The sequence below is a fragment of the Canis lupus genome, chromosome 8 (assembly GCF_003254725.2).
Source record: "Canis lupus dingo isolate Sandy chromosome 8, ASM325472v2, whole genome shotgun sequence".
NCBI classification, from domain to species: domain Eukaryota; kingdom Metazoa; phylum Chordata; class Mammalia; order Carnivora; family Canidae; genus Canis; species Canis lupus.
Window position 1 is genome coordinate 20,517,273 of NC_064250.1, and position 72,089 is coordinate 20,589,361.

General features: G+C 34.8%; 3 pseudogenes; all 3 read left to right on the forward strand.

Moving 5' to 3' along the window:
- Positions 1-830: 830 nt before the first annotated feature.
- LOC112657121 (protein cereblon-like) lies at positions 831-2,625 on the forward strand (annotated as a pseudogene).
- Positions 2,626-33,634: 31,009 nt separating this feature from the next.
- Positions 33,635-34,051, forward strand: LOC112657904 (zinc finger protein 706-like; annotated as a pseudogene).
- A 7,182-nt stretch (positions 34,052-41,233) lies between these two features.
- Positions 41,234-42,014, forward strand: LOC125755643 (pre-mRNA-splicing regulator WTAP-like; annotated as a pseudogene).
- Positions 42,015-72,089: the final 30,075 nt, after the last annotated feature.

Below are 72,089 nucleotides of genomic sequence, written 5' to 3' on the forward strand. Positions count from 1 at the left end.
TCTGCCTCTCTCTCTCTCTCTCTCTCTCTCTCTCTCTGTGTGACTATCATAAATAAATAAAAATTTAAAAAAAAATTCTGAGTAGTGTAACCAGAGCAAATCATTAAACTTCTGTATGTCTTAGTCTGAAATAATATATTTCCACTTTATAGGATTATTTGGATTATAAAATCCACTTCAAATCCACTAGTCTAGCTAGTCCAGCTTCAGCTTTCCAAAGTTTTAATTCTGTTTCTCCCTCCACCTTTGAAGAACATAACAGTTCCCCACAGTTGCTTTGTGACTAATATTTAACCCTCAAGTTTCTTTTATCATGCTAATACTTTTGGGAATATTTTCTTCATTACTGTTTCTCAAGCTAAATCATTTTAATTATATTGTCATTATCCTCCCAGATATTTAACAGATAATGCTTTAGTTTTTAAATGCACCACTTAAGACAAATGTATGCCTTAGAAAACATAAACTAACAAATCAAATTTTGATTGATTTTATTAAAACTCAACAATTTATTCCCTAAATGCACTTAGAATATATTCATTATAATTCTACTGAATACTACCTGATTTATCTACCTATTTTTCTCTCTTTTATTAATAATGTATTTTCCCTTAAGATATTTGACTTTTTATATGTAACCGCCAAAAAATGAAAATGAGCACATCATGTGTTTATGATTAGAAATTCAATATTTTTATCATAAAATATGTATGGAAAATTCAAACAAAAATGCATCTTATGAATTTGAGTCTACAACAAATAATATCAGCATGCATTTTGTAAAAAAAATCGATGCTTTAAGCAGTTATTCAAATAAAATATAGTGATACATGGCTGGCGAGAGAGACCCGCAGGATGCTGTCCACAATATGGGCAACCACCTGCTGCTCCTACCTGCAGAGAGTGAGGAAGAAGATGAAATTGAAATGGAAGTCGAAGACCAGGATAGCTAAGAAGCCAAAAAACCAAATGGCATAAATTTTGACTCCAGTCTGCCAACATCACATACATATCTGGGCGCTGATACGGAAGAATTTCATGGCAGGACTTTGCATGGCAACAACAGCCGTCAGGTTATTCCAGTCCTGCCACAGGTGATGATGATCCTGATTTTTGGGCAGACCTTACCTCTTCAGCTCTTTTGTCCTCAGGAAGTCAGTATGGTGTGGAATTTAATTCAGAAAGACAGAACCTTTGCAGTTCTTGCATACAGTAATACACAGGAGAGGGAAGCACAGTTTGGAACAACTGCAAAGATATATGCCTATAGAGAAGAACAAGATTTCGGAATTGAGATAGTGAGAGTGAAAGCAGTTGGAAGACAAAGGTTCAAAGTCCTTGAACTAAGAACACAGTCATATGGAATCCAGCAAGCTAAAGTGCAAATTCTCCCTGAATGTGTGTTGCCTTAACCGTGTCTGCAGTTCAGTTAGAATCCCTCAATAAATGCCAGATATTTCCTTCAAAGCCTATCTCATGGGAAGACCAGTATTCATATAAATGCTGGCAGAAATACCAGAAGAGAAAGTTTCATTGTGCAAATTTGACTTCATGGCCTCGCTGGCTGTATTCCTTATATGAGGATGAAACTTTAATGGATAGAATCAAGAAACAGCTACGTGAATGGGACGAAAATCTAAAAGATGAGTCTCTTCCTTCAAATCCAATAGATTTTTCTTACAGAGTAGCTGCTTGTCTTCCTATTGATGATTTATTAAGGATTCAGCTCCTTAAAATTGGTAGTGCCATCCAACGACTTCGCTGTGAACTAGACATTATGATTAAATGTACGTCTCTTTGCTGTAAACAATGTCAAGAAATAGAAATAACAACCAAAAATGAAATATTCAGTTTATCCTTATATGGCCCGATAGCAGCTTATGTGAATCCTCATGGATACGTGCATGAGACACTTACTGTGTATAAAGCCTGCAACTTGAATCTGATAGGCCAGCCTTCTACAGAGCACAGCTGGTTTCCTGGGTATGCTTGGACTATCGCCCAGTGTAAGATCTGTGCAAGCCATATTGGATAGAAATTTACAGCCACCAAAAAAGACACGTCACCTCAAAAATTTTGGGGTTTGACTCGATCTGCTTTGTTGCCCACAATCCCAGACACTGAAGATGAGATAAGCCCTGACAAAGTAATACTTTGCTTATGAACAAATATGATAGAGATAAAGTTATTTATCAAGTTGGTCTTGTAAAATCAGATCTGCTTCGGAAATTATTGCTTTTGATGCATACCTAAGTAAAAAGCAACATTACATGGCAGGTTACAGTTTCTTAGTCAAATGGAATTTGAAGATTTAAACTAAAATATAGTATTGAAAAGGATGAAAAGCAGTCTAGAAAATTGGGTTTTCAGGAATATCTACCCTTAACATCTTGGTACCATTATACTCTGGCTTGCTAGAATGACACTGGTAGGGCAGGGAGACCTCTCTGAGATGGAGGAGATAGTTTCCTGCACAAAACATATTTGTAATTCCTCTAATGCAAGATTAATCATTTGCTCCTGATACATGGAACCAACCTCTAAAGGGCACAAGTTCCCAAAGCTAGGGTGCCAAGTACATGTTCCTCTTGAAAGAGGCAAAGAAAGGGTTTAATTTTCTTGAGTTTCTCTCATACTGATTTGTAAATTTTCAAAATATCAAAGAGTTAAAATATGCAAAAAAAAAAACAAATAAAATACAGTGTCAAGGAGCTTTAACATATATTTACAAAGATAATGAGAGATGTAAAAGATTGTCATCCTTCATATAAAAGTAGGAAGTACCAATCTTCCTACTGATACTAGTTTTAAAGATCTTTACATATATTTGAGAGTTTTTTGAAAGCTGAAGCATTTTACATCATATATTGTATAATGAAGTGATAATAATATAAGATTTGCTTTCCCAATGTGATGTCAAAAGAGCTGTAATTATTGCCAATTCAATTTATAAATGTCTAATTGCAGGAATAAATAATTAACAACAAACCAGAACTAACAAGTTGTGATTATAACATAAATGATCATCTTCCAGTTTGTCAAATAAATGAATGTGTTTTGGAGATAGAGACAACTATAATAAATAAGTCAATCTGTAGTGTCATTTAACTGTGAGTAAATATATTCATCTTTTGACATTTTAAATACATAATGATTTTTGCATATAACTGCAAGTGACTGTAATTCATTCCCAGTTTGTCCTCTTATAGTGTCGCATTTGTAACACTGCAGTTAAGACTATGTCAGCACTTTCATTATAAAATCCATATTTTAAGCCATTATATGTGATAACAATTATTTTCATAATGAATTTTGGATGGATTGTAAAAGCTCTTCCTAGGAGATATTTTAAATAAATTTTAAAGGCTGATTTTTTTTTTATAAGAAGAGTATATCTGACTTTAAGTAGGGTGTGTACTAATAATTATAGGCTATTGATGGTTCTGATTTAACTTCATTTCTGTCTTTTAATTAGTATTTCTGGTAAATGAAAAAAAAGTAGATGTTATTAAAATAACTTCACCTTGGGGCACCTGGGTACCTCAGTTGTTTGAGTGTCTACCTTCAGCTCAGGTCATGATACCAGAGTCCCAGAATTGAGCCCCATACTGGGCTCCCTGTTCACAGGGATCCTGGTTCTCCCTCTCCTCCCTGCTTGTGCTCCCTCTTGCTATTTCTTGTCTCTCTCTCTCTCTCAAATAAATAAACAAAATCTTAAAAGTAGAATAACTTCACTTTTCATTAAAAACAAATAAGTATTACATTAGTTCTATAGATATATATATTTAGACTTAGGCAACAATCTTTGATACACTACTATGCCTTTTGAAAGTTGTTTCCAAGTTTTACAAAAAGAGACAGATAGGCAGAAAAATATGTATGAAATTGTTTGATAACTTTGAATTTGCAAAATCAACTTTAACCAACATTATTAGTTGATAATTAGCTATGTAGATAAACAAAGCTAACTAAACTGCTTCCTACCACACTTTTGTATTTCAACAGCTTACGTTTTAAACAAGCCAAAAAATGTGATAGTAATAAATTAATAAATTTCAATACTAATATTGAAAAATATCTTCTTCATGGTCAAGTTCAATGTAAGACTACTAGCAGAATAGAAGTAAAAGTAAAACTATTAAAATATTATTTCAACATAATGTTTTGTAGGTAATAAAAATTTCATATTTGTTTTAGGTAAAAGTCTATAGTAAAGTCCACAATTACAAATCTGTAAGAATTATATTAAAATTCAAAGTTACATTATTTTGCTAATTCAAACATCAATATTTTTTACTAGTCATAGAGCTTCTGAAATTTTTTTATGAAGAAGATAAAGTTTTGTAATAGCAGTTATAAAATCTGGAAATTTTATGATGCAAATTATCCCTCAAAAATAATTTTTAAAATAAATTCAGCAAGTATATAATCTTTGGAATTACCCGATATACGTCTGTTAGCATTTGTGTTCATAGTAAAATTTCTAAATTGAGTAACTTTTTTTTTTTAATAATTTATTTATTTATTTTTTAAATTTATTTATGATAGTCACACAGAGAGAGAGAGAGAGGCAGAGACACAGGCAGAGGGAGAAGCAGGATCCATGCACCGGGAGCCTGATGTGGGACTCGATCCCGGGTCTCCAGGATCGCGCCCTGGGCCAAAGGCAGGCACCAAACCGCTGCGCCACCCAGGGATCCCTAAATTGAGTAACTTTTTTAAGTAAAAAAGTGTGTAAGTCATATCCTGTTATAAAATATATAAAAATAATTACAACTATATTTTTGATACCTAAGTAAATCTTTAAAGTAGTAAAAAATATTAAATTACTCATATTCCCATAAAATTTTGTATACGCTTTTCTGAAAATGTGTAAATGTGTGCTAGATATTTAAATATCTTGCTCTTTCCTTGATCACTTTTGAAAAACTAAAATAATATAAAAGATAAAAGTTGTATCAAACCTTCAAGGTTTAGAGCAACATGATCATTAGATCAGATACATAAAGGACTGCTACTGTAATGAAAATATTTGTGTTGGGTTTGAAAAAGTTCTGAGAATTTGGTGATTACTTTTGTGATGAAATGCAAAAGAAGTGGAAATAAAATAGGTTAAAGAGTCTGCCCAATCAAGCTAAGTACCTAACTGGGATAGATATTGTTGAGTGTGAGAGGCCTTTGGGACAAGTAGGAGCCTATGCTAGATTCCTCCTTTCACTCCAGCTACACTACTGGAGACATTAAAGAGCACTGGGAAGAGGCTAACACTTCCAATCCAGATTAAGTAAAAGGGACCAGATTATCGTTCCGAGATGAAACAGTTAAAAGTAAGGAAATCTATGTAGGAAAGTAATGGCACTTAAGACCTTAGACATCAGGCAATAAAAGAGATTGTGAAATACGAGGAACAAACAAGGAGTGTACTATAATTGGCTTAGCATAAGAAGCTTATGCCAAGTTTCTTAGCCTGTATAGAAACTTTACAGGCTATGGTCCAGGGAGGTAAACACAGCATGAGCCCAGCTATCACCCTGAGCCGAGATTCCAGGGAAGTAAAGGTTAATGGCATTTGTAGGGCAGATTAAAAGAAAAGAAGAATGATGTGGATAAAGAGGGTTCCAGAGATCTCTACAGGGTCATGTTTGAGTATTTAGGTGAGTCTTGGCCATAGCATGCAGGGGAAGAAAATACCTGAGTCTAAGGAAAGAGTCAAAGTAGGAATAGAGGTACAGTGTTTGCCAGGAGCTCATATCTGGCCTGCAAAATGCCTGTTCCCAAAAGCCAGATAGGAAACCCTCAGAATTCAGGAAATGCCAGTTAAAATGGTAAAATTCTTGCCTTAATTGTGGGGAAAAAAATTAACATTAATATGAACGCAATTCTTCCCCTCCTCCAAACAAAGCAAAACAGAACAAAACACCAGAAGCAGCAGCAGTTTAAAGAAAAACCTAATAGATTACATTGTTTCTAGATACCCTATGTCCTAGAACAGATTTTTGTTCTTTTTTTTTTTTTTGTTCTTTTTAAAAAGATTCTATTTATTTATTCACGAGAGAGACCAGTAGAGAGGCAGAGACATAGGCAGAGGGAGGAGAAGCAGGCTCCATGCAGGGAGCCCGATGCAGAACTTGATCCTGGATTCTGGGATCACGCCCTGAGCCAAAGGCAGACGCTCAAACACTGAGCCACCCAGGAGTCCCTAGAATAGAGTTTTAAAGGATGTTTAAAGGAAGACAATGCAGTACTCCACAAGATAAAAATCACAGTCTGATATCTAATCCGATATTACCAGTCATGCAAAGAAGGAAGGGAAATACAATTCATAATGAGAAAAATCAAATAAAACTGACCCCCAACTGACAGATTTTATAACTAGTAGAAAAGACATCAAAGTAGTCAGTATGATTATATGTTCAATTAGCTAAAGCAAGTGTTAGCAAACTTTAGTTATTTATTTGTAAAAAGCCAGACAGTAAATAATAATAAAAAAATAGGTTTTGTGAACCATGTAGTTTCTGGTATAGCAGCAGTGTAAAAACAGCCATTAATAATATGTAAATAAACGAATGTGGCTATGTTTTAGCATAAGATTATTTACAAAACTGTCCGAATTTAGCCCATGGACTGCAATTTACTGACTCCTGAGGCAGAAGAAATAATTAATATTGAAGAAGATATTAGAGAAGAAAATATCACTGAACAAATCAGTAGAAACTATGCAAACACAGAGACTATAGACACAACAGAAGTTATCCAAAATGAAACATAGAAACTTTTTTGAAAATCATTAGTGAACTGGGGCAAAGTTTCAAATAACCAAATAACTGTAATTGGAGTCCTCCAAGGAGGTGGAAGCAATAGACTAACAAAAATAGTTTTCCTTCAACACTTTAAATCTTTCATTCTATCCTCCTCTCTTCCCATGGTTTCTTAAGAGATTCCCAATGTAATTCTGATTTCTGCTCCTCTGTAAAGGAAGTATTCCCCCCAAGCCTGGCATCTTTAAAGATTTTCTACATGTCTTTAATTTTCTGTAGTTTGAATGTGTTATGCCTAGTGTGGATATATTCATGTTTACCGGTTGAGTGTTCTCAGAATTTCCTATATCAGTGGTTTGGTATCATTAATTTTAAAAAAGTTCTGTCATTATCTCTTCCTTTTTTCTTCTTCTGATATTCCAAATATGTGGATATCTTTAATAATTGTCTCATAGTTCTTGGTTATTTTCTTCCACCTTTTCATTCTTTTTTCCCCTTGCATTCCAATTATGTTTCTTTTTTTTTTTTTTTTAAGATGTCATTTATTTATACATGAGAGAAAAAGAGAGACAGAAACACAGGCAGAAGGAGAAGCAGGCTCCATGCAGGGAACCCGATGTGGGACTCGATCCTGGGACTCCAGGATCATGCCCTGGGCCAAAGGGAGGCACCAAACTGCTGAACCACCCAGGCAACCCTGTAAGTTTCTGTTGACATGTCTTTAAATTCCTTGATTTTTTTTTTCCTTTGTATTCTCTGTTATATTGATGATCCCATTTAAAGGCATCATTTCTTTTCTGATGTGTTTGATTGCTTGCACTTCCTTTTGATTCTATCTTAGAGTTTAATCTCTCTGCTTACATTATCCATATGTTCTTGCATGCTGTCCAGTCTAATAATTCCAACACCTTTGCCATATCTGAGTCTGTTTCTCATGTTTTCTCTATCTCTTTAAGCTGTGTTTCTTGTCTTTTAGTATGTTTTTGGTAATGGCTTCATAGTTTGTTATTGTTGAAAGCCTGCTATGGACTAAATTGTGTCAACTCAAAAACCATATTTTGAAGCCCTAATCCTCAATACAATTGTATTTGGAGATAGGACCTCAATGAGGTGATAAGGTTTAGATGATGTCCTAAAGGTGTGGCCCTAATCCAGCAGCACTGGTGTCCTTATAGAAAGAGGAAGACACCAGAATTTTCTCTTTTCACCATGTGAAGAAAAGCTCAAAGACATCTGCCTGCAAACAAGAAAGATCTCACCTGAAACCAAATTAGCTTGATTCTTCATCATGGACCTTCTGGCCTCCAGAATTATGAGAAAATACATTTCTGTTGTTAAAGTTTCCCACTCTGTGCTATCTTCTTAGGACAGCATGAGCTGACGGACGAAACTGCACATTATATACTGGGTAAAAGCAATCAAGTTAAATAGGCCTTCATTGTGAGTTTTTGTGTGTGTGTGTGTTTCTAACCAGGAGTTAGGCTCTTTTTACTGTTTGTTGTAGCTGCGAGTGCCAGAGGCTAAAATGTCCTTTAGTGTCATTTGTTTGTCTCCTGTGTTGTCTCCTGTTTGTCTCTGCAGAGAGTTCTGTTTAAGTGAGGTCTGAGATGCGCAGTACTTGTGGTTGTACTCCCTGTATAAGAAGGTAAGGTTTGGGGAAAGCGGAAGGATCTTATAATCCTAGCAGGAGTCCTCAATTTTTTAGAGCCTCTGTACTACTGGAGTGTGACTTTCACAAGTGTTTCTCACATTTGTTCCCCCACCTTAGGTGAGACAGGAAGGCTAGACGGGACTGCAGTGAGAGGTTTCTGTTTCCCAAAGTCCATTATACTTGCAAATCCCCATTCAGTTAGACACTGGGAAAATAAGTTCTTTTGAGGGAAAGCCATGTTAAGATGTATAGAATGTTCCAGACATATTTAAAGATAGGTCCTTTTCTTCCTCCATGGGAAGCACAAGGAGATTTTATTTTCTTTTTCATTTCTGATCTTTGCTGTAAAACCTTATAGGGTTTCTGGAGGTAAAATTCACAAATTCATGGATGCCCCTCTCCTAATTTTAAGAACTACTGGAATTTTTAAACTCTCAATCTTATCCACATTGAACTGCCAGCAATTCTTCAGTTGTCTAAGTTTTGTGAGCCATATAGTTCACATACAACATAGCCATTGTTACTGTGGTGTGAAACAACCATTGAATAGTTTGTAAATAGGTGGATGTAGCTGTGTTTCCATATACTAGTTCCAGTGAAAGTTTCTATCCCTGGGCTTGTTTTCCAGCAAGCTATGATTCTGTCTCTGCCTCTCTCTCTGATTTTCAGCACAACAGGTTGTCCTGTGACCTCAATACTTGTGGATCTAAAAAGAGTTGCTGCTTTTCAGTTTGTTTAGCTTTTGTTTTTGTGTGAAGACTGGAGTGATAACTTCCAAGCCTCTTTCATGTTGGACTGAAAAGTGGAAGTCTCAAAATATGGCCAGTGTTTACAAGGAAGTGACAAATGTTTACAAAACTGATGAAAACTATAAATTCACAGATCCAGGAAACAAACCTCAAGGAAAAGACACATGAAGAAAACTGGCCAAAGCAAATTGTATTAGTTTCTAAGGACTGCTGTAACAAATTACTACAGATTTAGTGGCTTCAACAAGACATTTATTTTCTCACAGTTTGAAAGGCTAGAAATCTGAGATTGAGGTGTTAGTAAGGTTTGTTCTTTCCAAGGGCTGTAAGGGAAGAATCTGCTTCAGGCTTGAGAAGGATCATCTTTTCCCTGTGTTTTCACCTTGTCTTCCTTCTGTACGTGTCTGGTTCCCACTTTTGTCTTCTTATAAGGACACCAGTAATACTGGATTAGGGTCTACATAGATGACCTTGTTTATTTTAATTACCCCTTTAAAGACCCCATCTCTAAATAAGCTCATATTCTGAACCACCAGGAACTAGGACTTCAGCATATGAACTTCTGGAGAGAGGGGACACAATTCAGCCCCTAATACACAACATAATCTTTTTTTTTTTTTTTTTTTTTTTTTAGAAACCAGCAATAAGAAGAAAGTCTTAAGATCAGCCAGATTTCAAAAGAACACATTGTATACAAAGGAACAAAGGTAAAAAATAATAGTAGACTTCTTATCCAGTTTGATGCAAGAGGAATATGAAGATGCCCAAACACCAGGTCAGTTTTGTCTACAGGACATTTACTGAATTCTAGGAACTACACTTGATACAGGAGAGCTATGCTATGTGTTTTAAAGAACCAAAGGGAGAAAAAAAGGAAAAAAAAACTCTCATAATTTCTCAATATTTAGAAGTCAAATAAATTGTATATTGAAGGTGACCTGCTTCAATCTTTCAGCTGGTCTTTCTAACAAAGAGATTTGCCAGATTTTAAAGCTGTGAGGTGGAAAGGGCAGGAGGGGGAGTATAAAATGAAGATGAAGGGATTTACTCAAAACTCACACAGGACAAAACTGAATCTCCCACAGTATTCAGTTTCTCAATTTAAAGTCCATATCTTTTTTTTTTTACTCCTAAGTTTTGCAAACTCCCAAGGATAGAGATAGAAGATATACTTCTCCTTAAAGCCACAGAAGGGAGGAGAACTTTAGAGCAAGAAAGGAAAAAAAAAAAAAAATGTGGTGGGAGGAGGTATCTTACCTCTAAGCCTTTGATAAGAAAAGGTTTTATGCCTCCCTAAAAGAGCCTGACACACAGAAATCTTCCAAAGCCCAATAAAATGTTTAATTTGCATTCAGTGTACCTGGAAATGTCTTCTAGATCCTCTTGACCCCAACTTATTTGTGTAAGAGTTCCCTGTCAGAATTAGCTCCCAAATTTGTTGGTTAGGAAAATAATGCAATTAACACTCCGGGGGACCTACACAGAGAACAGCTTTATCTCTCAAAACAAGGATAAACATTTTATGTTTTGATAAACATAGATAATTAGAAAGTGTTCGTGCTTTCTAGCACTTATAATTTTGCTCTGGTTAGATACTAATAGCTTGATTTTTGTAGGTATTAAGATACCATAAAATAAAAGCTCATTTATACTCAGTCACAGATTTAATGTAAAGAAAGTCAAGCTGAATATTTATTAATGGAATTAACAGATACTGAAACATACCAAAGGAATATAAGATGCAAAATGTAGTAAAATTTAAACAGGTTAGGAAATTCTGACTAAATCATAAAATAACTTTTTGAAGCTTACCAGATAAGCAATCAGTATTTTTTTTCACCTTGATTAAACATTTAGTTAATGAACTAAAATAGAGTAATAGAACTGCTGGGGACTAAATTAAAATAAAAGTGAAAGAATTATTAGGCAACTTTGAGAGAAATTATAAAACAAAGAGGACAAGGAGAAGAGACTTGGAAGATGGATCAGATCTATAATGCAAATAATAGGAATCCTAGAAATAAAAAAAATAAATGATGAAAAATAATTGAGATCAATAGGATATTTATTGGAGCCAAAAAGGGACCTAGGTTGCATACTTTATAGGTCCATTAATTCCTAAGGAAAATTATTAAAATTATACACACCCTATATGTAGATAAATATCTTAATGATAGTCCTCATTTCACAATTAAAAAAAAAACTTAAATTTTCCAGAGGAAACAAAAGATATTTTTATAATAAAATCATATTGAATTTGACTTTTCATTTTCAATAATGTGAATAAATTCTCATATGATATAAAACACAGTGAAATAAAGGGATTGGGCCCTGAAATCTATACCCAACCAGGATAGAATTTTTCTGTCATGGCAAGAAGACAAAAAGAAAAGCAAAACAACAACAACAACAAAATGGAGGTATATATGAATACTCAGAGTATTTCTCTCATAGAGTATAATGTATTTGAGAAAAATATGTGTTCTAAGCATAATTACCTTTAAAAGAGGCATCTTATTAGGGATTAAGGTTTATTTTTGAAATGTTTCTGACAGTTAAAACACATATGTTCTATTATGTCTATTATCAGAAATATTAATCAGGGCAGCCTCAGGTGACTCAGCGGTTTAGCGCCTGCCTTCAGCCCAGGGCCTGATGCTAGAGACCCAGGATTGAGTCCCACTCTGGGCTCCCTGCATGGAGCCTGCTTCTCCCTCTGCCTGTGTCCCTGCCTCTCTCTCTCTCTCTCTCTCTCTTTCTCTCTCTCTCTCTCTCTCTGTGTCTCTCATGAATAAATAAAAATCTTTAAAAAAAATATTAATCAGAGTAAGTGGTAACACAAAGAGTCAAATTGCCAATTGCCAAGGACCATATACATAATACTGAAATGATTTGAAGGATACTGATGATTTAAAGAAAACGGGGAATTACAAGACACAGAGTAACCATTCTTTCCAGGAGGAATCCAAGACATCGCACAAAGCTTTCCATTAATCCTTTCTCTCCATAAATAGAATACCTTCTACTTTGGATTTAGTATATAAAATCCATTCAAACCAATTCACATGGAGACCTTACTTATAAAGACTGTGCCATTTCACTAATGGAATGTTTTCATTTTATCTTCCACTATCAATTCACCTTATATGATTATCCTTTATTATTCATCCAGACATCATAAATTCCATAAAAATTAAAGTAGTTAAAGTAGTCTTGTTGTATTTTTTTTTTTACAATAAATGGCCCAGGTTTAAAAAAATTCATAGGTAATGAAAATTCATTAGCTGTCTTTTAGTATGTATCAAAAGTATTTTCAAGAGTTTTGTATACTAGTGTTACTCTCCAGCCACTCCTGATCAAGAAAAAGACCTTCTCCTTTTCCTTGCTATGGCAGAATATTAAACAAAAAGTAGGAACAAAAAGGAATACACCAAAACTCAAAAATGCCAGTAAAAGAAGGAAAATGACAAAAAGAAAGAAAAATATAAATGCATAATAGTAAACTGTAAAATATGATTAACCATTTCTTTAGTGTAATAAATAAAAATGTGATGAATTCCCCACCGAAATAGTAAAAAAAAAAGTCTGTATATAGTACAAGTAGAAAACATTAAGAATCAAGATTATGCAAACAAAACTTAACTGTATGAATACATAAATATGCATATGAACTGATAAAGTTTATTTTATATAAATTTAAGTTGATATTTTAGTTTCATTCTTACAAACAGTATAAGACAAAACAGGTCTCAAAAATTTCAAGGAATTCGGAATATCAACAAAAACATGCTATTTTAAAAATATATAGTGTAGCTAAATTAGAAATACATATGTAAATATACACATTAAATGTGTTTGAATTATTTTTTATTCCTTTTTTTGTAGTTTCAAGTTTTTATTTAAATGCCTGTTAGTTAAGGACACGTGGTGGCTCAGTGGGTTGAGCATCTAACTCTTAGATCTATCTCTGAGTTTCAGCTCAGGTCATGATCTCATAGCCATGACATTCAGCCCCCTATTGGGGTCCATGCTCAGTGAGGAGTCAGCTTGAAGATTCTCTCCCTCTGCCCCTTCCTGAATTCACTCTTTCTCTCAATTAAATAAAATAAATATTTTTAAAAATAAATATAAACTCCAGTCAGTTAACATCCAGTGTAATTTTGGTTTCAGGCACAGAATTTAGTGATCCATCACTTACATATAGTACCCAGTGCTCAACACGAGTGCCTTCCTTAATACCCATCAACTATTTATCACATCCCACTCTCATCTCTCCTCCAGTAACTCTCAGTTTGTTCTCTATGGTTAAGAGTCTGTTTTATGGTTTGCCTTTCTCTTTTTATAACCTCCCTATGTTCACCTGTTTTGTTTCTTAAATTCCACATGCGACTGAAATCATATGGTATTTGTCTTTCTCTGACAAACTTACTTCACTTAGCATACATAATACTCTTTAGCTCCATCCACATTGTTGTAAATGGAAAGATTTCATTCATTTTAATGGCTGAGTAATATTCCATTATGTATATACACTTCTTCTTTATTCATTCATCCGTTGATGGGCATTTAGACTCTTTCCATAATTTGGCTATTGTTGATAATGCTGCTGTAAACATCAGGAGGCATGCACCCCTTTGAATCAGTATTTGGGTATCCTTTGGATAGACACATAGTAGTGTAATTGTTGGATCATATGGTAGTTCTATTTTTAACTTTCTGAGGAACCTCCTTACTGTTTTCCAGAGTGGCTGCATCAGTTTGCATTCCCACAAACAGGGTAACAGGTTTCCCCTTTCTCCACATCTGGGCCAACATCTGTTGTTTCCTGTGTTGTTAATTTTAGCCATTCTGACAGGTGTGAGGTGATATCTCATTGCAGTTTTGATTTGTATTACCCTGATAATGAGTGATTGTTGAGCATCTTTTCATGTGCCTATTAGCCATCTGGATGTCTTCTTTGGAAACATGTCTATTCTTTTATCCATTTCTTAACTGGAGTATTTGTTTTTTGAGTGATGAGTTTTATAAATTTTTGGTTCTAACCCTTTATTAGTCATGTCATTTGCAAATATCATCTCCCATTCTAAAGGCTGCCTTTTCATTTTGTTAGTTGCTTCTTTTACTGTGCAGAAGCTTTTTATCTTAATGAAGTCCTAACAGTTCATTTTTTCCTTTTGTTTCCCTTGCCTCATCTCTAGTAAGAAGTTGCTATGGCTGAAATCAAAGAGATTACGACATGTGTTCTCCTCTTGGATTTGTATGGCTCTAAGCCTCATATTTAGGTCTTTCACCATTTTAAGTTTATTTTTGTGTATGCGAAAGAAAGTGGTCCAGTTTCATTGTTCTGCATGTAACTCTCCAGTTTTCCCAACACCATTTGTTAAAGAGAGTATTCCACCTCCCCCAATGGATATTCTTTCCTGCTTTCTCAAAGATTAGTTGACCATACGGTAGTGGATACATTTCTGTTTTTTTTTTTTTTTTTATTCTGTTACATTGATCTCTGTGTCTGTTTTTGTGCCAGTACCATACTGTCTTGACCACAGCCCTGTAATGTAACTTGAAATCCAGAAATGTGATGCCTACAGCTTTGCTTTTCTTTTTCAAGATTGCTTTGGCTATTCAGAGTCTTTTGTGGTTCCATATAAATTTTAGGATTGTTTGTTCTAGTTCTGTGAAAAGTGCTGTTGGTATTTTGATAAGGATTGCTTTGGGTGGTATAGAAATTTTAACAATATTCTTGATTTTTTTTATGAATCCCAATATAACTCTGGTATTAGAAAGGAAACAACACTGGAAATTACAAAATATTTAGAATTGAATGTTAGTAACATTACATATCAAAGCAGAAAGGATAAAACTAGAGTAGTAATTAGAGATATTGAAGCTTTAAAATATTTTTTATAAATATTTTGTTGAAAACAAATGCACAGCATTGTCTTAGTACAGGCTACTACAAAAAAATGCCAGAGAAGGGGTGGCTAATAAATGACAAGAGTTTATTCTTCATAGTTCTAAAGGCTGAAAGTCTGTGATCAGGTTTATCTGCATGGTTTAATTCTGATAACTTTTTTCTAAAAATTCTGATAAGAACTTTCTTTCTGGTTGCAAACTACAAATTTCACATGTCATTATATGGCAGAGAACAGAGTAGAAATGAGCTTTCTTGTGACTCTTATAAGAGCATTATTTCATTAATAAGAGCTCCACCTTCATGAATTTATCTCATCCAGGTTACCTCCCAAAGCCCTGCCTCCTAATATCAACACATTACAGAATAGGATTCCAACACATGAATTTTGTGGGGCACATTCAGTTAATAACATACATGTTCTATTGAACAATAAGATTATTAAAAATTAATCAAAAGTTACTCTAAAGGAATAATAATAAGAGTAGAAATCATGAAATAGAAAACTGAAAAATAGGAGATTTTAAGAGGTTAAAAATAAAACCCTTAAAAAAAGTCTATGCAATAGCTTGATCTCCAGTAATATATTTAAAGAGAAAAATGAATAAAAATAGTATTAGGAAGAAAAAGTGGACATACTGTTATCACTTAACAAATAATAATATTTACTCCTTTGCTAATGGAAAACTTGAGGACATATTTTTTCTTAGAATATTTATTTTTAAATAGTCACAGATGTTAGATACAATAATTTATGTATACTTAAATATAGTTACTATCCTAAATGTAACTGTAGTTATATAATAATGTATTTTTTCTAGAATGTTTCTTCTTCTGATCAATAACACAAAATAAATAATGAAAGGATAAAAATTATTATTTTAAATTGAAGTTCTTAGTTATGGGTAAAATAGGGGTTCTGGGGATCACTTATAATATTTCCTTTGTTCTTTGTTCATTTTAATGAAAATTAAATTGACAGAATTTTTCTGATATTGTAAAGGTCTGAGAAGAAGAGAAAAAGTAGGCTAATCATAAATTATGTACAATGAACTATATTCACGTTTTATGAATTTTTATTTTTATGATGTGGTATACTAAATGATACGGTGTAATATACTAGAAAGTTGAAAGTTTGGCATTCATTTGTAGTTATTATTTTGTTAATTGTCTTCTGGATCATATTATAACTTTCAGCATATCTGAAACATTAAAGATTCTGCGGCACTCAGTCGGAGATCTTCTCACAAAGTTGACACATTGCCATTTATCATTAAACATTATGCCATTTTCCAGTCAGTCTTCATGACAGTGCTCATATCCCAACCAACTTCGATAAATTTTGCATAATATTACATCTAACATCATATTCAGCATGTGAACAGCTTCAATATATGTCAGTATATATATAGCAATTCTGTCAAAAATCATTCTGTGTTGCTTAATATTATACATCTTTTAAAATTCAATCTACTTATTGTCTGGGATAACATTATAATGCATTTAAACTTCTTCCTTCAGTTTTATTTTAAAAATTATTTCCTGAATAGAATGGTTAGTAATACTTTGAGGAATATTAGAGGATTTACATCTCCATATATTGTTTAGGATAACCAGATATCATTGTAAATAGTTTGTGAATGTGTTAGTTTCTTTGATGCCAAGACAAATTATACATGCTATTTAATACTTACTGAGTATACTTTCTTTTCTTGTTAGCAAAAGTTAAAAGCAATATTTTAATTATTTTATTTTAATGAAAATACCTTTGTTCTTCACCAAAGTATTTATGAGTTTAGTTTGTTAATAAGTACTAATAAATCTTTCCTTTCTCCTTTACCACATTTGCATGTTATTTATTTTTAAATTATTATTATTTTGAGTATAGATGGCATGCAGTTCTATTCTTTTCAGGTATACAAGATAAAGATTCAAACCTACATGTTAAGCCATTCTCACCACAAGTGTAGCTACCATATGTCACCCTACAATGCTATTATATTATCATGTAATGTATTCTTTATACTGTGCCTTTTATTCCCATGATTTATTCATTCCCTAATTGAAAGCCTATATCTTCCTCTCCCTTTCACCCATTTTGCTCTTCCTCTGACCTTCTCTCTGGTGACCAGTTTGATCTCTGTATTTATGAGTATGATTCTACTTTCTGTTTATTTATTCATTTGTTTTTCAGATTCCACAGATGACCGAAATCATATGGTTTTTGTTTTTGTCAGTCTGACTTATTTCACTTAGTATAATACCCTCGAGGTCCACTGAATTTTTTACAAATGGCAAAATACCATCTGTTTTTATAGCTGCATAATATTTCATTGTGTTTGTATGTGTGTATTTATACCACATACCACATCATCTTTATCCATTCATATATCAGGGGACTTCCATATGTTGGCTATTGTAAATAATGCTGTGATAAACATTGAGGTACACATATCCTTTCAAATTACTGCTTTTGTTTTCTTTGGGTAATACTGAAATTATTGGATGATATGGTATTTCTACTCTAATTTTTTGAGAAGCCTCCATACTCTTTTCCATAGTTGCTGTACCAAATATTCCCATCAGGAGTATACAAGCATTCCTTTTTCTCCACAAACTTGCCAAAACCTGGTATTTCTTGTCTTTTTGATTTTTAGCCTTTTTGACAGGAGTGAGTTGGTAGCTCATTATGAGTTTTTTTCTTTTGTGTGTGTGTGTGTTTAAGTTTTTATTTAAATTCAAGTTAAATAACATACAGCGTAATATTAGTTTTGGGTGTATTATATAGTGATTCAACACTTTCACATAATAACCAGTGCTCATTACAGCAAATGCACTCTTTAATCCTCATTACCTATTTTACCTATCCCCTCCACCTACCTCCCCTCTGGTAACCATCAGTTTGTTCTCTATAGTTGAGTCTTTTTTGGTTTGCGTCTCTCTCTCTCTCTCTCTTTTACCCTTTGCTCATTTGTTTTATTTCTTAAATTTGATTTTCATTTCCCTGCTATTATTGATGTTGAGCATCTTTTTATGTGTCTGTTGGTCATCTGTATGTCTTCTCTGGATCAATGTCTATTCAGATCCTCTGCCCATGTTTTAATTGGATATACCCAGTAAGGGGTCAGTATCAAAAATATATAAAGAACTTATAAGAATCAACACCAAAAAAAGAAAAAGAAAAAAGTGTGATATTAATGTGTGGAAGAATAAACCTCCACTTATCTGACTACTGGATTAAAGCACTCTTGCCCCTTGTTTACATACAGAGTGACATACAGAGTGACATTTATGAACTGCAAAGACTCACTCACATATGGTGGGCTACTTCATGCTGTCTTCTAAAACCATTAGCTTAGGTGTGAATTTGCTAAATGTCTGCTCTCAAATGTTTGTTAGTTTTACCTGTGGTAGTAGATTAATTAAATATTTTAAAGCTATTTTATTAAATATTATCTTAACTATATTTGGAAAAGAGTGTGTTTATATAAAATCATTGTTGAAGTATTTTGAAAAACTTTAAAAAGACTTTCAAATTAGCAATAAATGCCAGGTATTTAGTAGATAATTAAACTATAATAATTCTATGCACATATTATTTCACAAGGGTTTTTAAGTTCTTGATTATGTCTGAAGAATTTTTTTAAGTTGAAAATAGGAGAAGATGCAATTTTGATTTTTTTTTCAAGAACTTTGCCAGAGAACTACTATAATGTAACATATATTTAGTGGAATTGTTTGCTTATAAAAAATTGGTGAAAATGTGCAATTATATATTTTTAAAAATATATTTAAAGCTAAATATCACCTTTAAAACAGTTTATTAACTTATCCATTGCAATGTCATCAGATTCCAATAGTTTTGTTGATTGCAAAGAAATCTAGTTTGGTAGGGTTTTATCTAGTATTAATTGTGTTCATCATATAAGAACATCTTGTGCTTCTGCTTTATTAATGTTATCATAAACCTGTTTTATTTTAAGTATATATGTAATACTTAGAAACTCCTACCCTCTTTGCATTTGCCTTTATCCTGTAAAAATATGTGTCTTCTAATTTTAGTGTACTAAATAGTGTTTGAACAGGTTTTAGCACCACTCTTACTACACTACATTTTTCCCAAATGGATTTTAAAACAACACAAGTCAAAGGACTCATGTGCAAATTCTTCATAGCCTATCTTCATAGATCAACCAAGTAGAGTACTCAATACAAGGCTTTCAATTAGAAATGAGTCTAGTACATAGGAGTGTTATAGGCCAATAGCTAAATAAATACTCAAAAAGCACATAAACAAACCAAGCATAGGAAAATATATGATATTAATAGCACACTCCCCATTCTCCTATACAAGGCCCAAAAAAGAAATTTTTGAAGTCTGTATATCATATAGGTCTGGATGGAAGTTATTCCTAATTTCTTTGGGTCAAGTATCGGGACTGCTGGGCAGCCCAGGTGTCTCAGCGGTTTAGCACCACCTTCAGCCCAGGGCCTGATCCTGGAGACCTGGGATAGAGTCCCATGTCGGGCTCCCTGCATAGGGCCTGCTTCTCCCTCTGCCTGTGTCTCTGCCTCTCTCTTTCTCCTCTCTGTGTATTCTCATGAATAAATAAATAAAATCTTTAAAAAAAAAAAAAAAGAATCATGACTGCTTAAATACATTGATTTCCAGGTAGTTTGTTTGCCTTCCTTGCTAGAAATTAATGAAGTTTGAATTTGGTCTTAAAATATGAATTAGAAAAAATAGATATATTCAACAAAATTTTTGCTATCTGAACTCACACTACAAAGTCTCATTTTTTTTCTCCATTAAACAATGGGTTCTTCACCCTTCCTTCTAGGATAGTCTTCTGTACCTTTCCAAGGGTAATTCTACAAGTGTACTCCAGTACTCCTTAGTATGTGTTCAAATATGTTATCTTGGTTATGCTATAGAGTTGGCTTATATTTAGAAAACAAAGCACCCTTCTAATGTAATTACACTGAATGCTATAATTTCTCTTTAATTAATTTTATATTCTCTTTTAGTAATTCTATTTAAATATAAGCATGATTGTTATTTAGTGTCATTCGAGGAAGCATCTCTCTTCTTAGGCACAATCATGTTTTCTGTGGCTCTCTAATGACTTGCATATTATTGACTCTCCCACCTCTTTCCTCTGTCTTTAATTTTACCTTTGCTTCTTCATCTTTCTTTTATAGAATTTAAACGCAAGTCTTTATTTGTTTTGGCTTTGGTTTTTTAAAATCTTTCGAACCCATTTTCTGTCTTATTACTATTGTGGCTATTCTCTGAACAGCCTAAATGATCCCCATTTTCTGATTCAGTTTCCTCATCTAACCCTCCTCAATTTTCTTCGCCTCTATTTCTATCAGTACATTGAATAAGCCCTCATTAAGATCAGCAATTACCTCTATTAATTAAAATTTAAAGATTGATTTATTGCATAACTTTATGTCATCATTCTACACATTTGATAATTTCTTCAAATTGAAACACTCCCCTCCATAATTCCCTGAGCTTTCTTTATAGCCATGGCCACTTCCCCTCAGGCTTCTTCTAGAACATATAACTCTCCCGTTAAATCTTGGAACTTCTAAAAATGTAGGTCCAGTTTCACTTTTGTGGATATTCTTGTCTTCAGGGGAGTAATGCTTCTGCCATTAGTTACCCTTTTCAACATCTGCTCTCAGTACTTAGAGCCCCCAAAAACTTGCTACCTCCTTCGTCACAGATCTGATATCCGATTCATTGGGACATCATCTTGAACATCCCAGAGTCATCTAAAACACCATGTCAAAAGCTGAAACTTTGATCTCCTCTGTAAGATTATTTTCTCTTTCTTATCCCAGTGAACAGGACCATCCACATCTAGTTCACAAGTAAGAAACCTCGGTGTCATCTCTACACTTCTTCCTACTCTTACCACTCTGACCTTCCCAAAATCAGTCCACCACTAAGAACAACACGTCTTGTCTCCTAGATAGCCGTTAAGTAATTCCTTCTTTCTATTTTAACTGACAGAACACTTCCCTAAGGTGCTTTAAGAGAGAAAACTGCATGCTATCTAAATTGACCTTTGTCAAGCTATATAACCTCTTAGCTTTAGTTTCCTTGTCTATAAAAATAAAATTAATAAGAGAGTGAATGGAGGACTAAGTAGACTTATATGTTTTATATGTGCCTAATAGTAAAATTTCAGTAAACTTAGCTTTCATATAATCTCTCACTCCAGAATGTCAATAAGTGGATGCTGAATCTTAGTTCAATCTTAGTTCTCCACAATGGATCAAGAATAGACCTTTCAAAATATCAGTTTCACTATGCCATCCCCTGATTAAAAATTCATTATTTCTCTTCTGTATTTTCTTAGAAGAAAGAACAAAACAGCACTGCCTGTGAGGCCCTAAGTGATATGATTTCAATCTTTTCTCCAAGTTCATTGCCAGGCTCTGGTCAGTTACTCTTGCTTCTTCCAGACTTAGGAGCTTCCCTGGTCTCACAAACTAGAGTGGGATCTCTGGATATACAATGTGTTAGTACTGTGTATTTCCCCTTCAGAACATTGTCAGGGTTTGGAATTACATCTTCTTATTTTGTAAATGCTTATTTGTATCCCTAGTCTACTTGCTTTATTACTCACCTTTATACCACAAAAGTCTAAAACAGTTTCTGGCTTATAATAAGAATTCAGCTAATATTGATAATAGATTTATGCATTTGTAGATGGATGAATGGACTTTAAACATATTCTAATTTTACTTCCTTTTCAAGGAAGATCATCATATACATAATTCTACAGAATACTCCTTTATATACGATGCTGTTTTGGTATTCTTTGCCTCGCCTTCTAGTTTAAATAATTAGCAAGATACACAGAACAGAAGCCTCATGCACATTCATTTAAGGGGGAAATAATGCTGTTAATTTGTGATAGCATGGAATCCCTGGGTGGCTCAGCAGTTTAGCGCCTGCCTTCAGCCTAGGGCATGATCCTGGAGTCCTGGGATCAAGTCCCGCATTGGGCTCCCTGCATGGAGCCTGCTTCTTCCTCTGCCTGTGTCTCTGCCTCTCTCTCTCTCTCCCTCTGTGTGTGTGTGTGTGTGTGTGTCTCATGAATAAATAAGTAAAATCTTTAAAAAAATTATGATAGCATAACACTAGAAGAGCAAATAAAATTAAAATACCTGAAAATGCAAATTTATTTTCTATATAGTTTTGGAAATTCTAGAACAACCATTTTTAAGCAGTATTTGCTGAGTGCATGTTATATGACAGACACCCATACTATATATAATTCAGGGCTAGTGTTACAAAATCTTAAAATGGTTTAGATGAAAGTCTTTGTTATCAGTTTTTCTGTGTGAGAACCTGGGCTTAATCACTTACTAGATGCCCTGGGGACGTTCTTTAATCTCTATTTGGTTTCTTCTCTCTAATGATGAACAGAAGGTAATATCACATACCTTCAAAGATCAATGTGAGGATTAAATTAATGTAAAGAATTTAGGATTATAATTTGTATGAAGGACTATGCTTGGCATAATGAAGTTCTATATAAGCACATTATCATTATTCTTATTTTATAGCCTTAGTATTTAGCTAGCAATTGAATAGGAGAAAAAACAAGTAAATGACACCAAAGACATGGATATTGCATTGATAACTGACATTGCATAAAAGTACGATGCTTACAGGGCACCTGGGTGGCTCAGTGGGTTAGAAATCTGATTCTTGATTTTGGCTCGGGTCATGATCTCAGGGTTGTGATAACAAGACCCATGTCCGGCTCTGCTTGTCTGCTTCTCCCTTGCCCTTTGCCTCTCCCTCAACTTATGTGCATACTTTCTCTCTCCCTCAAATAAATTAAAAAATAAATAAATAAATAAATAAATAAATAAATAAATAAATATTTATTAAAAGTATGATGTTGAATGGAGTCATAAAAGTATGATGCCTTACCTGAACTTGTGGATGCAAAGAAAGTATAATAATAGTGTGGCATCAAAAAGTACCTGAAGGATGAGCCCAACTTAATTCATGATAAATGTGAATAGCCTTTCAAATGGTGCAGAGTTGGCATATGCAGTGGTCTCCAGATGGAGGCCTGGAGTCCATGTTGTCAAACTAAAGAGCCAAAAAGTTTAAATCAAAAAGTAAAAATACCTCACAGTTGGCTAAAACCTCTGACTTACAATGAATCAATACTTCATCTTTCCCTTCACTATTCACTTGCAAGCACATTTTGTCTCAAAGAGAATGATTCCAGATTAGCAAACAATCACTTAAACAACCCAACATGTCTAAAGATATAAATTCAAATGCCTTTTGATAGGGATCATGATACCATTTTCCCCCTTCTCTCCCTTCCACTATCTTCTTTCTTTTTTCCCTTGCTTTCATTCTTCCTCTTTCTCCTCCCTTCCTTCCTTCCTTCCTTCCTTCCTTCCTTCCTTCCTTCCTTCCTTCCTTTTTCCATAATGCCTGTGCTACTTTGCTTTAATTGTTTTCTTCTTTAGTCCTATAGGAATTCTAAGAATTCTAGATAGTTAAACTCAATATAGTCTTCTGGTTGAAATACAATTTTATTACTGATTAACACACACACACACATACACACACGTGCACACAATGTTTGCTAAGAAAGAGAAATGAGTGAGTAAATTAAAATAATTTGAAATATTTAGAAAGGAGATGAAGGAATAAAGACCGTTCCAAGTTCTTCTCTAATACCAGTTTCATAGTGTTAATATCAGGCATCTATAATTTAAGAGAATTCACTCAGGAATGATGGTATAGGTGTAGTCAGTTGAAGGTGTTATTACATAAGCATATTAAATGGAAATTCATATGTGCAGATTATCTTGAAAATATAAAGTCTGATTGCCTGGATGTTGCAGGTGCAGCTCCATTAGAATAAGGAATTGGCAGGAATACTTTGTTGCTTTTTTCTATTAGAGTATCTGCTTTATTTTCATAGAGTTTCTTTTTAATTGTTAGTTTTGGTTGTTTTGAACCCTTGAGTTCATTAAAGAGAAATGTGTCTGTAACTCTATTTTATGGAAGCCATAGCTGTCTAAATCAAGATCCAATCTGATATTATATGCCACATTTATATTTGAAATTATTAATCTCACTGTTTACATAGGAATCAGTAAATGAAAGTGAAAAATGTCAGGGAAATGGTCTACTTAGATGAATAATCTATTTGGCATATATACATAAGTCTGTGCAAACTAGATATTGCATGTTCATTATGTTTTATTAAATATTTCATTGTCTTCTCAAATATTAATAAAATTCCTTGCATCATGATTTGAAGTAAATCATTAAAATCTGTCACCTTTTTTTTTTCCTCTGTAGTATTGGGTTTGGAGTGAATTCAGTAGCCCTTAGTCATAAATATTAGAGTCATTTTATTCCTAGTGAGTGTAACTGTGAGCTGACAAACTTATTCATACATTTTGCCAGTATTGAAACTGTTACAAAGGGATTATGAGATTTATCCAGGGCCAGAGTGCTAGTCATTGACTAGTTGGCTGAAAATTACGTTGCAGATGCCTGATTCTTAACCCAATTGGCTGTGTAACATCCCTAGAGAACATTGGTGCTAAAAGATTCAGGCTGTTTCAATTTACTCTTTTAATTAAAACATAGAACTGGAGAAGAAACAAATAAAAAAGATGAAAGCAGAGCTTAAAATATCCTCTAGCTTACCCTCAGTATTCTTTGTTACAATTCTGCAGTAAGGTTCCACCAACATATCTCTGAACAACTGCCACTTTTTCTCTTTCATTATGCGACATGCCACATTTACAGGCTCAAAATGATACTTTACATTCCATTTCCTCAACATAGCATCATTAGAAGGAGCACATAATTCCACACACTGACACCTAGAAAATGCAATGCATTGTGTTACTTCATTATACTTCCTCGTTTAGTTAGAAACCGTAGATTGAAGAATCCATCAACAACTCTTACCAAGCACAAAGTGTTCAGAACTATCAAATATAGGCAGTGACCTAACAATAAAAAAGTAGAATTTATTTTTAAGAGAATGGTGTTAATATACATTGATGGAGAAGGGCTAAAAGTGCACTGTGGTCTAAATGATTTATACATATAAAAATAGATCCCCTCTCTTCCCAAAGAAAAACTCATTCTGGATTTAAAGAACTAAAAAGAAAAGATAAAATTTGGATAATTATTTTAGTTTTCTTTATGTATTCATTCATTCAACAAAAACTGGCTCTATAATAAACTTTAAAAAAATAGACAGACATGGCTCTTTCCCACAACTAGCTTATGTTCTACAAGGTAGGGCAGAGAACATATATTTGCCTACACAAAAATCAAATACTTATAAGTGGTAAGTGTCAGGAAAGAAAATCCAAGACATTAAGATTTGCTATTCAATGAGCTTGAGTATGTGACTTGTGAAATTTGGATACACTGCATTTTTCCCAGTTACTTATATAACTATATTGAAAATAAATAGATACTTAAAAAGAAAAAAAATAATTGAAATAATTAATTCTGGAAAAAAAGAAAGAAAGATTTAAAAAGAGAGAGAGGGGATCCCTGGGTGGCTCAGCGGTTTGGCGCCTGCCTTTGGCCCAGGGCGCGATCCTGGAGTCCTGGGATTGAATCCCACGTCGGGCTCCCGGTGCATGGAGCCTGCTTCTCCCTCTGCCTATGTCTCTGCCTCTGCCTCTGTCTCTCTCTCTCTCTCTCTGTCTATAATAAATAAATAAATCTTTAAAAATAAGTAAATAAATAAATAATTTAAAAAGAGAGAGAGAGACTGTGTCCTCTTGAGGAGAGTCTCTGCAGTATTGACCAAAGTGACATCATCTATTATCATCTATTTGAAATCTATTTGTATTCACTATTTTAAAACTTTTACAGAGACATTTTACTATGTTGATGTAAAAGCAGTTCTGTCTCACGTTACTTTTTACATTACTTTACCCATCAGCAGCATTCCCTTTTGTTGAAACATTTTAAAATTTGGTTTTCAAACTGCCAAATTCTCTTCTCATACTGCTTTCTGCTCTGTTCTTTTCACTTGGCAATCCCTACAAGTATTAGTTTCTCATGGACCTCTTTTCTACCTGTGTTTGGTTACTAGGCTCCTTGTATAATCCCTTGTCTTCTACCAGCATTGAAGACTCCCATTTATAAGAATATAGTAAAGCATTATTATTTTGCTATTTTTAATATACTCAACAGAAAGACTGAACGGAAGGGAGAAAGGAAACAACGCACACATGGCATCTTCAACTATGCTAGGTAACAAGGAATCCCCATCATGCCCCAAACATAGGTAAAGGTGGCCAGGATCAGCAGCTTTTCAGTAGAAGTGATAGTGGGAAAGTATGATCCTGAAGGATCCAACAAGTCTAAAAATGAAGATATTGCCAACAAATTTTACATCCCAGACAAGAGGCATTAGGCTGAGTAGCAAGTAGGTGAGCAAATCTGAGAAAACTGACAAAATTCAAAATCCTTACAGGTTTCAATAATTGAAAAGAGCAAAAGGACTTTCCTTTCTATGTAATAGAAGTTTACTCCCAAACTCTGCAGGGAGGTAGAAGTGCTGGGGGTAAATTCTGGGACTCCCAAATATAGAGTGGTTCAAACATGAAGACAGGTTTAAAGGAAGCCAAGTTCAGAAAGTAGTATAGCAGCAAAATACTTCATAAACAAGATAACTACTTTAAGGGACAGATTTGTAGAGCTCTGAAAAGTACAAAAAGATGCAAAGAAGCACTTCTGAATTGACTTATCTGTGAGGGATAGAGGTGTGACCACAAAAAATATTTTTTTTTTGATAACTCATGATCTGGATATCAGTTATTAGACTGCAGAAACTAATCTGCTGTATCACTTTGCTGTATGTGGAAAGTTCCTCCTAATGATTTAGGAAAAGTCAACTCTCTTAACCCAAGAAAAATTTGTAAGAGAGATTATCAATCCACCTATATACATATTTTGTAAGAAAAGGTGAAAATCAATGAAGTAACAATCCAAAAGGTAATCACTCACACACACACACACACACACACGAAAAAACAGTGTTGAGGAAGGTGAGGAGAGCAACAATATTTCAAAGTGAGTAATAACAAATTAAGAAAATGATAAAGTGGTTCCTATGAACATAATATGTTAAATGTTTAAAAATTAGATGATTAAACTATACCACAGTGTTACAAGAAAGCTGACAGAACTTAGAAATAAAATAGAAAAAATCGTTTAGAAAAGACTACATTCAAATAAAAAAAAAAAAGAAGACGAAAAAGACTACACTCAAAGGTGTGCAGGAGTGAACTGACATAAAGGAAAACACAGAATAAAAAAATGATGAGCTAAACTGATGAGATAGAAACACAAAGAAGAGGCAAAAAGGGAGGCGGGACGGCAGAGGAGGAGGGTCCTCACTTCACCCGGCACCACCCACTTACCTAGATAACTGTCAAATCATCCTGAAAACCAACGAATCCGACCTGAGATAACAGTGGAAGGCTACAGAGAGAAGAGTTTGTGCTTCTAACAAGGTAGGAGGACGAAAAAAATAAAAAATATATATAAAATAAAATAATAAAATAAAATAAATAAAATAAAATAAAATAAAATAAAATAAAATAAAATAAAATAAAATAAAATAAAATAAAAAATAAAATAAAAAAGAATCGAGTCGGGGAGAGGCCCCGCGAGGAGCCGGGCTAAGGTCGGGCAGTGAGAGCCTCCAGACAGGAGAGCCCAATCGCAGAGAAGCGGGAACTTTAAAAATCTGCACTGGATTCTTTGGATTCTTCCCGGATGGAAGGGCACTCAGCAGGGAACTCGGGCAGAACCGCAGGAGGGGCAGTGAAGCCCCCAAGTTTCTCGGGGTCACTAACAGAGGAGGTGCACCTCGGGGAGAGCGAACCGCACACTGCAGGCGGATCCCGGTAAAGGGCTGGAGCACGTACCTGGTGGGGCCTCAGGGAGAAGCCGGTGGGTCAGGCGGGGGCTCCGGGCGAGGGGGCTGCGCCCTGCTGCCTTTGGGAGCCGCACCGGGGAGCCGGATTCCAGCGGTGAAGGCCCTGGGGCGCGGGGGGACACAGCCCAGGAGCCTGCGCTCCCCCCAGGACAGGTGGAGGCCGGGAGGACACAAGACAGCGAGGATGCTCCTGCCCTGGGCTCCCCGAGCTGTGCAGATCAGCGCCCCCCGCCCCCCGGAGCATCCAGGCCACAGCAGACTAGGAGCTGCGGTAGTTACTGGGGGAGCTGACTCCAGGGCTGGGGAGCTGGCCGCTGCCAGTGGGGTTGTTCCTCCTGGTGTCACCCTGTGCCTGGGAAGGGCAGGGCCGCCAGGGAACAGGGGCCTCACAGAGGCAACAGCTCCCACTGAGCCTGGCACCCAGCGGGGTGTGGGGAGGGGCAGCTCCCCCAGGTGCACACATCTGAGAGTCAACACAGCAGGCCCTTCCCCCCAGAAGACCAGCTAGAAGGACAGGGGAAGAGCAAGTTCTTGACCAAGCAGCACTGGAAAGCCAGGGAAGCCGAGGGATTTACAGTATATAGAACCAGAGGATACCCCTCCTATTTTTCTTCCTTGTTCCAGTACAACTTGTTTTTATATCAAACTGTAGATTTTCAATTTTTGGAAGAGAGAAAAGGCTAGTAAAACCAAAGGTGCCTATTTCTGTGAAGGACAATTTCGAGGAGAAGCAATAAGGATCTGGACCATGAAGATGCACCAGCAAGGTAATATGCCCCTTAGTCAGGGGCACGGGAGGCCCACTGAGACTCACACAGCCCTTGCTTCAGCAGCTGCTCAAAGACCGAGCACGGACTGTTTGAGTGTGGGCTGGAAGACCATGTCTGACGCTCTCCCAGCATTGCTGGTCTCTAGTACAGAGTATCTGGGATAAAAAAGAATGGCCGCCTCGCTCACATTCGACCCCTTCACTCTTTTTCCACCTTAACTACAATATTTTACCACCTCTTCATTTTTAAGTTTCTTCCTTTTTGACTTTCATATTTCTACAATGATAGGTCTTAGATATATTTTCCACTTCTAGATTCCCTTCAAAATACTCAACTGAATTTTGGGAGGTATACAAGATATGTTTTTTTGTTTTGTTTTGTGTTTTTTGTTTTCTCAGCCTCAATTTGTTTCACAATGGCGGAAGTTAAAAACTTCTAAGACATGACCAGCATGCACCCAGAACCAGGTGGTATACCTTGCTGGTTAATTCTGTGACATTCCTCATTCCCATTCTGCCCTCCTTTTTTATCTCATTTATGTTTTGGTGGTCAATGCTGAACCTCTCTACAAGTATTTCTGGTTTATGTAAATTTGGGACTGAGCAACTTCTAAAATACAGAACTTAATACACTCAATCAGGAGGATCACCCTCTAAGCCCCCTCAAAATCATCTCAGGTGAAATTGACTTAGGTCATTGTTGATATTCTTGACAGCCCACTCATACAGCCACTCTGCACTGAGGAAAAGGACTAGAAGGAAGAACTCACCACAAAAGAAAGAATCAGAAACAGTACTCTCCGCCACAGAGTTACAGAATTTGGATTACAGTTTGATGCCATAAAGCCAAATGAGAAGCACAATTATAAAGCTACTGGTGGTTCTGGAAAACAAAACAAAACAAAACAAAACAAAAAAACAAACATAAAGGATTCAAGAGACTTCACGACTGCAGAATTCAGATCTAATCAGGCTGAAATTAAAAATCAATTACAAGAGTTGCAATCCAAACTGGAAGTCCTAATGACGAGGGTTAATGAGGTAGAAGAAAGAGTGAATGACATAAGACAAGTTGATGGCAAGGAAAGAAGCTGAAGAAAAAAGAGAAAAACAATTAAAAGACCATGAGGAAAGGTTAAGAGAAATAAATGACAGCCTCAGAAGGAAAAATCTACATTTAATTGGGGTTCCAGAGGGCACCAAGAGGAACAGAGGACCAGAAGTGTATTTGAACAAATCATAGCTGAGAATTTCCCTAATCTGGGGGGGAACAGGCATTCAGATTCAGGAGATAGAGAAGTATCCTCCCAAAAGCAATAAAAATCGTTCAACACCTCGACATTTAATAGTGAAACTTGAAAATTCCAAAGATAAAGAGAAAATCCTTAAAGCAAGGAGACAGATTCCTAACTTATAATTTATATGAGTTATTATATAATAACTATTATATGAGGAGAAATATGAGATTAACAGCAGACCTCTACACAGAGACCTGGCAGGGCAGAAAGGGCTGGCATGATATATTCAGGGTCCTAAATGAGAAGAACATGCATTCTTTCAGAAACTGAAAGAATATGTGACCACCAAACCAGCTTTGCAAGAAATATTAAGGGGGACCCTGGAAAAGAAAGAGGAAGCCCAAGGAAATAATCCACAAAAACAGGGACTGAATAGGTATTATGATGAAACTAAATTCATATCTTTCAATAGTAACTCTGAACGTGAATGCCTAAAATATCCCATCAAAAGACACAGGGTTTCAGACTGGATAAAAAAGTAAGACCCGTCTATTTGCAGTCTACAAGAGACTCATTTTAGATGTAAGGAGACTTACAGCCTGAAAATAAAAGGTTGGAGATCCATTTACCATTCAAATGGTCCTCAAAAGAAAGCTGGGGTAGCCATCCTCATATCACATAAATTAAAGTTTATCCCAAAGACTGTAGTAAGAGATGAAGAGGGACACTATATCCTACTTAAAGGGTCTATCCAACAAGAAGATCTAACAATAATGAATATTTATGCCCCGAATGTGGGAGCTGCAAGTATATCAATTAATAACCAAAGTAAAGACATACTTAGATAATAATACAATAATAGTAGGAGACTTCAAGACGGCACTTTCTGCAAATGACAGATCTTCTAAGCACAATATCACCAAAGAAACAAGAGCTTTGAATGATACACTGGACCAGATGGATTTCACAGATATTTACAGAACTTTACATCCAAACACAACTGAATGGACATTCTTCTCAAGTGCACGTGGAACTTTCTCCAGAATAGACCACATACTTACACAAATCAGGTCTCAACCAGTACCAAATGACTGGATTGTATCCTAAATATTTTCAGACCACAATGCTTTGAAACTAGAACTCAATTCACAAGAAGAAATTTGGAAGAAACTCGAACATATAGAGGTTAAAGAGCAACCTGCTAAAAGATAAATGGGTCAACCAAGAAAATAGAGACTAAATAGAGAGATTCATGGAAACTAATGAGAATGAAGATACAACCGTTTAAAATCTTTGGGATACCGCAAAAGCAGAACTAAGAGGGAAATACATCACAATACAAGCCTCTCTCAAAAAATTGGAAAAAAAACTCAAATATTCAGGCTAAACCATTTCAAAAGGAAAAAAAAAGACTAAATTAATGAAATCATGAGTGAAAAATGAGAGATCACAAACAATACCAAGGAAATACAAACAATTTTAAAACGTATGATGAGCATCTATATGCCAATAAATTAGGCAATCTAGAATAAATGGACGCATTACTGGAAAACCACAAATTACCAAAACGGGAACAGGAAGAAATAGAAAACCTGAACAGGCCAATAACCAGGGAGGAAATTGAAGTAGTCATCAAAACACTCCCAAGACAAAAAGTTCAGGGCCAGATGGTCTTCCTCGGGAATTCTATCAAACGTTTACAGAAGAAACCATTCCTATTCTACTAAAGGTGTTCTAAAAGATAGAAAGGGATGGAATGCTTCCAAACTCGTTTTATGAGGCCAGGATCGCCTTAATTCCAAAACCAGACAAAGACTCCACCAACAAAGAGAATTATAGACCAATATCCCTAATGAACACAGACGCAAAAATTCTCAGCAAGATACTAGCCACTAGGATCCAACATTATATTAGAAAGATTATTCACCATTACCAAGTGGGATTTATCCCCAGGATGCAAGGTTGGTTCAACACTTGTAAAACAATCAACGTGATAAATCATATCAACAAGAGAAAAAAAACTATAAGATCCTCTCAGTAGATGCAGAGAAAGCATTTGACAAGATACAGCATCCATTCCTGATCAAAACTCTCCAGAGTGTAGGGATAGAGGGAACATTCCTCAGCATCTTAAATTCCATCTACGAAAAGCTCACAGCAAATATCATTCTCAGTGGGGAAACACTAGGAGCCTTTCCCCTAAGATCAGGAACAAGCCAGGGATGTCCACTCTCACCACTGCTATTCAACATAGTACTAGAAGTCCTAACCTCAGCAATCAGGCAACAGAAAGAAATACAAGGCATTCGAATTGGCAAAGAGCAAGTCAAACTCTCCTTCTTCGCAGATGACATGATATTGTACATAGAAAACCCAAAAGACTCCACCCCAAGATTGCTAGAATTCATATAACAATTTGGCAGTGTGGCAGGATACAAAATCAATACCCTGAAGTCAGTGGCATTTCTATACACTCACAATGAGACTGACGAAAGAGAAATTGAAGAGTCAATCCCATTTACAATTGCACCCAAAAGCATAAGATACCTAGGAATAAACCTAACCAAAGAGGTAAAGGATCTATACCTTAAAAACTACAGAACACTTCTGAAAGAAATTGAGGAAGACACAAAGAGATGGAAAAATATTCCATGCTCATGGATTGGAAGAATTAATATTGTGAAAATGTCAATGCTACCCAGGGCAATTTACACATTTAATGAAATCCCTATCAAAATACCATGGACTTTCTTCAGAGACTTGGAACAAATCATCTTAAGATTTGTGTGGAAACAGAAAAGATCCCGAATAGCCAGGGGAACATTGAAAAAGAAAACCTGAGCTGCGGGCATCACAATGCCAGATTTTAAGTTTCACTACAAAGCTGTGATCATCAAGACAGTGTGGTACTGGCACAGAAACAGACACATAGATCAATGGAACAGAATAGAGAACCCAGAAATGGAGGCTCAAATTTATGGTCAAGTAATATTCAACAAAGCAGGAAAGACTATCCACTGGAAAAAGGACAGTCTCTTCAATAAATGGTGCTGGGAAAATTGGACATCACATGCAGAAGAATGAAACTAGACCACTCTCTTTCACCATACACAAAGATAAACTCAAAATGGATGAAAGATCTAAATGTGAGACAAGATCCCATCAAAATCCTAGAGGAGAACACAGGCAACACCCTTTTTGAACTCGGCCACAGTAACTTCTTGCAAGATACATCCACGAAGGCAAAAGAAACAAAAGCAAAAATGAACTATTGGGACTTCATCAAGATAAGAAGCTTTTGCACAGCAAAGGATACAGTCAACAAAACTCAAAGACAACCTACAGAATGGGAGAAGGTATTTGCAAATGACGTATCAGATAAAGGGCTAGTTTCCAAGATCTATAAAGAACTTCTTAAACTCAACAGCAAAGAAACAAACAATCCAATCATGAAATGGGCAAAAGACATGAATAGAAATTTCACCAAAGAAGACATAGACATGGCCAACAAGCACATGAGAAAATGCTCCACATCACTTGCCATCAGGGAAATACAAATCAAAACCTCAATGAGGGTAACAGGGGGCACAAGGCATGGGCTGTTGTGGTCTCCTCTTTCCCCTCCTTGGTGGGTGGAAGTGGTTGAAGTTTTGCTGGGCACGCTCCCCCTGCCTCTCCCTCACCACCTCCCCCAGCCCTCTCACACCGCTGCAGTGTCTCCGGTCTCTCTGATGCAAGATTGTCCCGGCCCAGATATAGCTTGTGGACAGCAGAAGATTCAATATCAGCAGAGAAATGCCCAAAAGCAAGCTGGACAAAAGAGGAAGCAAGCACATGATTAAAAGGCTTCTGCCAAAGCTGCCTTAATATATACCTGGATTCTTTGTAGGACACAGATGCCAGATCCGAAGACCTTCAAGCAGCACTTTGAAAACAAGCATCCTAAGACTCCACTTTCCTTAGAATTGGCTGATATTCAGGCATAAAGTTGATACAGGTGAATTCATGACACCTTTGACTCTTCTACTGCCTCAGACCTTAGGTAACAAACCCGCAGCTGCTTTTCTAACTGTTGATCAGCAAAAGTAAAGGGGCTACCGAAATACTCATTTTTATGCTGTTCCCTTTTGGGCTTTATGCAGAGACAATTCTGTGTAAAGGTACAGTTGGCTCTGATTTGGAAATCTGAAAATCAGTCCATCCTTGTTATAAATTCTTTTTTTACAAGTGTAATTATATTGATGTTCATATTGTGTAAAATAACAGCAACAACAACAACAAAACAACAAGAACAACAAAACAAAACCACAATGAGATACCACCTCACACCAGTGAGAATGGGGAAAATTAACAAGACAGGAAACAACAAATGTTGGAGAGGATGTGGAGAAAGGGGAACCCTCTTGCACTGTTGGTGGGAATGTGAACTGGTGCAGCCACTCTGGTAAACTGTGTGGAGGTTCCTCAGAGAGTTAAAAATAGACCTGCCCTACGACCCAGCAATTGCACTGCTGGGGATTTACCCTAATGATACAGATGCAGTGGAATGCTGGGACACCTGCACCCCAGTGTTTATAGCAATGTTATTGCAGCTATAAACTGTGGCTATTTGGCACAGTCCACAATAGCCAAACTGTAAGGAGCCTCGGTTTCCATCAAAAGATGAGTGGAGAAAGAAGATGTGGTCTATTTATACAATGGACTATTACTCAGACATTAGAAACGACAAATACCCACCATTTGCTTCGATGTGGATGGAACTGGAGGGTATTATGCTGAGTGAAGTAAATCAATAGAAGGACAATCATTATATATTTCATTCATATGGGGGGAATATAAAAAATAGTGAAAGAGATTAAAGGGGATAGGAGAGAAAATGAGTGGGAAATTTCAGTGACGATGACAGAACATGAGAGACTCCTAACTCTGGGAAACGAACAAGGGGTAGTGGAAGGGGTGGTGGGCAGGGGGATAGGGTGACTGGGTGACAGGCACTGGGGGGGCACTTGACGTGATGAGCAATGGGTGTTATACTATATGTTGACAAATCAAATTCCAATAAAAAATATACAAAAAAAAAGAAGAGGCAAAAAGTTTCTAGAGAGTTACAGTAAAGGAGATAAACAATAAAAACAATTCTGCCAAAATTATTAAATCAATAGAAGAAAATAGTATTGAAAATTATTCATTCAAGAAAAATTTCTTGCATGAAAGCTCAAATATACATATTTAAAAAGCACGCACACATTAGGTATTGAAGGCAAATCCAAAATGTTCAATAATGGGACATATCAGAGTGAAATTATTGGGATTTCATAATAATAAAAAAATATTTTGGACATCCACCTAAAAAGATCAAGTGCTTTTAAGGGGAAGAAAATCTGATTGAACTAAAAAGATCAAGTGCTTTTAAGGGGAAGAAAATCTGATTGAACTCATAATTCTTTAAAAGAACATTTCTTTCCAAAATGGATTACAGTGATCTTTTTGGGATATCTAGTTTTTCTATCAACCAACAGTGTCTTTCAAGAATAAAGGGAACAAAAAAGACAATAAAAATGCAAAACCTCTGGGAGTATTGGTCTTAGAAACCCTTCCAAAGAATGACATAGACAAGTAGTGAAGATTTGAAAAAGATTTATCATATGTTCTGGAAGTGAGCATTTAAGGTTGTTAAAAATCCACGAATGAATGATGACAATGAGGGCAATAGAACTGGATACAAGTGTATTGTACCCAAAATATATAACTAAAAGTAAGAAAAACAGATAATGGATAGAATAAATAAAAAGTAGAATGGTATGCCTTACATATATTAACTTAGAATGAAAAAAATCAATAGGATACTTAGAAAGAAAATGTAAAAGAAGATCTTTCCATGTAAATCTAATGTCTGTTGAACCAATACACAGTATCTTACACAACAGGGGAGAATATGAATTTATAAGATAATAAAGTGAAAATAATTAATAAGCCAGACTACTGAATACCAAAAGCAAATAATACAATATAATTATGTGACATATATAACATATAAAACAAACATTTTAATAGGTGAGATATTCTCTTTCTATTTCTTAATATGACCAACATACTTGGTCTCAGTTCAGTAATTGCATGTGTGTATGTTGTAATATATAAAGCATATAATTATACAACATTTTATTAATTTCATATTAACTCCCTGACTTCATTATTTTCCATTGTTCCCCTTGCTCATTCACTCCGGTTACATAGAATTCTTTGGGTTTCTCAAACACCCTCAGGATCTCCATCATTTCTGTTACATAAAGAGGTAGAGTAAAAGGGTAGGAGGACAAACATAGCCATTGGGGGAAACTGGGGAAATGCATTTTGAAGGGAATTATCGTCTTTTCTTGCCCTAGTACTGTATAACATCAAACAGAGTTATTCTAGTTCTAATTAACTGATATTTGCTCATTTCTAGTTTCTATGTTACTGCCAGAGTCAAATGCCTTCAAAATTAATGCAATTTTGTTACATCTTTATTTAAAATCTCCTTTACTTAAAATTACCCAAGTAAATGAAGTCTAACACGATAAAAGCACATGATCTGAGTTTTCTAACTAGATTTGGACCCAGCCTAATCTAATATCTACATTTCCAAAAAACTACATCAACTTTTTACCTAACACATAACCTGTATTACAAACATACCAAACATAAGATTTCAGTAAAAAGTACCAGGATTTTAAAATGTTCTTTCCTTCTCTTCTCCCTATAATTTATTCCCTTTTTTACTCATTAGCTGTGTACTATCATTTTCAAGTACAAGCTTATTCCTCACCTTCGTGTGCTCCTGTGCACATGGCTAAAAGTCTAAATAGTCATGAAATAAAAGGAAAGTGAGTTTGCATATCAGTATTCACTTCTTTTTAAAATATTTATTTATTTTAGAGAGAGAAAGAGTGAGAGTGGGAGGGGCAGAGGAAGAAGGGATCTTAAGCAGATTCCTTGCTGAGTATGGAGCCCTAGGCAGGACTCAATCTCATGATCCTAAGGTTGTCACCTAAGCCAAACCCTGAGTCTAATGGTTAACCCAACTGAATATTACCCCTCAATATTCATTTATAAAACCTCATGTTCATGGAGCGGAAGGGATGGTATCCTAATTAATCTCTCTTTAGGCACATTGCAGAGTACTTGGCACATAGTTAATGTGTAGCAAATATTGATTAGATAAACAATTCCCCAAATGAATGAGACCGTATAATGTTTGAGCACTGGGTGTTATGCTATATGCTGGCAAATTGAACTCCCCCCAAAAATTTTAAAAAATAAATAATAAAAAATGATCAGATAAACAAATAATAGATGAAAGATGGAAGAATTTTACACAAAATCATATGGGCTAAATTTTCATTAGGATGATCTAAGAGAATTTTTGCTGAATTGGTATGTAAACTGAATCATGGAAATGGAAGATTATTCAAATAAAAGAAAAAGTATGCCAAATTAGCAAAGAGAAAAAGAAAATCTGAAGTGACACTAGAAAATATTAAGAATATGAAACTTACCTCTATTTTGGAATATTAATGCTAAGGACGTTAGAGATTAAAAAAAAAAAATCAGGTAGCCTGCAATAAACCCAGAAATGTAACAAATATATTCAGAGAAATAGAAATTTAATATAAGACTCAATTTGAGATAAATTTAGTTTTCTAGAAATTATAAGTAGAGAGAAAATAACTTAAAATTGTTTTAAGGAAACAGTAAGAATATAAATATTAGAACCATTCTTATTCTGCTGAAGTGTTAAAATACAGCAATGATATACTCCATAATCAATTTTTTTTAGAATGACCGTCTTAACCATAAGTCTAAGTTAAGTGGTTTAAAAAAAACAATGACATTATTGCATTTTAATTTCTATTCAACCTCTACAACACCATAACACAAAATATGGTTATTTGTGCTTTTTCTTGAGATATGGAAATTTCACTTTTCAGGCTAAATAAAAAATATCCATTAAATTCTCTCTTAATTTATAAATATGCTCATAATTTTTTTAATTATATCACATGCAAAGTTGTACAGCTTAATAGAAAGTGCAATATATTCTTCATATCTTTACCATAGGTAAAGATAAAATAAAATAAATAACTTTTGACTGTTTCTTGCATCCAAAAACCATCTTCTTCATGAGAACAAGGATCATGTTGTTTATCTCTGCATTTCAATGCTTACTCCAGTGACCTGCACACTGAATATACTCATACAGTGAAAAAGAAATGACAATGAATAGCATTTATTAAGATTTTATTTTGTTCTATGCAGTATACATTGTGTAAATCACCACTTTTAATTTTAGCAACAGTTGATGTGATAAGTACTAGAATCTTTCTCTCTTTTACAGAAGAAATTGAGGATGAAAGATGACAGTTAAAAAAAGAAAACTTGGGCAGCCCCAGGGGCCCAGCGGTTTAGCGCCACCTTCAGCCCGGAGTGTGATCCTGGAGACCCGGGATCGAGTCCCACGTTGGGCTCCCTGCATGGAGCCTGCTTCTTCCGTTGCCTGTGCTCAGCCTCTCTCTTTCTCTCTGTGTCTGTCGTGAATAAATAAATAGAATCTTAAAAAAAACAAAAACAAAAAACAAAACAAAAAAACAAAACAAAACAAAACTCTTCTTTAGAAGAATCATATCACTGGTAAATACGTAATTTGAAATTTAACTCTAGGCAGGCTAGCTCTCAAATATTGGGGCCAGCAGTTATATATCTTATATAAGTTTTATATTTTTATTCCAGGTATAAAGTCAGTATATGTCACACATATTGGATTTCAAATTGTTTCAATATTTATTTAGCAGTAATTAAATTTGAATTTATACATAATCTATCTGTATGTAGTACCTGTTGAGAAAGAATTCTCCCTGTGTCTGATGTTTTTGTATGTATTGTGAGCAAAGCACTGGCTGTTGCTCTTACAGAATTTTTGCAAGGATATTTTCATAACAAATGGCCTTGAAGATAGAAATATTGTCACTTCTGGAACAAAGGGAAGGTGTATTAATTTCCAATTAGAAGAGATTTGAACTCTCTAAACACAGAGTTCCTTTCCCATAATATAATCCATCCTAAGTGTGCAGTTATCATCTGGCTTTTTTTGTGTCTCCCCATAAAACTTGAGACACAGGGACCTAACAAAAATAAAATGAATACTCTGGTAGCTACTACTACTGATTAGTAGTAAACTGTCAATCATTGACTCAGGAAACTACCAACATGTATAAAACCATGACAAACAAATTCATTAAGTTGTACATGGTATAAAGTCATAGACGTTTTTAAAGTTCCTAACATAGATATTGTGTGATTTTTATTACATATTATTAAGTGACTTATTTTTTTTTAAGTGACTTATTTTTTAAGAAAGAAATTAGCTGATTTGTCAAATATTTTAAAATATTTTAAAGACTCAATAATTTTTTTTAAGATTTTATTTATTTATTCATGAGAGACCAGAGAAAGAGAAAGGCAGAGACACAGGCAGAGAAAGAAGCAGGGTCCATGCAGAGAGCTGGACGTGGGACTTGATTCCAAGTCCCCAGGAACATGCCCTGGATGAAGGCAGCACTAAACTGCTGAGCTACCCAGGCTTCCCAAGACCCAAGATTTGAATAATCAGAAGAATCCATGAACACTAATCATAGTTATATTTATTTTTCAAATACTTCAAATTCTTAAATATTCCATCTATTCCTGATCATCTTTAATATACACTTGGCTGGTAATGAATATTTTTAAAACATTAGACCAGCTGTTCACCACAAGGGCCAATTTGTCTCCTGGAGAATATTTGACAACCTCTGGAAACATCTTTGGTACACACTGCTTGAGTTATATACATTCATTGCTTGTCTCAACTGAGAGTGGTGGTGGTTACTACTGGCATTTAATGAATATAGACCAGGGATGCTATTAAATATCCTATACTGTACAGGACAACCTCCCATAATGAATTGTTTTGTCCCAAATGTCAATTATGGTAATGTTGAGAACTTTTCACCTCTGAATTTGAGAGATCCAAGTCAATTTTCTTAATGATAAGAATTAGCCTGCATATAAAATTAGAAAAAATATATCTTTATGTTTATCTATAATATGTCTATAATACAGTATTTCATGAAAATGAAGCCATAACATAAACAAGAGTGAATAATCAACAGAGAACCAATGTCTCAATCATTTCAAAATTTTTAAGATGTACCTAATTTGGATATATTAGAGGAATATAGTGAAGCTTTTTAAAAATTATTTTTGGTAATGAGATATAACCAAAAATGTTTATGCAAAGAACAAAGTTTTGAGGTGCCTGAGTGGTACAGTCAGTTAAGCAGCCAACTCTTGATTTTGGCTCGGGTCATGATCTCAGAGTGCTGGGATCCAGCCGCATGTCAGGCTCCTTTCTCAGTGGGGACTCTATTTCAAGATTTTCTCCCTCCCCTTCTGCCCATCTCCCAACTTGCTCACTTTCTCAAATAAGTAAATAAATATTTTTTTAAAAAGAACAAACTTTTATCATGTATGTGGATGGGGGTGGATGGGTATGAACATTTAAATAACAAATTACCCTGTATTTGGTTACCTAAGTCTATGCTGTTACTATAGAAACAGCAGTACTATATATCTATTTGTTATTATAATCTATCAAGGAAATTCTGACATTCTTTAATTTGTATACATTTCAAAATTGTAATATTGTGTTTGAATATTGCCTGCTTTATAGAGCAATAGTTAAGCATCCATGACTTTACAAGTTATAGTTATAAAATTATGACTACTATATGTATATGCATATGTAAGTATGCATGCATATATACACAACTGCTCACACATAATTAGCTAACATAACTGAACATCTGTATCATAGGGTCAACTAAAATTTGTCAAAATTGATCTAATTGAAATAGTATTATCTGGTTCACAGTTGTGGACTGTCTTTTTTGTTTTTTTCTAACAGTGTCTTCATTCATATCACCCAGTGTTAGTAAGATCCATCTACATATAATTAGAACATTTATTTTTCAGGGGAAAATTAATGTTGTTTTAAAGACACTAAAAAGAAATCTGATGTAGAAAGAGGAGTGGAGGGGCTGTAGCAGAAGGAGGAGTTGGGGGAGTCCAGAGTAGCACAGTCTAGTGGCATGGGTTGCAAGCAGGCATTGCTGCCTTTGGCCTATGTGGCTGGCACTGGTGGGGCCTCCGTCTGGAGAGGATTCTTGCTGACCAACAAGGAACTTCTTCTCATAAAGGTTTAACTGACTTCAAAATTATGGTATGAGATGAGTTATTTCTAAGATGGAAACAGTATGAAGTATATGTCCGAGATTTGTAGGACAAGTACACAGATCTTGATTATAATGATATAATTGGCTTAAGGAAGTCTTAAGAAAAACTAAAGCAGCAACCAGAATGTGCACACAGGGAAAACATCCTTGTAATGGTGAGCAGCAACCAAGGAGCAAGAGATACAAGAGTGTACTACTCAGATCCAGTAAGTCAAGCAAGTCCAACAGCCTAACATTTCCCAACTGAGACCAACAATGGTAGACTCAGCAATCAACTTGCTTTTCCTAAAAACAAAAGGTAAACTGGAACAGAAAATAGCTAGAAATAACTGAGTACCTAGACGTCAATGCCTGATAGGTAAACAAACATACTTCCCAATCAAGAATTCCCTGACCATCCCCCTGGGAAAAAACTGTGGTGGGAGAACCAACTACTTCTTTTCACAGCAAGACTTAGACTTTTTGAGTCAAAAAATCCACATTCTTATACTTTCCAGCTTGAAATAATTAATGTAAAACTTACCAGATGAACCTTGTGTTTTGCACTTTTTTCTCTTCTCCTTCCCCTTGCTTCAGAGGCCTGATGGTGTGGGACTATTCTGAAGAAGTGGCCACTTCCAAAAAATTTCCCTTCTAGAACATGTAGACACTTGACAAAAATGTAGTCAAGAGAAATTATGAATCAAAATAGTATTTAAACATGCATTAAATCTACTGAATAAATTTAAACTTTCTATCTAGTTGTTATGGTTAATGAAAAATATTTTTTGATGGCAATAGAATAGATCTAAAACATTATATTAGTTTTGGCATACAATGTAATGATTAAATATTTGGAAATATTGCAAAATGATCACCACAATGAGTCTAGTTAACATTAGTTGCCATACATTGTTATTTTTTTCATGATGAGAATCTTTAATATCTACTCTTTAGCAACTTTCAAACACACAGTATAACTGTAGAAAATGTATTGTATTATCACATCACCATGACTGACTTATTTTATAAGAATCAAATATCTATACCAGAAAACATGAATAAGTGAACAGTGAGATTTTAAAAAAAAAAAAAACTGCATTTTCAAAGCAATTAAGAAACTTGAGATATCAAGTCAGGAACAAAACAAGGATGTCCACTCTCACCATTGCTATTTAACATAGTACTGGAAGTCCCAGCCTCAGTAATCAGACAACACAAAGAAATAAAAGAGATCCAAATTGATAAGAAAAAAAGTCAAATTTCCATTCCTCACAGATGACATGATAGTCTATATAGAAAACCCAATGGGCACCTGAGTGCCTCAGTCAGTTAAGTGTCTGCCTTCAGCTCAGGTCATGATCCCATGGTCCTGGGATCAAGTTCTGCACTAGGCTCCCTGCTCAGTGGGGAGCCTGCTTCTCCCTCTCCCTGCTGTTCCCCCTGCTTGTGCTCTCTTTCTCTCTGCCAAATAAATAAATAAATAATTAATAAATAAATAAAATCTTTAAGAGTAAAAAGAAGAGAAAAAGACCCCAGCAAAAAATTGCTGGAACTGATATACAAATTGAGCAAAGTCATGGGATACAAAATCAGCATACAGAGATTTGTTTCATTTCTATGCATCAATAATGAAGCAGCAGAAAGCAAAAGCAATGAATCAATCCTATTTATAATTGCACCTAAAACCATAAGATACCTAGGAATAAATCCAAATAAAGAGGTAAAAGGTTTATACACTGAAAACAATTAAAACACCTAGGGAAGAAATTGAAGAGAACAAAAAAATGGAAAAAAATTCCATGCTCATGGATTAGATGAACAAATATTGTTAAAATGTCTATTCTACCTAAAGTAGTCCAAAGATAAAGTGCAATCCCAATCAAAATAGCACCAGCATTTTTCACAGAGCTAGAACAAACAATCCTAAAGTATGTATAGAACCACAAAAGATCCTCAATAACCAAAATAATCTTTAAAAAGAAAAGAAAAGCTGGAAGCATCACAGTCCTAGACTTTAGGTTATATTAAAAAGCTGTAATCATCAAGACAGTATGGTACTGGCACAAAAACAGACATATAGACTAATGGAACAAAATGGAAAAAGTGGGCCTACCACTATTTGTCCAACTCATCTTTGACAAAGTAGGAAAGAATATCCACATGAACAAAAGACAGTCTCTTCAACAAATGGGGTTGGGAAAACTGTACAGGTACATGTAAAAGAATGAAATTAGACTACTCTCTTATACCCTACACAAAAATAAATTCAAAATGGATAAAAGACCTAAATATAAGACAGGAAACCATAAAAATCCTATAGAGGAGAACACAGGCAGCCACCTCTTTAACCCTGGCTGTATTAACTTCTTGCTAGACCTGTCCTGAGACAAAGGAACAGAAGCAACAATGAACTATTGGAGCTTCATCAAGATAAAAACCTTCTGCATAGTGAAGGAAACTGTCAATGAAACAAACAGACACCTGGCAGAATGGGAGAAGATATTTGGAAATGACATATCTGATAAAGGGTTAGTATCCCAAATCTATAAAGAACTTATCGAACTTAATATATTTTAGAGCAACTCACTGCACACCATCATTCATATATCTCCACTGAGTGCTCTTATTATATTTTTCTTTCTATATTAACATAATTGTCTAAAAGTATCAGACAATGCCTTATTGCCTGATGCCATTCCTTTTCCTTTTCACCATGTGGTGTTTGATAATCATCAAGATACTCTGCAAGGTTAGAGTTATTTCCTATCTTCCTTGGGGATTCTCCAGCACCAGCCTTCTCTCATAATAGGTAGTTACATCTGTATGCTCTATGCAATTGTATAATTGCATCCAAAATATGTAGCTCAAACTTTTCAGAAGCATGAGAGAGTTGAATGCTGTGTTAGATTGTGCCCTGGTGAAACCTGTGTTTTCCACTAAAGAGTAAACATAATAGAAATGAATCAGTCAGCCAACAGATGAAGGTCTGTTTGCCACATGGCTATTATTAAATGTTTCCTGGAAGATATCTTCCTGGGATCCTGTGTTCTTCTATTATCAAAATTATTTCTTAACTGTTTCAGGTGATCAGCCACGCCTAGGACATCGAACAATGCATCCATTGCCAAACTCACTATGTTTAATGAATGTTTTTCTTTCCAATATATTAGCCTACTTTTGGGTTATAAATTTTAATTATGCATTTTAATCATTCCCAATCTGTGATGAGAAGCAGTGCATTACCTTCATTTAAAGCCCTTTATTTTAAGGTGCTGCAGATAAAAAAACCTAAACCACTCTTGACAACAAATCTTGGATACAACTTTCTTTTTTTCCTCATTAATGTACGAGTTAGAGAGAACACTGTCTGATGATGAGTTCCAGAAATTCTCTCTGTGCAATTTTCAGAGAACCTGCCTCAGTTCATTCTACCATAAATGTTCACTGTGGCTAAATGTTGATATTTGCTGATTCTTTCTCACTGGTTCTACTGAGGAAATTAATAAGTGTCTTTCATAGAATATATAGATTTTTTTAAAAAATATTTTATTTATTCATGAGAGACACAGAGACACAGAGAGAGAGAGAGAGAGAGAGAGAGAGAGAGGCAGAGACACAGGCAGAGGGAGAAGCAGGCTCTATGCCGGGAGCCTGACGTGGGACCCGATCCTGAGTCTCCAGGATCAGGCCCTGGGCTGAAGGTGGCGCTAAACCGCTGAGCCACTGGGGCTGCCCCAATATAGATTTTTTTTTTTTTAATTGGAGCCTTGAATTGTATCTATTTGAATATACCAATATTTTTGGAAATATGCAGTTGAATTTCAGTTATATTTCTGTTTATCTATTTCTATCCATATAAATTTAAAACAAAAAAAATTTAAAGGTGTTAGAGAGGAAAATTTTGTAAATGTTTCCTTTTCCAAAATATCTCAGGCATTATTTCCTTAGATTTCTATTAGATCTTTTATCATTTATACAGACTTCTAAACTTAAATCTTAGTTTTTATTTTTATTATACAATTAAAAAAATTTTTTGCTCTATCAAAAACTGCATTAAACTTAACAGGAAAAAATATGTCTATCAGATACCATATTTTAGGTCACAGATATATAAAATATTTAACCCATGTATTTTTTTTTATATTTCTCCAAATAATTACAAATAACTATTTTACTGAATTATATCTACAATCATGGAGCAAGTAAAATAAATAAATTTTAAAATTTGATAGGTTAATAAAAAAATAAACATTTATATTTCATGATCAAATATGACAGAACTGGGATCCCTGGGTGGCGCAGTGGTTTAGCGCCTGCCTTTGGCCCAGGGCGCGATCCTGGAGACCCGGGATCGAATCCCACGTCAGGCTCCCGGTGCATGGAGCCTGCTTCTCCCTCTGCCTGTGTCTCTGCCTCTCTCTCTCTCTCTCTCTGTGACTATCATAAATAAATAAAAATTAAAAAATAAAAAAATAAAAAAAAATAAAAAAAAAAACAAATATGACAGAACTTTTTTTTTAAGATGGAAGCCTTTTATAAAATTTGTGTTGGTTATAGGACTTAAAGACATATACAGAAATGTATTGCTTTATTATTTTATGTAGAATCTTTATAATAATAGATTGCATTATAAGTGAGTGCAGTACATGTTATTCCCTACACTTTAGAGAGACGGAGGGAGTATGCGGATGGAAATGCTTCCTTGGGTAGGGATTATAGACACCAGGTCTAACTGAAACAGTATATGGGATTCACCACATCTGGGCCCAGTGCATTAACTATAAAATGGGAATGTGATATCTACATGACAGGATTGTTTTAACAATAGGTCCTGGGCTTTCCATAGCACAGGTGCTATACAAGTGTTAATTCTCTTGCTTAACATAATGAGTATGTACTATTTTAGGGAGCGATACTCTGTCTACCCATGGGTATCATCACAGGAATGGCCATAAAGTTTTGCAACATGAATTCCACAACTCAGTTTTATACAGAGTATAATCTTTAGGGCCTTAGCTCCCCTTTAGCTGGAATATATTATAAAGGTATTTTGATTGTTCCTTCAACCCAATTTTAATCATCAGTCATAGCTTTTTGTTTCCTTCTTTGTATTGCTATTTAAATAACAGTTAAACTTTAGTGAGGTATTTTCTTTTAAGAATAGTCAATACATAAATAATAAATTACAAAATATCCATGTTTGAATATACGACATGATTTTGACAAAGCTGCCTTTTATTTAAGATTATCCTAAAACAGTTACTAAATGTGCTGTAAACTACATCACCCATTTTGCTACAAATCAAACCAATTCCATTCATTTACTGAAATGTTCTACATATAATCAATAGTTCTGTAAATAAACATGGATAGTAAATTAAAACCTCACATATTGATGAAGTAAATGCAGAAGTGGTAGGACTAATTATGGAGCTGCATGACATAAAACTGCTTCATAGCAGTAACAAGACCTATGGTTAGAAAGTTTTGGTGCAGCAAATTCATCAAACCTTTAATAATGGAAACAAAAACTTTAAAAGGGATGTCAGAACCAAGGCCACCCTCTGAATATGAAACATAATAATCAATGCTATAAAATTATCTTCCTGTAAGAGTAAATGTCGTATTTTGACATTTGAGAAATGGCTATATTTAATCAGAAGAACTTCGTATACTCTATTACAGAAGGGTGAATCACAATTTGGTTATAATTTGGATGACTAAGTAGCAATTGTATAAGGAAAATGACTGTAGTTTTCATAGACCTCTAACTTCTAATGTTCATTTGGTTTTGGTTCTGTACTTCAGGTTGTCTCCAGAATTACTTGAAGAGGAGGTGTATATGGTCAAGTAATACAGATATTTTCATTCACTTACCATTTACATTTTTATTTTTCATTTTTTAAAGATTTTACTTATTTATTTGAGAGAGGGAAAGTGAGAGGGAGAAGCAGACTCCCTGCTGAACAGAGAGCCCTACAGGAGGCTCAACTCAGGGATCAATCTCAGGACTCTGAGATCATGACCTGAGCTGAAGGAAGACACTTAACAGACTGAGATACCCAGGTGCCCCACCATTTGCATTTTTAAAGTAGAAGTTTGAAGTATCAGGCTTGAGGAGTTAATCAGAAAGAACCCATTGGTTCCTTTGTCCAGGTGCTGTGATTAACAATCTATCTTCTGTGTATCTACTGATTAACCTTGTTATCAGGTTACCTTCTGTAATTTTCAACAAAGTGAGACTTATAACTTTGGTTCTTTAGCTCAATAACCTGGTGACAAACCTGGTCTTTATCTGCCAAGTCCAATCCATAAAAGTAATAGTGGTCATTTATCTGGCATCATACTTTAAATGAAAAAGTAAGTATTCTTCACAATGAATGAGTTTATGCATTGTTTGTATTTTTATTACAAATATATTATTTACATGTATTTATATTATTTTACTTATAAGCATTAATTGAAGGATTTAAGAGAAATTATGAAAAGAATCATAATTTGCTTATCATCTTCCCATACCCTTCAACAAAATTGATAAATTGAAATGATATCCATTTTTAAAAATCCTTTACTCTTTAGATCTATTCCTTACATACAGGCAGTTGAATGAAGAATACTATATTTACTATATAGTAAAGAATACTATATTTAAATTTTTCACTGAAATTCATATTATACCCAACTCATTTGTATAGTGTATACTTTTGAGATAACAGATCATACTGCCCTGGTATCAACATAGGACTAAATGGAGGTCATCTGTAAGAATGTGTAGACAATAGGATTGCACTGTTTTTCTCCACTGTATCAGAGATTAAGATGACACACTAGCTCGTGAATTCCCAAGTAAGAAATTACAAGTTAAAAAGTATACTGTGGTGATGTGTTTTCTTCTTCTTAGTAACCTAACTTAAGTTTATTTGGTTGTGTTAATTTAAGTAATAGGTCTTTGTTTTCAATATGCTAATGCAAATGTGCACTTTTGAACTGTAATGTTAATTGGAATGGAAATGCCAAAAAATTTAAGTGTTATCTCTTGCTAAAAAATTTATTTTATAAGTAAATTTACTTTAACAAAATGTGAAAAATTAGAATCTGGATTTAGATCTATCTGTGCAACTAATGTTCAGGATAGGGTTTAAGAGTAAGAGGACTAAAAAAAAAGATTAAAAGGTCTGAGTATGAATCTCAACTCTTCATTTATTGTTGATAGCACTGTGCAAAAGAAATAAACCAAACAGACAAAAAAGTTATTTTCAAAGTGTTTCATTGAGTACAATATATATAATGTGCAGTAAACATATATTAAGGTGGCCATTGTTTAATAGGGTAATCCAGTTAAGAAGATTTACAGATTTACATTAATAATTTTAAGATAACAAAAAATATTACTTGTGTTACATTTTTACCCCCTTTTTTCATGATTTCTGGCTGGAATTTCTCATGTCATTGCACGGACAGAGTGGTTTTGGACAGAGGATCCTCTCAAAGACTTCTTTAGTCCTATCTGGTTCTGAAGTGGGAAGACTTGAACATCTAGGAACTGGAGGGTATTATACTCCTTGGGTGTCTCTATCTCTGTTTTCTCTATGGTCTTTCCAACAAGGAAATTTCAGGGGAGTCAAACATTCTGCAAAGATACTCAGAGCTCCACCGGCATAAATCCTAATGCAGAAAGATCTAAGAGAAACTTGTTTGCAAATGTCGAACAGCGTCACTTCCACTACTCTTTGATGTGAGTCAGTATGCTGGCCCATTTTTGAAAAGGGAGAAGTTAGACTCCAGCTTTTGTGAACGGAGTGTCCAAAAAAAAAAAAAAAAATGCTGACAAGTTTTAAAATCACCACTCTCTGCCATCTGCCCACAAATTATTTATATTCCTTCTATGTTCACAATAAACTTTCCTCCCCTCAACTGACCAGTGAAATTGTATCTTTTATGGCATCAGGCATAGCCTCAGATTCCAAGATCTTTTCAATCAGGTTCAGGTATGGAAGAAGCTGTGTGGATACCATTCCTTGAGTACAGCGACTTAAGTACAGTTCCTCACGTGAGAGCCTTGATCAAAAGAGGCATTTATGCTCTCCACCCCCACCAAACCAAAGAGACAACAGTGGGAAAGAATAGGGAAGTGCTATAGTCTCTTCTGCCTAAAATGAGTATGTGAGGGAAAACAGAAGCCAAACAGGAGTCACTGTGGTAGTAGAAGGCAACATTTTTAAAGAATGTTGGAGCATAACTTTCATTTATTTCCAAAAGTATAAACCAGAAAGCAGAAATATATATACTATCAGATAAGAAAGAAAATTGAAGACTATTTGGATAACTGTTCCTTAAATTTAGTTCCTGGACTAGATGCTTCAGAATAATCCTAGATACTTAAAAACACAGATGTCTACATTTCAGCACAGTTCTAATGAAGCATATATTTTATTTGGAACCTGGTTATTTCATTTTTTAGCAAGGCCAAGAGGTAATGATTTTGTAAATTACAGAGATATGTTGAATTGAGTTAATGCTTATATTTCATCGATAAAAAAACAAATGAAGGAGAAAATTAAAGTTTTAACAAGTGTAAATTCTGTATAAAAACAATAGAGTAATATTTGGAACAAACCAGATCATGTTGGTGGGTTATTTTTTAATGTAATAGGGTAATTTAAATCTCATTAATTTTTGTTGGTTATTAAATTTGGGATGAAAAGAGCTAAAAGTAAGGAAAAACATTGAACTACATGAGATGATAACATAAATGTATGTCAGACAGGAAGGATCACTCTTGATTCTGAGCAAATTATATTGTTATCACAATTCATTGCTAATTATAAAAATGAAAATAGATTCTAGTGCCAAAATACAAAATGGTTGGGATAATGTCTGTAGATGATAGCAGAGAAAGCTGTAGATCAGAAAAACAGACTAAAAAGTCAAAATAACTTATGTTTAAAGTGAATGTGAGGGGTGCCTGGATGGCTTAGTTGGTGAAGCATCTGACTTTTGATTTTGGCTCAGGCCAGGACATGGAACCCATGTCAGGCTTAATAAAATCTTAAGTTTTCTCTTTCACTCTTCTTCTGACCCCCCCCCCCCCACACACACACTTGTGTATGAAAAACAAAAAGTGAATGTGAAAGATATATAACAATTTATAAAGAAATGCATTATTTTATGTAAAATTCTTAGCTCTTCAGTAGCACCAAAAATACACTGAAAAAAAGGTAACGATGCAGTACAGAAATTAAAAAAATATATATATATTTAAAATATATATATTTGTTAGGGGCACCTGGATGGCTCTAGTAGGTTAAGTCTCCACCTCTTGGTTTCAGTTCAGGTCATGATCTCAGGGTTCTGAGATGGAGTCTGGCATTGAGCTCCATACTCAGTGTAGAGTCTGCTTGTCCCTCTCCCTCCACCTCTGTTCCTTTCCCATGCTCCCTCTGCCTGTGTACTCTCACACATGCATGCTATCTCTCTCTCAAATAAATAAATAAAATCTTTTTTAAAAATTCATCGTATTTGTTCCAAATATCCAATGAGCCAGGCAGTACTGAGAGGAGAAAAATCAGTTTCAGTCTTCCAGGAAAGTAGTAGATAAGTCTCATGGATACTGTAGTAAATATAGTTTATGGACACAAGGAGAAAAATTAGAATCTATTTAATGTGCAGCTTAGCTGGAAATACAGAAGTTGTATTTGACCTATGCCAAATAGAGAACAAGTAAAACCTAAGGCAATCTATTCTCTCTGGTTACAAAGAGTTGGTCTTGGTCTCAATGAATTTCCCAAAGACTTAATAAAGATATATAAAACAAACAAAGAGCAACAAACTCATCCTGGAAATTCACTGAAAAGTAGATTTCTAAGGATGAGTCATAGGACAACTGTAAGAATATGTGGAATCTTCAGTATGACTACAGATTACATGATTTGTAGGGAGGAAGTACAGCAAACCACTGTGCGATGGGCCAGATAAGAAGAATGGCAAAGAAAGGAAAGGGTTTGGCATCAATATTTGTAGCTTTATATGGAGAAATATTGAACAGAAGCATGTCTGTTGAACAATAAAGACTGGATATGTTGGAAGATAATAAAGACATTAAGCATAAGACTTAATCCGATAACCTCAAAGTGTTTGTATTCAAGTGTTTGAATTCAGAATATTAAAGTTAATGTATAGAAATTGTTAAGTCTCATAAAAGGGAAAAAGAGGATTGTTTTTCTCACACAGTAAGAGCAAAAGCCCTCGTATCAATAATAAATTAGCAGGAAGCATAAATGGGTCTTGCTCTAAATTTCATTAGCAAAACATAGTCCAGGAGTATACAGTTAATATAGTTAAAACTTAAGTGGTCACCTGAGTATTTTTACCAATCTATACTGGTATAAATGTTTTCAAGATTGTGAAAATATTATATCAAAACCTAATTTTCATCTATTATTGGTCTCAGTCTCATTATAATCACCTGTGAAATTGAGGGTATTTGGTTAGAGCAATATTGTCTGTAGAAAGGGTCAACAAACACTGTCATAAAAGCTGAAAAGTAGGGGAACCCTGGGTGGCTTAGTGGTGTGGTGCCTGCCTTCAGCCCAGGGCGTGATCCTGGAGTCCCGGGAGGATTGAGTCCCACATCGGGCTCCCTCAGTGGAGCCTGCTTCTCCCTCTGCCTGTGTCTCTGCCTCTCTCTCTCTGTTTCTCTCACGAATAAATAAATAAAATCTTAAAAAAAAAAAAAACTGAAAAGTAAGTTTCTTCCATTTGACTGTGCATTTATTATGTATCAATATTTGTCTCAGGTATTTTAATTTTTCTTTTGAAAATTTAAATATGCAAATTATTGTAGAGCTGCTGTTGTAAATACTAATCACATAATTTTTGGTATTCTACTATGAGGATAAAGTTGAGTTAGTTGTTCCAGTATGGACACAAGAAATTCTAACCTTATTTAAAATTGATTGAAATATGAGATTTTCTTCACCACACAATTTAACAATTGCATAGTTTATTTGCAAAGGATATGCAAGAAAAGTTTTATTTTTTTATTTATTTTATTTTTTTTAAATTTTTATTTACTTATGATAGTCACAGAGAGAGAGAGAGAGGGAGGCAGAGAGAGAAGCAGGCTCCATGCACCGGGAGCCTGATGTGGGATTCGATCCCGGGTCTCCAGGATCGTGCTCTGGGCCAAAGGCAGGCGCCAAACCGCTGCGCCACCCAGGGATCCCGAAAAGTTTTAATATCACTAAGAAAAACTACATAAAAGGAAATGTGTTATCAGGTGGCATATTCCTGGTTAGTATGCTTATCTGTGAAGTATACAACATGGAGAGGCTAGTCCCATGAGACCTTTGGCTGTCAGGATAATAGTAGGCCAGGAGAGAGACTGCCTTGTTTGAAGAACTGCCTCCATTTCCTTAACCAGCTGCTGCTTCTTCTTCTTCTTCTTCTTTTTTTAATCTATTTATTTATTTATTTACTTACTTATTGATTTTCATGAAAGAGACAGAGAGAGAGGCAGGGACATAGGCAGAGAGAGAAGCAGGCTCCCCTTAAGGAGTCCAATATGGACTGGATCCTGGTACACCAGGATAAGGCCCTGAGCTGAAGGTATATCTCACTGAGTCACCCAGGCCTCCCTTCTTAACCAACTTCTTAATGCACTGGGGATACCTCATTCTCAGGCTGATCATTTCTATTCTATGTAAATAGAACGGATGTTGTTCAAGGGTTTCCATACTAAGTGGTTCCTTTTATAGTTGACACTAGTTTGACTTATCAGTTAAACTTCCTATGCCACACATCCCATATCTACTAGTAGATTAAAAATAAGTATGTGCTATTTCTCACAATCCTGTGGTTTAGTTGAGTATTTTTTTTGATATTTTATTTATTTATTCATGAGAGAGACAGAAAGAGAGAGAGAGAGAGAGAGAGGCAGAGACACAGGCAGAGGGACAGAGGGAGAAGCAGGCTCCATGCAGGAAGCCTGATGTGGTACTTGATCCCGGGACCCTGGGATCACATCCTGAGCCAAAGGCAGATGGTCAACTGCTGGGCCACCCAGGTATCCCATAGTTGAATATTTCTATCAGTCTGGACCAGCTCAACTGTTCTTTGCAGGTAACTGACGTAGACTGGATGGTGTGGATGTCCTTATTCTTCTATTTTGTGGTTGGCACAATATCAACAGGGATGATAGGATTAACTGGCTCATGTCCATGTGTCCCTCATCATCTTCCTAACAGGCTAAGCTGGGCTTCTTCACCTGGCAAGTAGGTTCCAAAAGTGGCAAAAGAAAAACTGCAAAGAAGTACTTTACAGTTGTCATTTTTGCTATTGTCTTATAGCCAAATAAGTCACCAAACTGGCCCAGATTGTTTGGAAGGATACTCCAAAAGGATATTAAATTAGTATCCATATTTTATAACTTACCATACCCACATACTTAACATGAAGGCTAGAAAATATGTTTGTTATTGTTTTGTTTGCTTTTTGTTCTTTTAGAAGGTGGGCAGGGGCAAAGGGAAGGGAAGAGGGAGAGAGAGAGAATCTTTTTTTTTTTTTTTTTTTCTTTTTGAGAGAGAGAATCTTAAGCAGGCAACACAATCAGCACAGAGCCGGTCACAGGCCTCAATTGCATAACCCTGAAATCTGAGCTGAAGTCAGGAGTAAGATCCTGAGCCACCCAGACACCCTGAAAATTTTCTAACAGATATAATGTTAAGGCCTTGGTGGTGGGATTTAGGAACCATTTTGCAAAGGTGTGTGAATCCTGTGTTAGTTCATTAAGGATACTGTAAAAAAAAAAAAAAAAAGAAAAAAAAGTCATAGATGGGTGGCTTATAAGCAACAGAAATTTATTTCTAACAGTTCTGGATCCTTAATTCAGTGTCTAGTGAGAGCCTGTTTTTTGGTTCATGAGATGATTGCCTTTTCAATATATTCTCAGAAGGCAGGAAGGATTAGGCAGCTTAAGGTGTCTTTTATCAGAGTATTATCCCATTCATGAGGGCTCCACCTTCTAATGTCATCACCTTGAGGGGTAGAATTTTAACATCTGGAGTTTGGAGAGATACAAGTATTCAGTCCATAGCAGATCCCCACCAGTCAAGAACATCAGAAGCATGGCTGAGATGTCATGGAGCATCTCAAAGAGATCCTGAGGAGATTAAATGATACTGATGAAAGATTTAAGGGGGGCATTTTTTTTTTTAAGATTAAGTAGGGAGAAAGTGCAGCAAACCACTTGGAAATGAGCCAGAAAGAAGAATATTAAAGAAAGGAAAGGACATCAGTGTTTGCAGCTTTATATGGAGAAATATAGAACAAAACTGTGTCTATTGTACATTAAAACTGAATATGTTGGAAGGTAACAAAGACCTTAAATGAATGAAAAAGAGGTGATTGACTTGACATGGAGACTCTGTGGACCCATAATCAAGGATATTGGGTCTTTAGAAAAGTAAAAGCTGAGCCATTGGAAAGGAATCTATACTTGAGGAAATGATTGAAATAAGACTCTGAATTGAACAAAAATGGTATAAGTAGATTGGATAAAATAATTAAAACATATTTACACTTATATGCAACTGGGCAATTTTCTTGCAACTCTAAGGATAAAGAAAAACCATCTGTGCCTTCAGAAAAATTTTTAAGCAGACATTTTTAGAAAGCACTTCTAAACATACTGTCCTCAAATAAATTGTGAGAAACTTTTAAGAACAGAAAAAATATAACTAAAAGAACCTAATTTTTTTCATTCATGAATTTTAAACCTAGCTAATTTGCTGATCTTTTAATAGTCATAATCATCAGTTAAATCATGTATGAATTAAAAAGATTATTCAAAAACATAAAAAGATAATTCATGTGCCTGTAAAAAAATAAAAAATAAATATTTTAAAAAAGATACATGAAGATGTACGATGGCAAAGAAACAGCTAACAGAAAGGTTCTAGTGTCAATGGGAAAGTCATATATAAAAATCAACAACATTGAAGGCATAGAAAGGTCAAGTAATTGTTATATATCTTGTTGAAATATAGTTAATTCATAAAATGTAATTCTTAAAAAATGGCATAATGCAAGCATATAAGTAGTGGACTTTTTAATTTTTTAAATATTTTATTTACTTATTCATGAGATACACACAGAGAGAGGCAAAGACATAGCAGAAGGAAAAGTAGGCTCCCTTCAGGGAGCCTGATGTGGGATTCAATTCCGGGACCTCAGGATCATGTCCTGAGCCCAAGGCAGACGTTTCAACCACTGAACCAACCAGGAGTCCCAGTAGTGGACATTTTTATTAAGAAAGTAGTGAGAGATAAAGAGGGAAACTGAAAAGAATGCCGATCACGAGGTGTTGTTAAAAGATGCACTTTATTACAAGAGTAATAAGTAGCTGGAAGGCTACTAGTGAAGAAGAAACATAATCAGATTTGTATTGTAGAAAGGTAACTCAAGATGAAATAAAAATCAATGATAGTAGAATAAGATGGAACCTTAAGAATACATTTAAGGATCTAGTTGAAGAAACCAGCAGGCACTGAAAATGAAGACAAGAGTTTCAAGAGGTATTTACAAGATAGAGTCAGACCATTTTGTGCTCATTAGAATACATGTTTAAGAATATGGAGGTGTCCCAGGTGCTTCAAAATCAGTGAAGATCCATGATCATTATTAATAAAGCAATCCTGATACAGTGGATCTTCAAATACTTATTTATCATTGCCTAAAAAATATACAGAATATTACCTTAATTTTAGTTTTTAGTACTTAAGTTGGCCAAAATAGTCTTCCTCTAGCTCAAATCTGTTTCTTGTGTTTGTAGTTTGTTACTTCTGTGTTTTGTTGGAGCATAAGACTTACCCTGATAACCTCAAAGTGTTTAAATTCAGAATATTAAAATATAGAAAGTGTTAAGTCTCTTGAAAGGAGAAAAAATGATTGCTTTTGTCATACAGTAAGAGCAAAAACCCTAATATCAATAATAAATTAGCAGGAAGCATAAATGGGTCTTGCCCTACATTTCATTAGCAAAACATAGTCCAGGAGTATACAGCTAGTGTAATTAAAACTTACAGTGGTCACCTGAGTAATTTTACCAAACTGTACTGGTATAAATACTTTCAAGATTGTGAAATTATTAAATCAAAATCTGATTTTCATCTATTATTAGTCTCAGCCTCATTATAATCACCTATGAAATTGAGGGTATTTGGTCAGAGCAATATGGTCTGTTGAAAGGGTCAACAAACACTGTCATAAGAGCTGAAAAGTGAGTTTCTCCCATTTGACCATACATTATGTCATGGAGTATCTCAAAAAGATGCAGAGATTTGGGCTTGTATTAAGTGATATCGGTTACAAGTTTAAGGGGCATGATTTTACTTTAGGTTAAGTACTGCCAGAAAATATGATCAATACTTCTATTTTTGTATGGCAGTGGGAGAATTGAAGGAGGGCTAAAGCTGAATTTAGTAAAGAACCTAGGAAAGATAGATATCTATATCTATATCTATATATATATATATATATATATATAGAGAGAGAGAGAGAGAGAGAATCAGTTTTGTCAACTTCATAGTCTATTTTTGTCTGTGTTTAGACATAATATATCTTGTTTTAAGTCTCCCCATCCTAATTATAAGTAATCTTCTTGGATATTGTTCTGTGAAGAAAGTATCTGTGATCATCAGGACAACACTGTGTCCTTTCTTTTAGTGTTAGGCCACTTGCTATTGACAGTAGTTGGGAGTTTTTGTCTTTCCCTCTCTCTCAAGCATACATAACATCGAAGAAGGGGCTTCAGAACATGAAAGTGAGAGAGAAAGAGAGAGACAGTGAATTTAAATCTGATGCCATACTGATAAATGTTAACTATCTTAGCAACTTCTCCAGGGCAAGTCATGAATTCAGCTCTCCCTCAAATAATACAGTATTGATATCAGAAACAGTTGGATTCAATTCACTTTTTTTGTCTTTTACTGTCTTGTGCCAGCTCTGTTACAAATAACACCTAATGTAGAATTATAAAATATTAAAATGACAGAAAATCCTGCTTATAGAATTAATTTGAGTAACCGTAGTATCTTGGCTTGAATTGTTTTAGTACTTACCAGAGCAACAAGAAAGAGTTTACATTCTAACATTTTAATTTTAACCACATCATTATTATAATACCGCCCTGTTTCCAAATAATTCCAGGACTGCATCTATTGACATACAGTTTGTTTTAATGGTATTCTTTCCTTTCATATGTATATACACCTGTGTGAAAATGTCATGGAGAACTTTTTTCAGTAGTCCTGGTATGATCCAGAAACTCAGTTATTTTGATCTTGCTGTTAATAGTGGCTACCCGCAAGTAATGATTTTACAGAGATATCTTGAGGGGAGAGTCTCAGGAAGGTTGTTAAGATAAATGGAGTGTTTTATAAAATAATGAAACTTAATGTGAACGCACACATATGTAAGCTAGCGAAATATTTCCCTAAGTGAAGTACTTCAATGGAAAGAGAAACATAGAGAGGTGAATATAAAAACAAGACAAACAGAGATATCAAGAAGGCAGGACTTCCCACCATACATGCAATGGATTTTGAACAAATTATATTTGGATCTCAAAGGACAAGCTACCAGAGCTGATAACTGGGTTATACACCTGAGGTCTCTTGAGGTTGGTGTTGTAAACAACCATCTTTAATGTAATTATTACCCTAGAATTGAGCCAGGACACTATTTTTATTATGACTGACAAATTTTAAATATCTGATTCTGGAGAGTACTAATTAACAGAGCTTGGACTATGTTCATAGCTCATGAGATATCAGTGCAATCTGATGAAGTTGTAGAAAAAGTGTTTTGTAATCAACATTAAAGGCTACACAGGGGGATCCCTGGGTGGCTCAGCGGTTTAACACCTGCCTTTGGCCCAGGGTATGATCCTGGAGTCCCAGGATTGAGTCCCGCGTCGGGCTCCCTGCATGGAGCCTGCTTCTCCCTCTGCCTGTGTCTCTGCCTCTCTCTCTCTCTCTCTCTCTCTCTATGTCTATCATGAATTAAAAAAAAAAAAAGGCTACACAGGAACACAGGATACAATTAGAAATTAAATGTTTCAGATGAAAAGCCATGCATGTGAAGTGCTTTGTAATCACTACCCTATGATTAGGAGCAAGTGATTCCTCCACAATGTAATGTGTGTGGAGGCATGCAGAAAATAAGATAGGAAACCAAGCAAAGAATTTTTTAATTCTTTCACCTAATTCATTTAGCCAAAGAATTCTTGGGCTGAATAGGTCCTCCCAGGTGTCAAAGCACGTAAATGCAAGGGCCTATCTCATACAGTGAAAAAGTGATTTAAGTCTGGGGCATCTGGCAGATACTATTTGCCACCAAACAATATGGTCTTAGGATAGTGCCATAAATTGAAAATAAGGAAACAGCACAAGAAATAGAAATGAAGTTACTAGCCTTTTCCTAATCTCCATGCTTAAGAAACATCTACAGCCTTAAACCTAACATTTTCGCTTACACTGTGGTATAGTCAGTCAGGAACTAGTCAAATAAATAGGTATGCAGTAAAATGAAAGGTATCTGGGTCTGTAGAGACAGCTCTGCATGGCATATTATGACTAGATACTGACAAATATAAATGTGCTACTGTGCCCACCCTTCCTGCCCTCAAAAAAGGAAAGGTTCAGTTGCAGCATGTAGATATGTGGACTCTGAAATTTTCTAGGAAAATAAGCTGGCATTCCTGTAAGTCCTTACTTCTTTTTACTAAACAGCGTTGAGAAGTGAGTAGGAGCTATGTGTAAAGATTTTCTCTGCATTCCTGCGAATGCTTTTAAGGGTAAGGAAGTCTTCCTGACTGATGCACTCAGTTTGAGGTGACTTAGAAATTTGGAAGTCTGGAGACTTGAAGTTTGGGTCTATGGCTTTACTCACTGACAGATCCTCTATCAGAATCCAGGAGCAGGCAGTGATTCCACCCATTAAATTGGCACCAGTGAGAAATACTTAATCATAAACTGGGACACTGTAAGCTATTGAAAACTCTAACTTGTGGTATTTTGGTACTTAAAGTGAATATTATTTTCCAAACTACTTATATAATTAGATTGTGGTTCCGATCATAGATTTTTTTTATGAAGTTAAAGGACACAATCCTTATAAAACATCACAATGGTTGTTGTGTGACAAATATGCAACAATATAAGAAATTTATTTTTATTAATTAAAATCATCGATCTGTATTTTAAGTATTCAGCCTATTTGTATATTCTTCTATACCATATGTCTCTTGTTGCAACTCAGTGTAAGAAGATATCTGTGAAATCTCTAACTTATGTGTCCCAGTCTGATGCTAGGAGTGTGCCTTTTCCTGAATTTGGCCGCTTGAGACTTTCAAATTCTAGTTAAGATTTAGTGCTCACGTGAGAAGAGTCCTTGAACCCATGACTACAGCACTGTATCTCCTAGGCTTCAGTCCACTGAGACAGTGGTGCACTATCCCCTGAGTCAGCACTCCTAACTGACCTTCCTACAGCTCCATTCAGTACTCCTGACCCATTGACTGAGCAAGAATGCCAATCTATGTGTCTATACTTGGGTCCGAAGTAGGGAAAATGAAATTCAAGTTACCCAAATGAATGGAAGTAATAAGGACATTAGTTCCTTATTAGAGAGAAAGTGTAGGAAAAGAAAAATATTTTCTATGTTTTGTTTCTGTATTTTCTCTCTTTTTAAGGGAGAAGTGGGGAGAAGTGTGAAAGGAAATGAAAAGTGAAAAAAAGTCAATTATGCTCTATGGCCAGAATAATTAGAGCAATGTCTAGGATCGTGAGAAGGAAAAGAGGATTAGACATGACCCAGGATTATTATCTTAAACCTGAGTTTTCATGTAGTATGACCCAAAGCTTTGAAGATAATTTTGCATATTATTTTCTGTAATCCAAGTATGCATGGGTCCAGTATTTTTCCGTTTGTTACTTTCAGGAATATAATAAAGGTTTAGTTGTTCTACTTCTGAAATATATTTCCCTCTCCTAGCTGTCATGGGTGGCATGGGACATCTCTACTGAGACAGGGTGACTGCCACTCAAAGGCATTGGAGATTCTAGATCATAGCTCACTCTAAGGGGTAATAATCGTTACCTCTGAAAAAAAATAAACCCAAATGATCCTCTAGCTATCATTTCCCTTTAGAAAAATATAAATACAAAGGAGTGATATAAACATACAAAAAATTATACACTCGGGTGGCTCAGCGGTTTAGGGCCACCTTCAGCCTAAGGTATGATACTGGAGACCCAGGATCGAGTCCCACGTCCAGGCTCCCTGCATAGAGCCTGCTTCTCCCTCTGCCTGTGTCTCTGCCTGTGTCTCTTTCTCTCTCTCTCTCTCTCTCTCTCATGAAAAATAAAATCTTTTAAAAATTAGACACTGAAAGTGAGTATCTCTGAGCAATTCCTAGAGAAGAATTAATAGAAAGAACAAGAATAGAATTAATAGAAAGAACAAAGTTGAAGTTCTCAACAAAATCCAACATTTTATTGTTCCAGGTAAGGGAAGACAGTTCAAACCTTAGTATCATCCAGAAATATATGTATCTATGAACATCATTTCAACTCCTTACCTCATTCTTCTTTCCAAGTGGTCACACTTGCATATTCTCCCTCACTCTCTCCCCTCTCTTCCCCCATTGCTTTCTCTCATGCTCTCCTCACCTTGAAGGCTTTTCATCTAAAAGCATACCTCTCCTAATCTTTGGCAAGTCACTCCCTATCCACAGGAGGATGTGTTTCCTTGTGATTCCTTTCAGAATTCTCATTCTCACCTAACATCAGATGTCTTAGTCAAAATCCATTTGCAAAAGATGTAAAGAATCAAGGTGGGTTGTGAATGCTAATCACTGAAGAGTTCTATTTCGAAGCTACTTTAATAGAGAACGACACTTCAGCCAGCTTCTTTATGTGATAGTCTAAGTTAGACCTCTGTCAAAAACATTATTTTCTTTTTGTGGCAACAACCTAATGGTATACTGAAGAGAGAATAGTGCCTTTATTAGGGAGGATTTGGCCCTGTCTTCTAAGCACAATGGTATCCTATTATTGTGCTGAAGAACATTAGTCTTTGTTCTGTTCTGCCTGTGGCCTGTGCCACAAAGAAACTGCAATAATCGATGTTCTTTTAGTTTACTAAGGAAAGAGTAGAGAGTCTGATTCTAGGCTTTCCTCTGAGTGAAAACCTTGCATGAGATGCCAATTCTTTACTCAGCCACAGCCTTGCTTTTGGCATCATGACAGGAGCAAGAAAAGAAGACTCAGAATTATTTGTATCCTTTTTTGAAATTACTCACTTTGATTTCTAAAACCAGTGTGTACAAAGATCCAGTCAAAGTCTTTTTTCCTCTAGCAACCTTAAAGAAAACCTGTTTCCAATTTTATATTTTACCAAAAGTATGTAATGAAATAAAATATATAACGGAAAAAGATTAATGATATTATTTTCCTAATTTCAGGAGCTCTATGTCAATAGGCTTTAAAACAATCTAAAACATTTATCAAAAGACAAACCCATTCAAACTCTTTTAAAATTATGTTTTTTTTCACTTAATTTAATGCTACTCATTTCTTTTGTACTCTCTATTTGCGTTTGTTCTTCAGACTTTGAGTGATGTTTCAAGCTAACCATGTCTGAAATATGGATCTAGGTGGTAATGCATTGTTTTCAAAACTCTATCAATATAAATGTATATGATTATATGTATTATTGTATTCATAAACATGTACATATGACTGCTATTTTTCATTGCCTTATACAGAATGATGTTCAGATATAATTACTTGTAGGAAATAATCCAATACTCATATTTAATCATAATGAAACTCGGAATCTTACAAATATTTTTCAGTAGGGCAAGTATTTCCCACAAAGGTGCATTTTGGAAATGTATGGAGATGTTTTCAGTTGCCATAATGATTATGTAAATATTACAGGCAGGAACTATTGATGTTATGTTTTAAAAAAACACAAAAATGTGTTGATGCAGTACACTAAGTCCTCTCAAAATTTTGAAAGCCTCATCCAGAATCCTGAGGTCACATATGTTTGTAATTGTCGACTGTTATAATCTATTACCATTTTACATAGAAAGAGAACACATGTGTGCACTGTTTTAGTTTATACTAAATTTTTTCCAAGAATACAGTATTGGATAAATGTAGACAATGCCTGCTCTCTCTGGAATTTTGACCAAAGTTACTTGTAATTTCAGAAAATACTGTGAATGACAGCATATTGAAGTATTTGATCATTGACCCCTTTCCCTCTGCCACTCCTCCTGCTCTCTCTCTCTCTCTCTTAAATGAATATATCTTTTTAAAAAAGGGTTAACTCTAGTTGGGAGTTGCTATTGAAGAATCCCAATAATGCACTTTCTTACCAATTTACCCAGTAATTATGATTGCTAAAATATAGCATCCATTATTTTTCTAATGTGACATATATTCAGTATATTTTCTTTTTTAATAAATATCTTTATGCTTGATCATTAAACTTGTGTTTCAAAAATGTAATGGGATTCTATCTAATAAGAGTAATTGCAACTTTGCAATATTTTTAATAGGTTTTAATACTGGATTTTCTGACACATTTTTATTTTTCCTTTTTACTATTTTTCTCCTACACTTTTGGCTATTAATTGATTACTGTATGCTTCCAAGAAAAATCACGAATTGTCATTTTTGAGAGTATTTCCCATGTTGTGTGGCATGTGAATATATTTGGATTCTTTAGTTTTCTAGAACAGTTCCAGTAATGAAATAGCATGTAGTGATACATAGATGAGGCCACATTAATATCCAACTAAATCTGGCTTTTGGTTTTGTAGTTCTTAATGATATAATTTAAAGAATATATTTTCCTGATAAATAATCACCCAATAATTACATTGAATAAATTAAATTAAGCTTTTTACTTAAAAATATCTAACTAAAAAGAAAAGCATTATTTTGGATTTGCAACAATGGAGAATTCTTAAAATGAGTAAGACTTTAGCACTAAATTGTATAAAATATGCTTTGTAAAATATATAAAGATGTCATCGAACATTTTGAGAAATTTCAATGGTTATCTTTCAGACATAATTTTAATGGTTAAAATCAAAGGAAGAAGAATATTTTGTGACAGGCAAAAAAAAAAAAAGTTAAGGGATGTGAATATCAGTGTCCATTAGTTTCATTGGGCCACAGACACATATTCTTTTATATATTGCTATCACACCGCAAGGGTCGATTTGAGTGAATGCAAACAAAGATGGTATGTCCAGCAAAATTCGACATATTTACAGATTGGAACTTTACATAAAAAGTTTGTTGGCAGCCCGGGTGGCTCAGCGGTTTAGCGCCGCCTTCAGTCCAGGGCGTGATCCTGGAGTCCTGGGATCGAGTCCCGCATCGGGCTCCCTGCGTGGGGCCTGCTTCTCCCTCTGCCTGTGTCTCTGCCCTCCTCTCTCTCTCTCTCTCTGTGTCTTTCATGAATAAATAAATAAATAAATAAAATCTTAATTTAAAAAAAGTTTGTGACCCTTAAACCAAATAAATGAATTAATAATATGTCAAATAGAAAAAAAATAATAATATGTCAAATAGGACAACGAATAGGACAAAGGACATGAATAGACACTTTTCTAATGAAGGTATGGAAATGGCCAACAGGTAATGAAAAGATGCCCAGTATAACTAATTACAGGTGAAATGCAAAGCCAGACCACAATGATCTAGAATCTCACACTGTTAAGATGTCTATTAACAAGAAAACAAAAGTTAACAAATGCTCATTGTGGATGTGGGGAGAAGGGAATCCATGGGCATTGTTGGTGGGAATTTAAACTGGTACAACTGCTATGGAAAACAATATGGAGTTTCCTCAAGAAAATAATTTATTCTAGGAAAAATGTCTCTCCAGGTCCTTGCCAATTTTTAAATTGTTTTTTGTTTGCTTGTTGCTTTTGAGTTTTATGAACCTCTAACATGTTTCAGATATTAAGCTCTTATTGGTATGCGGTTTGAAAATATTTTCTTCCATTTCTTAGGTTGCTTTTTAAATTTATTGATGATTTCCTTTCCTTTCCAAACTTTTTAGCTTGTTGTAGTTTCACTTCTTGATTTTTTTGTTGCCTTTGTTTTTGGTGTAAATATAAAAAATAATTGCCAAGACCAATATCAAGTAGTTTACATGCTATATTTTCTTCCAGGAGTTTTATGGTTTCATGTCTTACATTCAAATTTTAAATAAATTTTGAGTTGAATTTTATGTTTGATTTGAGATAGTGGTCCAGCTTCATTCCTTTGCATGAGCCTGTCCAATTATCCCAACATAGTTTACTGAAGAAACTATTATTTCCCCATTGTGCATTCTTGGCTCCTTTGTCAAAATGATATTGACCATATATTTATGGGTTTATTTCTAGGCTTCCTATTATGTTCCATTTATCTATGTCTCTGCTTTTATGCCAGTACCATACTGCTTTTATTACTACAGCTTTGTAATATAATTGAAATCAGGAAGCAAGATACATCTAGCTTTGCTCCCTTTTCTCAAGATTTCTATGGCCTATCCAAGGTCTTTTGTAGTTCCAGAAGAGCTAGGGTATGTTATAAGTGAAATAAGACAATCAGAGAAAGACAAATATCCTATGATTCACTCATATGTGGAATTTAAGAAACAAAACAGGTGAACATGGGGAAGGGAAAATAAAAAAAAAGAGAGGGAAGCAAACCATTAGAGACTCTTAACTCTAGAGCACAAACTGAATGTTGCTAGAGGGGAGGTACATTGGGGGATGGGTTAAATGGGTGATGAGTATTAAGGAAAGCACTTGTTTTGAACACTGAATGTTATATGTAAGCGATGAAATCACTAAATTCTACACAAAAAGAATTTTTTTTGTTGTTGCTATGAAAAATGCCATTGGATTTTTCTTATAGGGATTTCATTGAATCTGTAGATTGCTTTGTACAGTATGGACACTTTATGGGTGCCTGGGTGGCTTAGTTGGTTAAGCATCTGCCTTCAGCTGAGTCATGATCCCAGAATCCTGGGATGGAGCCCTGAGTCAGGCTCCCTGCTCAATGGGGAATCTACCTCTCCCCACTCCCTCCTCCCTGCTCATTCTCTCTCTCTCTCTCTCTCTCTCTCTCTGTGTGTGTGTGTGTCTCAAAGAATAAAGTATTTTTTTTTAAGTATGAACATTTTAACAATATTTATTCTTTCAGTTCTAGGCATAGAATATCTGTCCATTTACTTGTGTCTTCGTCAATTTCTTTCATTAGAGTTTTATAGTTTTTAGTTTATAGACCTTTCACTCCATAGTTAAATTGTTTTCCTTAGTATTTTATTGTTTTTGATGTTATTATAAGTAACTAAATTACTTAATTTCTCTTTCTGATAGTTTGTAATTATATAGAAGAACTACTGATTTTTATATATTGATTTTGTATCTGGTAACTTCACTAGGCTGTTTATTCTAATTGTGTTTAATGGAATCTTTAGAGTTTTCTATATATAATATGGAAATATATAAAATTTATAGAAAATAATATGTCAATCTGCAAATAGAGACAATTATATATACTTCTTCCTTATTTTTTCATTTGATCTTATTTTATTTTTACCTATTTGCTCTAGTTTATAGGTGAGAATGGGCTTCTCTGACTTGGTCCTGTCTTAGGAGAGAAGATTCTAGCTTTTCACCGTTGAGTCTGATATTAGCTATGGTCTTTATTAGGTTGAGGTATATTTCATCTATATTTAAGTTTTTTATTTATTTTAAAGATTTTATTTATTTATTCATGAGAGGCATGGACAGAGAGAGAGAAACAGAGACAAAGGCAGAGGGAGAAGCAGCTTCATTCATGGAGCCTGACGTGGGACTTGATCCTGGGACCCCAGGATCACTCCCTGAGCAGAAGGCAGGCGCTAAACCGCTGAGCCACCCAGGGATCCCTTATATTTAAGTTTTGAGTGATTTTATCATACATCTGTTGACAGGATTATATGATTTTTAAGTTTCATTCTATTAATGTGGTATATCACATTATTATTATTATTATTATTATTATTATTATTATTATTTGCCTATTTTGAACCATCTTTGTGTCACAGAATAAAATCCCACTTGGTCATGTTGTGTGATTCTTTAATATATTGTTGAATTAGGCTTGCTAATATTTTGTTGGGGATCTTTGTATTATGTTCATCAGGGATATTGACCTGTAATTTTTTAGTTAGTGACTTTGGTTTTAGTGTCAAGGTAAAGATTGCCTTGTAAAATGAGTTTACAAGTGTTGCCTTTTCTTCCTTTTTTGGGAAGAATTAGAAAAGGTTTTAATCACCTTGAAATGTTGGTAGAATTCACCAGTGAAGTCTTCTGATCCTGGGCTCTTCTTTGAAGCTTTTGATTATTTATTCAATCTCATTGCTAGTAATTGGCCTATTTAGATTTCTATGTCTACATGATTCAGTCTTGGGAGATCATACATTTCTAGGAACTTACCATTTCTAATTTATTGGCAAGTAATTGTCCATATCAATTTCTCATGATCCTTAGTCTTTCTGTGGTATTAGTTGTAATATTTCTTCTTTTGTTTATGATTTGAGTCCTCTCTCTTTAGTTCACAGCCTTAAACATAGGCTAATCAGAAACTGGATCCTCAGGCAGCAGCTGGTAAACTATGTAAACCCTTTCCAGGAAAAACCTGGGAGATTGGCATTTTTGTTTGCAATCCCTGCATTAAGCAAGGAGGGGGAGGGAAGAGTGGCAGGAAGTGTTCTTAAACTGTTAGCAACTATTTCTTTCTTTGTTTTAATGCTATAGTCCTATGAGACTTGAACTATAGGACTGCTGGGTCTTGGGTATTAGCTGATTTGAGGGCTCATCCCTGAGGTGGCAGCTTTAAAAGTTACGGCAATATGTATGTGGTCCAAACCCTTTGCTCCCCACAGAGAAACTGGGATTTCAGAGTTTCCTCCCAATTTTAAGGTGCTGTGTTGGGGCTGGGGTTTATGATGAGAGTGTGTCTCAGCCTTTTTTGCCCATTTCGATGTGTATATTTTCTCAGTTGTCCCTTGTTGAGGAGTCACTTAAGTAGATTGGATTTCTCTCAGAGGGAATCAATTCATGTGTAGCTTTATTTTTGGTGCAAACATGGGAGGACAGAAATTCAGGAACCTCCTATATCACTATCTTAAGTCCTGGGATTTATTCTTGGTTCTCCATATCGTCAACAGTACACCAAGCTATTCACCAAGCCAGAAAATTCAATTTCTATATATTTATGCAGTTGATCATTACCTCTCCATTGTCTCTATTTATGCATTAATTCTATTCTTCATCATGGGAAACTAGTTTACTCTTTGTCTCATCAGTTTCCTTCTTCACATTCTCATCATTATTGTCTTTCACCTTTAGTTCTACTTGCAATCGTTCAGCAGTTTTTCAAAAAATATAAAGATAATATGGAATTTCATTCATAGGCTATATACTGCCTAGCATTTCAGTGTTACTGTTAGTAATGTGTTAATATTTACCTCTTCTACCAGTTATACCCACAGGACCTTGTTAGGATTAAATTAGATACTACATCCAATATGTTGTTCAATGTATAATTTGTGCCATGTGTTGTTTTAGTTATAGAATTATGGAAATTAGTAAAATATAGACCTCACATGTAGGATCTGTTTCATTCAAGATCTGATCCCAAGTGACTGTTTGTATGTGATTCTGGTGCAGCAAAAATGTTTTGTTTGTTTGTTTCTTTGGTTGTTTTGTTTCGTTGTTTTTTGGTTTGTTTGTTTATTTGTTTGGATTTTTTAGTTATGAAATGCCACTGAATTATTTTTCCATGATTATTAACTTTAGTCCATTAAGTTACTTGTATTTCCCCACTTTCTGTATCCCTTTTTCTTTATGGATATTTTAACATGGTAGCTTTCTGCATTATATTATTAATTCTGAATTTATAGAGAAATTACTCTAAAAAACCTTTATAGCCTTTTGTACATCCAAGTAATTTATGCAAGTAATTGCTTATTAAGTGTTCATTTATTTTTTTGTTAATAAATTTCAACTAAATAAGAACATAGGATACCATTTGCTGCAGAGTCAGCATTGTGCTTGATGCATTTATTATATGCAATATAATAAATATTATTTATTTAATAATAATTAAATGCTTGATGAATTTAAGAATTCTTAGCTAATTATTTGATTAATATTGTGAAGATTGATTCAATGTTTGGTTGGCCTATAAGAATCAACGAAAACTCCAAGGGATGCCTGGGTGGCTCAGTGCTTGAGTGTCTGCCTTCAGCTCAGGGTATGATCCTGGAGTACCTGGATCAAGTCCTCCATTGGGCTCCCTGCATGGAGCCTGCTTCCCCCTCTGCCTGTGTCTCTGCCTCTCTCTCTGTGTGTCTGTCATGAATAAATAAATAAAATCTTTAAAAAATAAAACTTCAAATATTATTACTATTATTAGGAAATAATGAAAACCAGAAAAAGCATTCCTTGCACTTTATAGTTATGAAATATCCTATGAAATAAGTTTTATAGTTAAGATATTTTCATCTGGAAACAGTAAGTTGGGTTAGCTGGCCATAAAAATCTTTCATCTCTATTTTTAGTAAAAAAAAAATATTGCAAATTGATCTCTGGGGATGCAGAGGTGAGCTACATGAAAAATAAAAGAATGTTGATATCACTATTGCTTGTAGTGGAAATGTCACAGAGCAGCTACAACTCTGCTATATAACCTAACCTTTCTATGTACTGGCCATTTATTTCTTTAATTTCTTGACAATAGAATTGTGCACTTTTCTTAGTTTAAATTAGAAATGTCTTCTAGACATTTATCTTCATTGTGACCTCCTGTATAAGGTTCAGGGATTTGGCTGCTCTGATACTTAATAGAATCTCTTCAAGTCTTTAAAATATAGCGCCGGTAGATACAGTGGTGTTAAGAATGATATAATTATTTCCATTTAAAAAAACATATTTCTTTTTTTGAACCTATGCATTGTACACTGTAAAAATATCATGAAATGATAACTCATGGAATGAGTTATTATTATATACACAGTGTTGCTATGCTAGATGTGTATATACAATACAACACAAACATAAAAAAGCCACTCCTTTGTTGAAACATGCATATTTTTTTAACAATGAGAACATTTGTTATTTGTTCATTTGAGAAAAATTTAAGAGGAATCTACCTTAGGCAACAATACCTGTCTGTCCTTTCTATGTACAACCTCAGATCATGCACCTTTTTCCTAGCATATCTAAATGAACTTATGTCTCTGTTCTCTGATATTCCTTTCTAGTGCATTTTACCTGACACAAACATACTATTCTTCAAGTTGTAGCAAGTAGATATTATGATCTGAATCTCTTTACTCTTAGCTTTTAAACAAAAGGACTTATGTCTTACAAAAAGAATTTTTGGTTTCAGGGGTGTTTATTAGGCCAACTAGTAATAGATTTAAAATTGCACTAGGGCATCCCTGGGTGGCGCAGCGGTTTAGCGCCTGCCTTTGGCCCAGGGCGCAATCCTGGAGTCCCGGGATCGAATCCCACGTCGGGCTCTCTGTGCATGGAGCCTGCTTCTCTCTCTGCCTCTGTCTCTCTCTGTGACTATCATAAATAAATAAAAATTAAAAAAAATAAAATTGCACTAGATTTAAAGTAGATTAGGTTTGCTTCTTTTTCTTTCTTTTTATTTTTTTTAAGAGTGATTTTTTTGGGGGAAAGAAATGTTAATAAGTTGAAACATATCCATTTAAAATGTCCCACTGAGTCAAAATCTCTATATACCGAGACCCAGATGGTGAAGACAAAATATTTCATACCCTTAATCACTGACTTCTAATGTGTAAATATATTCCTTTACACTTAATGTTGTTTTGGGAAGTACTGAAACATATCGTTCTGTCTGCTATTTCCACTATTGGGCTATGGAGTGTCCTAGAAAGAGATGTAATTTTGGTCTACACTTTATTTTCACATATAAGTATAACTGTATTTCTCCTTTCATTCAGGGAAGTCATAATTCATTTTCTTTTTCAAACCCATGAAGTTTAAATGTGAAAATTACATTGTGATGAATTGCAAGAAAGTTGATATGTTGATTTAAAATAAAGGACTTATAGTTAAAAGAATTTCTGTCAGAGTTTTTAATGTGCTGGAAAAGTGGTAAGTATCTGAGAATTAAGATACTTGTAACCTTTATTTGTATTTTTTTATCCTTTGAGAAGAAAACTTTATTTCTCTTGATTGGAACATGAGACGGCTCAGCTGCTACAGTATAAAATTATGGTTGATTTTCTATTACGACTAAAAATAGGTAGTGGGAATGTAATTCAGAGAAATATAACACAAAACTTATTTTGCCTCTAAAGTTTCCAAATACAACAGCTGTTACATAAGCCTGTATAATAAATAATTAAACACTTCCATAAATAAACTGAATAGAAGTAAAAACTATAAGGATATCTTTTAGTAACATTTTCTTAGGATATTTACAAAGTTAGCTATGAAGAACTAAGGGGAAAAAAAGTTGGCAATAAAGGAGTTTTACCAGGCCAGGAAGTTGAAATGGTCAAAAGTAAGATGTAGTTTAGATAATTGTAAGTAAGTGATTTAGGTGGATATAAATGATGTCAGCCATCTAATAACATTATTATGTCTAAATTACACCATTGCATAAATAAATCAACATGTATACAGATGAAAATGAAAACTAGTAAACACTTAAGTGTTTCTATTTCAAGTGAATGAGTTATTTAGTCTTCTAAAAGAAAAAAGAATAAGGGAAAAATTAATATTTTACAAATTTTAAGTTAAAGAATATTAGTTTTAATTTAGGTCTGATATAGAAAATGTTCTAAATATTAAATGAAAAATTAAGTATAATTACCATGTTTACATTTTGTAAGGGGAAATTATTTTCTTTTTTTTGGGGGGGAATTATTTTCTACAGATTACTACTGTGTTTTGTTTGGTTGTCGATGTAGTTTTTTTCCATATGACTCCATACAAGTGGCTTTGTCTGTTTTTCCCTGATGTCAAAAGAAATCTAAACTTTCTCTTTCTGACTTTTTGTGGACATGAAAAAGAATATTTAGATTGATAAAAGGTACATAAATATACACATGCTGATATTTCTTACAGATAGGACTGTTTATACATATTCATTCACATACCTGTAGTGATATGTATTCAGGGCCCTTCCCTTCAAGAGAGTCGTTTATACCTGAGTACATCCGTAGTGCCTTGATTGCAGAATTGGAAGTAATTGCAGTTCTCTTGTTAGAAGTCAACATTTATTTTATTATTATTATTATTATTGTTGTTGTTGCTATTGTTATTTTTTAAGATTTTATTTTTTTGAGTGTGTGTGCGTGAGAGAGCAAGCAGTGGAGAGGGGCATAGGGAGAGGGAGAATCAGACTCCCGGCTGAGCTGGATGCAGGACTGTATCCCAGGACACTGGGATCATGACCTGAGCAAAGGCAGATGCTTAACCAACTGAGACACCCAGGTGCCTCAGAAGTCAACATTTATTTATTTATTTTTTAAAGATTTTATTTATTTATTCATGATAGTCACAGAGAGAGAGAGAGAGAGAGAGAGGCAGAGACACGGGCAGAGGGAGAAGCAGGCT